The following is a 70669-nucleotide window of genomic DNA, read 5'->3' as shown; positions in this document are numbered from 1 at the left end:
GGGTTTGGTGCGGTGTAGGATTGACTATAAAATCGACCTTGTTTCCTCTCGATACGCGTGTCACCAATGTACCTAGGTGATTTAGGATCGATCAGAAAGTTATCGCGATAAAAATATTTCGTATTACCCCATGCCACACTTGCCAAAAACGAGAGCCCTAATCAAGCACTACAACCTTAATCTACTATCGTGTGCCTCTTATTCCGCGAAGCATGCTCGACATTCTTTTCACTTTTTTTCATTCTTTCCTTCTTTCCTTCTTTCTTATCCATTTATTCCTCTTTCTTTTCTTCCTTTTTTTACATTTAATCTCATTATCTCATTATTGCTCCAAATTCGATAAAAGTGATTTCAGACTACGCAAGTGCTATAAATTACCTGTTTGTTCAATAAAATTGAATAATACACATCTCGACAAACTTTCTGATCGAATTTGAAGCAACGTCGATTCGATCATCTAATTGCATGCACTAGTATGTACAAATTGCCATTTATTTATAAATTAAAATTAAATGGTAAAACCATTTCTTTTTCTTTTTTTTTCTTTTTTCCTCTATTTAAACGTACAACGTAGCGTATAACGTGGCGACAAATGCATAGTATGGCGGTAAATTTGCAAAAGCGCGATCATCAGTGATGCTTTCTGTTGGCTGTTGGATAGCGAGTATCTTTTTTTTCTTTTTTCTTTTTCACAAAAAATGGACGTCAGCTTCGCGTTACACGCACTGTGCACTAGGGGAATGAGAATATCTATAATCAAAAATGCTTTGTCGTTTCTGTTGTGTAAGCGAATAGTGTGGAACTAAAAATTGATAATTTTATGTAGGTGTGTTCAGTGTGCGGCAGACAACCCTCATCCCCCGCCCCCGCCCTCCCCCGGCCCCGGGAATCAAGAGACCGAGAGACCAAAACTATGTACGAAAGGGCACACGATAGTGAGAGACAGGCAGACAGACAGTGAGAGAGAGAGAGAGAGAGAGAGAGAGAGAGAGAGAGAGAGAGGGAGAGAGAAGTAAAGGGGCGTGATGCATTGTCTCGAATACCAGGTAAAAGTGCTGATGTGCGAGTTTGTTTCTTATTTTGTGTGACTATGTTTCAGGGATAACTGTGCGCCCTACCGGAAGCGAGAAGCTCGTAAAAGAAGCAGTGTGAACCGAACTGGCAGTACGTAACTTCCTCCGAGTGACGTTGATGACTTACCCTCCCGCGGTCAGCTCGTTAATCAAGCAGCTGAGCACGAGTTCGGGGGTGAAAGGGCGAACGAGAGAGAGAGAGAGAGAGAAAAGAGACACATACAGAGAAAGACATTACGCACAAGTTCTTACGATAGGCTTATCAATATGTAAGCACTGATTTTATAGGACTCTTGACCGCTTGTCATTCGGTCGTATGAGCCCTTCAGCTTTAGGGTATAAGAATTGTTTCAATCATTAATTAAAACTAATCAGATTCAATTATTTTCTCATGTCAAGTTGTATCTTACGATATTATCCCACTTTTATACATGATCTTTCAAAAACAACAATCGAATACCCAATGCTGATCATAGTCTACATGAAATAATTACTGTCGCTCTAACGAAACGCTTATCTTTTTTGCAAACAGCCTAAGCGCAACGAAAAGTCCTTTCTTTCCGCTAGGACATTATTAACTCGAATCTTTTAATATTTTATCCTAGTCTACGCAGTACATACATACATACATAGATACATACATACATACATACATACATACATACAACGCTATAATGGTACTATAATGTTTTGAGAAAATATACGTGTGAGAAAATTGTTAGATAGTGTTATTAGAAACAAATGCCTACCTATATATGCATGTATAATATATACCGTATATACGTATGGACCAACGAGTAAAGTCAAAAGTTAAAGAGAGAAAAATCGTATAAAATACAATAGAAGGAACGAAAATCTAGAGTCTTTAGAAGCACGCAAATAGCTAAGCCTACCTCAAACTTGGCATGCTCTTTCCTTTAATTAAATTAGTTGGATGCTTTATATGATCGACGTCTTTCGCTTCGAAGATTTTCGAACTCGTTGATGTTGGTCTCGTCAAGTGGTCGTCACCCGTATCAAGGCTCCTGTGACATTCCTGATACATGAAAAAAGAGAATGAAAGTACATTGTGTGCGTGCGTGCGTGTGCTTGTGTGTGTGTGTGTGTGTACGACCCTCGAAAAAAGGGATTTAAGATTACCTGTTCGAATAGCATCTTGTGCTCTTCCTGACCAATCTTTTCAAGGGCTTTCTCCGATTTTGACAATATCTTTGTCTCGACGAAAGCTTTGAGATCGGCCATTTTCATACGTTTTTTCGTCTTTTCGCTAGCACGTCTCGTATGGCTTGACTCTCCGTCGTGACCTTTGCAAGTTAGGCACGGTAATTCTGAAAATGTCCCGAACTCTGTACGATAATGGATAAGCGTAGAGGAACGAACTGCCATGTTAGTCTTTTATATATACCCGCCAGCAAAGAAACATCTCGTACTTCTGGAATCTCTATGAAATCTTTCGAAACGTCTTTCTTTTTGCTCTCGGGACTCTGATAAATAGAGACCTCGATCTTTGGTATTGGCAAGGAGTTACTACGTCGACGAGGCATCTGTTGCACCGAACTCTCCTCATTTATCCTACGCAATCTGCGGTGCAAATAGTTTTTAAGTCATTCATAAATTTTCTCTTTAGCTAGAATATGAAACCGTCAATGATATATTATAACAGACCGATGATATAAAAACTGCAAGGCCCAATATACTCCTTCTTCTTGCCATTGAGATACGAAGAGACATCTAAGAACAGCTACGTCGAGAAACGTTGCTGCCCGAATATCAACCTCGAGAATATGATCAGCCGTCTGACCTGACGTATCGGACGGCGAGCTTTGATGTTGACCCGACGTTTTTGAATTACTTTTCTCTTTTTCCGCCTCTTTCTCCGTCTTAGATGCCTTTTCTTCTTTCTCCTTTTCCGTACTGCAAATGTTATATCGCCCTCTTATTTCATCCAAAGATTAACCGAGAATATTAATTTTAATATTTATCGAATAATTAATACAATATTATTATCGAAAAGTATAAACCTCGCTCTTTGAGAGGGCTTCCTGTAATATTGCCTGCAACTATCCAATCCGGAAATTGCTGTTACTTTCTCTATCGTAAGGGTAGATTTCGATGAACCGATACTTCTACCCATGGCAACGTGAAATATGCTGGTTTCATCCTGCGTCGGTAACAGACATATTTTATCTCGCAAAACTTTAATTGCGATTTAATTAACTCACGGCGAATATAGTTGACACTTCTTTTACCCCGTCGATTCCTCTATCGGACTCGCCCAGTGACGACAATCTGAATATAACCTAGGGATATAGAGAAAGAAAAAAAAAAAAAACAAAAAACAAAAAAAACAAAGAGAAGGAGTGAGAGTTTGATATGCTTTAGAAAAGAAAACAAAAAAAAAAAAGAAAACGTAATAAAAAAGAAACATCTGTGGATGCATCAGAGAGGCAGCAAAGAGTGATATGTTTCATTTACCACGTGTTCATCTTCGGCACCTGAATTCTCTTCGGGTATTGTTTCCGGAAATGCAGTATCCTTTGGCGAAGATACCCAAGGACTCTATCGAAAAGCAAACATTCTTGTTTTCGTTCCTTAATAATTACATAAGTATGATAATCTGTTTATCGGCCAAAACTTACTTCCTCGTCCTGCTTTTTCTCCACACTCTGAGAAACATTCTGAGAAATATTATTCTGATCGGTCAACGTATTAACCACCGATTGACTGAGTGGGCTCTCGCTGTCTGCAATTAGAAGACGTTATTACATATCGGTTAAATAGGGTAAGGAATTTTGTTCGTGTCGTTGATCGTGTCGACTCACTTCCACCGACGAAAACATCGTCCGGCATTTGATGATGTTGAACGAATTTAAAAGAACGATTCCACAATACACGAGGCTTTACCCGGCAATGGGCCGTGAAGCAGGGTGTATCGGGATGCCGACATTCGTACATCGCAGTCCATATCTTTAAACCGTTTTCCAGTCGCAAATTTGTCTTGAAATCGATGTCCTTTAAATAATTGCAGAGCGGAGCGAAGAGATAGACGAACAGCTGGAAGAAAATCGTAAACAAATCGTGTCCGTCGTTCCATTAGTAATGGCATGAAACGAAAGTAACGATTTTGAGTAAGCGCTTGATTGTGCCTCACCGTCATCGTCGGTATCGAGAATAAATAATGGAAAGGATTTCCTGAATCGACGTCGGGTTCGGCACATTCCTCGGCGGCATCAAGTAAGATCCAATGAAGGATATAAAGAAGTGTCGTTTCCATTGCACCGAGACTTTGAAGATCCTTCCTTAAAGAGCAACGATAAGAAAGGAGCGTTTGCGTGAGAAGCGGTGCCAAGTGTAATGCCAGTGTGACCGTTAAAAAAGAGATGCGCAGGGAGGGGAAGGGGGTGGGGAGAGAGAAAAGGAAAAATGTACGAGGACGAAAGTGCTCACCTATTGTGCAAAAGATTGGCTGTCGCGTGGAGAACGTATGGTAGTGCTGCCTGAATCAAACGCCAACGTGGCATCGCGCCCAATATTATGCTCAAAGACGGCGTCAGATCATTGTGGAGATTTTGGACCAACACTTTCTCTAGAGACTACGCGAGTAGGAATAAGCGCCGTACGAGATAAACTTTTATTCTTGTCGGAAGAACTCATTTGAAATTTTCATTTCAACATACTGACCGTGCAGGCTTCCTTCATCTCCTGATTATATATATACATATATATATATATATATACATATATATATATATATACATATATATACACACGTATATATAAAAAAAGAGGCAAGGAAGAGCAATTAATATTGATTGATTGATTGATTGATTGATCGATCGATCGATCGATCGATCGATTGATTCAACATTTATTATATTAATTTGAATGGGTCTCTTAGTGAACTTACGTGATGGCCTGGCACGTGTTGACAGAACTGAAGTTAGAGATGGCCACGAGCAGGGGTGGCCGCGTGAAAAGAATTGAAAAAGAAAGAAGAAAAGAGATCAAACCGGGGAACTTATTGTTACCTTATCTAAGATAATTGTTCCATGACTCGTTCAATATCTAAAATAAGATCTATCTAATTTTTTGATAAGCTTTCGATCGAAAAATATTACCGTGCAGGATGCTTCATGTAATTTTCCAAGTTTCATTCGTATGAAAGGCCTAGAACGTTGCATCTATTTAAGGAATTTCTCCTCGAGCAAGATCCATTTTCTTTTTCATCTCGGGATAAGAAAGTTAAAGCGTTATCGTACCTTAACTGTCGCCAGAGGAACATCTGCACTGGAATAGGTAGAGTATGCTCATTGAGGCTCCCATTGATGGATCTACGTCTTTCCATATTATTCTTGGAGTAACCTGTAAAACGTGTTTACGTTTTGCGTAACGGACTACGTCTACGGCACACGTACTGCTAATAGAAAATCGATCAATCCCGTCGGCATGACTTTCACACCATCGTCACGTGTATATATGTACCATTCGACGATATCTCTTTCAATCATTTTCCAATTTACAACGTAAATATTCGAATGACTTAGCGCCTATTGCCTATTCGATCGCAATCATTTCTATGGGTTTATCCCCTATATTACGGAATATACGCCTAATAGAAAGTTACGTACCTAAATTATTGGGAAATATGAAGGATGTACGTAGATGAACGATCACTTAAATATTCTTTTTATCGTTTGGAAAATCCGCGCCCGATGGATATATTAACGGAGCTTTTACGCATTGACCAAAGGATTAGCACGGATAACGGAGAAGGCACTATCGTAAGGTAAATGTTGATAGGCAGGATGATGACAGGCGCGATAAGCCAGGAGCAAAGTTATCAGAGGTATATCACGTGCCAGTCTTTTAGCCTACTTTGCATGACACACTTGGGTGATTTTCATTTAGACAGATAACACGAAGACCGGAGGGTGATGCACCACGACGCCAGGATCGTGACTAACTGAGAGGCGTGGAGGGACGTTACGTACGCCGTGGAAACGATGGGAATGTGTGCGCGCGCGACTCTCGGAAAATCCAATGCGCCGGTCGTTTCATCGATCAGCCCAGGAATCTGCTCGCTGGACCACCCCTACTCTCTTAAGAGGATGGGTCGGGGTCGGTCGACACCACCACCCACCCGTACCTTACCAACTCTAGACGCAACCCATTTTACCCACCTAGCGTGCGCTTTATTACCATCTTAAATATTCCTTCGTTTTCATTTATACGAGCGACTTTAACATTATCCTTCAACGCAATCCTATCAACAATACGGATCTAAACGGGACTTAACGAATCGAAAGTTATCAACGTCTCGGCACCTCTAAACGATCACATTATATATCCTATAGTTAATAATCGCTTTATTAGATGGCCATTTCTTTTATTACATATTTTATATATTGTTATCAAATCGTACATCTGATTAATCTAACCAAGGTCTCTCATTTCGTATTAACTGATAATAATTTGATTACCTAGATATAGAATTAACGGATTTACGAATATACAAATGGTTCCCATAGCCATATTCGATCGTTACATACGCATTTACTTGTGGATTAATTTTTCGATATTCGACCATTTCGAGCTCTCGACATCTGAATATAGCCGATTGACAGGATATGTGCAAGACGACGATCATCGACGGACGTCTCACGATTTCTCATAACGCATAACTTTCATATTAATTTGCCAATCGAGCTAGAATGCTCCAAGACACCACGTTGGAGACGTTTGCACGAGGCCTGATAGATCGGATAGTATTTGAAGCTTCTGATAAAATTAAAATACGATTCAATAAAGGTCCTAAGGAAATCATTACACGATCGTGTTGGAGACATTGGCATGTACTCATATATCGGTTTATTTTCATACAGAAGCGTCGCACACTCATACGCGACGCAATGAAACGTATATGAGCTACAACGAGGGAGAAGGAAAGGAAGTGACAGAGAGTATGGTCCATGGCCTACGAGGTGTGCAAATTGGTGACTCGTCTTATATATTGTCATGTCCCGTGTCACTTTTGGAACGCCAGGTAATAAGTGAAGAGATTGAAAGGAGAAAAAGAAAGAAGAAACTGAAAAAAGAGAATAATAAAAAGCAATCCATTAACGTTATTTCCATATACCAAAGAAAAATTGACCGATCCATCGAAATATGATAAATAATTTACCAATATATATATATATACATATGTATGTATATATATATATATATATATATATATATATATATATATATATATATATATATATATATATCGAGCACAATATCATATTCATTGACTTTGCTTTCGAATTAGATGAGAAGAAATGCATGCTTCATCGATGGCACAACGAACGATAATACGTTCGTCGAGATGACCGACATCCAAGGTCAGGGTGACGTCGAGCCGATCGTGTACGATGCCGCCGAGTCGTCGAAGAAGAAACGTACAAAGCCAACGACATATGCCAAAGAAATAGAGCAACCTGGTACTAATGATGCCGCCACCAAAGAATCTGTCAATTTACTGCACCGAATGATCGAAGAGTTGAAGACCGTGACCGAGGAGACGATCCTAAATCGCAACGACCCTGATAAAGGGATCAAAGAAGAAATTACGATTTGGGAGGAAAAGGAGGACAAATTGATTAGGATAATCGAAAATAACGAAGGATCGCATGAGAGCATCATCGAGGAAACCCGATCGATCAGGCAATTCGTGGACGAAGACAGGGACGAAGTGAAGTCGTCGATGATGATGTCGGGTGCCTCTTCTTCGAGGAATCTTTCGTTCGATGAGGTTTATCTCGAGGAAAATGCTACGGAGTATCCGCCAAAGCAAACGTCCATTGACGAAATCGAAGAAACTCGTGATATCTTTCCGGAAACGAAAGAAACCGACGAGACAATCAAGTCGAAGAAGAAGAAGAAGAAGAAGAAGAAGAAGAAGAAGAAGAAAAGGGAAAGCTTGGGTCGAAGACTCAAGAGGTTCTTCCTAAAGAGATTCAAGCGTGGAAAGAATTGATAGAATGTTTTCGTTTGAAGACCGAGACGCAACTTTGGAAGCATTTTTTTTTTCTGTTTGTTTATACATATCCGCTCCGATAGAGTACTTTTCTTTTTTTATAGTAACGCGACGCTCCACGGTGAACGTAGCGTCGATCGTTTGTCGACAGTGTGCCGAGCAAGTAAAAATAGTTCGGACAGTGTCTGATCATCGCATGGTCCACCGATGGAATTACGTCTGAGGGGGAGAGGAAAGAAAAAAGGCGTCGCGTTAAGAAAAGAAAAGAAATCGAAAAGTGTCCTGACAATTTCTAGAAATTCTTTATTATACTTTTATAAAGATACGCCTCTCTCGCTTGCGCGTGAACATTGTATCGTCATTGTTTCTATGATAGTTTACCAAGCACGCAACTTCGCCATGATTATGTGCATATACTCGTATAACAATCGTAGAATTGGTCTAGCAGATAATACGTAAAATAAAAGTTGCGTCCAAATATATATATGTACATATATTGGTGTGCGTATATATATATATATATATGCGTATATATATATATATACACATATACACACACACACACACACACACACTCACATATATATATATATGTATAAAATCGCTGAAAAATCGCCGTACAACATCGAGGGTCCGTAGCAGGAATCGAAGGACGAATCTGAATCTATATACATATGTATTTTGTGTCGGTTTTTTAATGCCACTGCAGATCTGGCAACCCTGATATACCGCTGTTGAAAACCATTTATCGTAGTAGGAAGCACACTTTAAGCACAGAGCTCCTTCTTCTCGAACTGTTTTTGGACCGCAACGTTGCCAATGCTCTCTTCTTAGTCGAGATGACTTTGTTTCAGCATGATCTTTCTCGTCTATCTCGATCGTCGCGCCATCTGTAGAAATAAAATGAATAAATTTGGTAACACCCGGTACCACTTCTGTTTCTACCTCCGTGAGATCAGCATCCCATAGAAGCACCAGACAATCAACAATGGTGAGTCCGCACTTTCTCGGATCGTCGAGCTTTCATTTAATTTAATCGTTCCTTATGTTAATTAAACACGAACGTTCGGATCATGATCAAAATCGCAGATTGATTGACTCGATGAAATATTTTTTTCTCAAAATCCCAAACTATACTTGAATGAGGATTAGATTGACACAGTCGGATTTAGGGGAGATCCGTTGAAAAAGTATGTGTTTTCTTTTACAGGCAGACCTCAGCCCCAAGGACGTTGAGAGTGAGTAATAAATAGAGAGAGGATATAAATGATTAGGTGAAGATAAAGTTCCGTAAGCGGAACCCCCTTCTCATGTGACATTAGCGATGCATAAATTAATTCGTTCTTATATCTAATGTTGGTGTCTCGTAAGATAGAGTTAAAAGACATACGAGTTATTAACCCGAGCTCAAATTCGATTCGTGTTCGATCCACTTTTCTTCTCTTTAAGACTTTGGAAAAGACCAATTGCTTTTAGCAAATCATTAATCAATAATATTAATTAAACTGCTGGCTGTCATAATATCACTGTAGATTGCGAAATCATCGGTATAATTTTAGTGATTGATAGAACTTCCGAAATATTGAGCAATATGTCGGTCAACTAAAATGCCGTTACGTAACGAGCGTGTTTCAGGAAAGAAACGAAGAAAGCTCTACGCTAATGTCGGAGCAAGATGTCAAAAATAGTCAGGACGCTGTTCTTATATGGTTCGCCGGGGGTAATCTGACCCACTACTTCTACCAGCGAGTTCTTGAATCGGTTCCCAGGGTGGGGATATATGCTCGGACTTAAAATAGATTCAGACTTTTGAACCTGATACCCGTGCAGTACCTATTACAGGATGATATTAACCCAAATTTCCCGTATATCCCGTTTTAAATTTAAGCTACGCGAATATTCAGCCTCTCGGGGAGAATTTATTGCTTTACATTTGCAATATCATATTATAGCAAATAAATTTACACGTATCTCGTTACGAAATAGAAGCAGAATTTGCTTTCTCTATCTACGATGCCGATGGTACCAACGTCGTCGACTGCGTCGACCTTGGAAACGTTCTGCGAGCCTTGAACCTCAACCCAACAAATGCAACAATTGAAAAATTGGGCGGTACGAAGAAGAAAGGCGAGAAGAAGATGAAGTTGGACGAATTCCTGCCAATCTTCAGCCAGTGCAAAAAGGACAAGGAGCAAGGTTGTTTCGAGGACTTTGTCGAGTGTCTCAAGCTTTACGACAAGCAAGAAAATGGTACCATGTTAGCCGCCGAATTGTCTCATACGTTACTCTCGCTCGGTACGATTCACGAATTGATAATTCGATCTTTGATAATTGAATATTCTTCATTTAAAAGTAAATAAAAGTAATTCATTTTCGTCGGATCGTAAATCGTTCATTGTAATTCTTTTATCTCCGATAGGCGAGCGCCTTGCCGATGCCGAAGTCGAGACGGTGTTAAAGGATTGCATGGATCCCGAAGACGACGACGGATTCATCCCTTATACTCGTAAGCATAAACATCTCCTAATTACTTTTATAATATTTGAATGCACCATCCCGATTAGAGAAACAAAGAGGTAAAGAAAATTAGAAGACCTGCATCGCGTTAGTGTGAAGCACGAACGAAGCACGAACGAAGAATCCAATAGAAAGAGATTGTACAAAAGCCAATAGTTTGTTTTTTAATGTCCAATTTATTATGCCCCGTTGACATGTCGAATCGATATACATTAACAGGCGATTAACTAGCCTATCCGACGCTCCTACATGATTGAATGATGATCACCTTAGTATTTTAGAGATTTAGACGCACGAGTTAGTTTTATATTTAGAGGAGGAAAGAGAAAGTCATTTATAGAGGCAGCCAAAACGTTCGGACAACATGGAAGTAACGTGATAAAAAGACAAAAACGGGCCCATCGTAATTGTCCATTTTATTTGAAACGTCCATCTTTTATTTGTATTTCACAGCATTCTTGAAGAAGATGATGGTGCTTTTGTAAGCTGTCCGGATGCCATTGGTACGCTGTGAGGTCATCGATCGTAAGTGTCCCCGTCTAGTAGACGCGTCCTCGTTTTCACGCTACTTTAGCTTCTTCTTCTTCTTCTTCCTCCTCCACCTCCTCCTCCTCCTCCTCCTCCTCCTCCTCCTCCTCCTCCTCCTCCTGTCTTCTTCCTCATGTGCTTCTTCTGTCTCATTCTGTCGTCTCTTTCTATCTCTTGATTTTTCTACTTTCTCATCAGAAAATGTCATCGCTTTATTTCGCCTTGTCTGGTCACGTACGTACGACAATTTATAGGACGTAGGTTTGCGGCGCCACAGGGATGCTGAAATCGATAACTTTGCTTCTTACACAAAAGCACGTACGAGAACTTGAGGTTTGTAAGTTAAGATCCGTGAATCGGCTGGAGCCAAGCCCCACTTGAAACAATACGATCGTTTCTGGGACAAGGAAAAAAGAAAAAAAAAAAAAAGAAAAAAAAAAAAGAAAAGAAAAAGAAAAAAAAAAAAAAAACAAAAAGTTACTTCCCTTAGTGCACGATTTGCAATTTTTCCAAACATTTTAGGATTCGTTTAATCGACCATTCTTAGATGATTCACGGTTCTTTCAAAATACAATTGTCCCGCTTCAACGCGTTTGTGCCCGTCTTTTAACTCCAAATCAGTCTCTTCCATTTCTTCTTATTCTTCTTAAATAATATGTATGTGTAATATGTCGCTATGTCCTGTTATTGCTTTACGAATAATTTTTCCAAATTCTATCAATGCTTTTCTATGCCAAACACGTATACGTACGTGAAATAGTTGCAATGTAATATTTTCTCAATGCTTAAACACAAACAAGTCGTACCATTAACGACACGTTGTTTCCAATTGACACGACGTGATCGAACGTCGAAATATCGATTGAATTATATTAAAAAACAATAGACATTGTACTTTCCGTACAATCGTACGATCAGTACGACTTTTAAAATCCGTCTTGTCAATTTAAAGAAGCCCTGTCGCATTTACAAACAACGACAAAATATGAAATATTTTAACATTTAACTCTTCTTTTCAGCGTTCCTACGCAGATTGTGCGACAGAGCGCAAGAGGAATCATAGATACAAAGAAATTTCTCCGACTCTTCGGCAATTACCTTTCTAAGCTACGCATCGGCGAAGGATACGTTTGTCATATTCATCATGCTCTCTCTTCATCCCTTGTTAATTCATCGCGCGATCACCTTACTGACCGCATCTCTTCACATTTCCGTATAAAATTCATTTAAAAAAAGAAAAAGTAATAAAAAGAACAAAAAAGAAAAAAACGAAGAAAAAGTAACATCCATAAGAATCCTCAGGATTATTCAAACAAGAAGCAAAAAGGTCATCGAAAATACTGAACGAAGAAAGAAAAATGACACGTAAAAGAGACGCATGATCTCGCGTCTAGGGTCTCATATTTTAAACAAGATTTGTACAAAGTTTAACTAAACGATCGGTTTTCAGTTACACACTTCGTATTGTTACTTTAATAAATGACACGTCCTCGTGACTCGGGGGCTGCCAAAAATAAATGTTCACATGTTATTCCTGTCAAAAAAAAAAAAAATTCGCACGAAAGAAAAAGTATATCGTCAACGATCCGATAGAAGAATATTATAATAATAATTTTATACTTTTAATTATCATTATTACCTGGAACAAAGTTATTAAAATGATTCAACTTTTTTTCCTCTGGTCTCATAGGGGAATGTATTATTATTAATAATAATAACATTTACTCGATCGAGAATTTGAAAGGAGCATGGAAATACATAAGTGCAATCGAGCTATCGGGAGAGTTCAGAGAAGTAATGCCGATGCCCGAGCGATAATAATAAACGTAGCGGAGGAAAATCGACGTAAGATAAGGGAGGGAAAAAGAGAAAAGAAAGAAAAATCACGGTCATATATTACCGAATGAGATACGTTTATCGATAATATGACTGTTATCTCGGGTAAGACACGGATAGAAAAAATATCGAAAAAAATATAATACAATACCTCTCTCACGCACACGCACACGCACACGCACACGCACACGCACACACCTTTCCTTTCTCCCGCCAAAAGATCATTCGCGACACATCGGTAAATCTCGTGCGTCGAACGCTAACTTCGCGTGCGCGTTGCACGAGTTCGGTTGACTTCGGATATTTCCGAGATGGAGTTATGTCTTTGCCCGGCAAGTCGGCGCTTAGGACAGTCAGTTCAAACGCGTCGCAAGTGCCGCGCGTTTCCTCCTCTTTTAATCTCGGATGACAGATCACTGCTTCGTATTTTCGCCTCTTTTAGCGATCCGATCGCTGAATTTTTCATTAACGAGTGCACTAGACGCAAGCCCTGAAGAAGAAAGAAAGTGTAACATCGAACTTTAAGCTAAGATAACGAAAAAAAAAAAAAAAGAAAAAAAATAATAAAGAGCGAAATATGACGGACGTTCAAACGAATCCCATCAAGGAGGACGCAGCATCGAAGAGGCTACAGCAGGACGATTCGGCATTTAGAACAGGTAGAGGGGATCTCTTTTGTTCTAGACACATTTGATTTTCACCGACTTTGACGCATTTCCTCGTTCCTCGCGGCTCTTGCGTACCTCGATAGAAAAGTCTGATTGGTCGGACGCCACGGCCCCGCCATCTTGGCTCTTGAGCCGTGTCCGATATCATGGAAAAATCTTGAAAAGTAGATTTTGCAATGTTGCTACCTCGATCGAGGATTTATCGTGCCGAATGGACTAGCCGATAATCGAGATAACGAGAAAAATATTAGAAAGAGCCGTTAAAAGGCACCGTTCACTTTCGTACCAATTCATACGTATGTGACATAATATATTTATGTATGCACCTGTTCCATTAGTTTCGAAAAGACGCCGTAAAGTACTAAATGGATTTACATAAAACTGCATCTTTCAATTTCCTTTTACATCTATCGAGAGGAATCGATCCGCTACTAGCTACTATATACTTATCGCTCAAACGATATGTACATTATACGTAAACTACTCGGAAAGTATTTACTTGGCTTTATCTTTCGACGTTACAAAACGTTTTCGCTCTTACGTTGAATTAGATTTTAGCATCGTCGCTTATGTCTCCCCGATATCTAAATCTTGAATGTCGGTATCGCAGAATCTGTAAGCGTGCAAACACTAGAGATATTATACGTACATGTAGATAAACGCATACACATGGATATAGATAAACTCTATAGATATATCCAAAGACAAGACGTTGACGTTAAGCGAAAGTGCGCTCAAAGTTTCTATATCAGCTTCATAAAAGCTATAAAAGCTTGGCGATAACACATGTTTTTTTTTTTTTTTTTTTACGGAAATCCTTCGTCTAGTTTTATCTCGTTTCGGAATTTGATAAACAACGGGCATAACTCCGAGAGCACTTTGAATAATAGTTCTCGCGTGTGACAAGGATGGCTCGAGAAGAAGAAAAAGTCAACGAACCGCTTGGCGCCGTAATTTACGACACTCGTCGTACACTCTTCGACGAACTATTCTTTCCCGATATTAGTCGATTTTTATACAAGACTTTACATAGATACCATATATTTGTTACATAATTTTTATCAGGCGCGTACATAATTTTTATCATTCGATTAGATCGTGTCGCGAATAATGCGATGGCAAATGGTTCGAAGTTAAAAGTTAGCATCCGATTAGACGCGATCGATTGATACGATCGATTTATTGACTCTAACGAAGACCAAATGGAAAAGTGTGAAAACTCCTTAGCTGTTAATAATGCATGCCGAACGAACAGTTTTTCTCTGGTTTTTATTTGATTAGGAGCCATTCGATAGGAGCCATTGGATTCTCTCGAGACGCTGAAAAAATCTATCGTGGTTGATATGAAATCGAAACAAGCGACCCGTACAGGCGCGTAGAAAAATTAGGAAGCCATCTTAGAATTAGCCGATTATCTCGTCGTTCCAAGTGAGACTCTTTCTCTCTCCCCCCCCCCCCCCCTCTCTCTCTCTCTCTCTCTAATTCGCGCGCCTAATTTACTTTGCATAATTCTTTCGTCGAAGCTCATTGTGGTCGCGAACGTGAGATGGGAAATGCGTGTCGCATTCTCTTCCTAGATTATAACAATTCATTTCAAGGCGACATTAAACGCTCGACCTGTCCCAACGAAAGCTCGTATCTTTTCCCGTACCAGGTACGAAAAATTGTCCGACTATCGTGCACCACGGCAATTGCGATTATAATAACGTGAAAATAGTATATACGTGTAGGAAAATAACTAGACCGAACGATGTGATCGTTATCTCGGCTATTAATTTCGCGAGTTTACTATTGAGAAAAGGATAAGAGAGAAGAAATATGATCGCATCGTCAAAAATTTAACGAATCGTTGCTTCGATATACTCGATGTTCTCTTTTTAAAAATCAATCATTGGTAAGACAAATAGCCTCTCGCAGCATGCCATAGAACTTATTTCACGCCTTTTCTTTCGTACACCAGCATTTTCGTACATTAAGCCTACGCCATGGTCTTGGCCATGAAATCAGATAAAAGAACGAGTGTCCCTCGAACGAGCTCTCAAGGTCTCACAAGGATAGATTACGATCGCATTCTTTTTCCCGAGGGACGACGCTCGCACGGGCTCGCACGATTTTCACGATGCATCGCGCTTCCTCGGTGCATTGTCGATTCGTACTTTCTGGCTTATATATCAGTCTATATCAGAGAAAAAGTCGTGCAACGAAAAAAAAAAAAAAATGAAGAATTAACGGGAATGCAAAAATGTATATTGTCAAATGGTGTCCATTAAGAAATTAAGGAGCGTCAACGAGCTAACGATGTTTGTGGGCGTGTAATTGCAGAATTGCCGTGACTGAACGTCGATGGTGGGTACCGCGACCTTAATCGGAAGACCCTCTGAAACCATAAATGGAACGGCGCGACTCTGCTCGGTTTGCCATCCGCAATTTGATAGACGCTTCCGCTTGGCTTCTCCGTTTAAGTGAACCTATTGCCGTTTTCAACGATTTCGGCGGTACTTATGCACTCGTCTCGATCGACGTTCAATTTAATCCATCATATCCTGGTTAATCGCGGCTAAAAGAACGCGGCGGCCGAGCGGTCGAGCTTACGGATAAAAAAGAAGAAAAAAAAATCACTCTTCCCTCGCATCTCCAGCTCTACGATCACTTAATGACTCATCATGATGCGTGACGTCCAATAATACGCAGGCGCTCGTCGTTTTATGAAAGCTCGTCGTTCTTCGTGGGTCCGAGGTTCTCTCTCTCTCTCTCTCTCTCTCTCTCTCTCTCTCTCTCTCTCTCTCTCGTTAGAGCCCCACGTTCAATACCTGGTCCTCCCCCAAAACGTTTTTCATCGCTATTAAAAATATCGTTTCTCAACGTGTGCTTGCTAACCGTTGTACTATTTTATGTACGTACCTATATTCAAGCAATTTCATGAACGGAACTGCACTTCTAAACGCTATGCGAGAAGATCTGTGAATTATCAAGATTCGATGTTAGATTAAATTTCACCGACATACCCGTTTAAACGAGCAGAAAAAATTTGGCAAACCTAAGTATAACGTCTTTTCCGTAGTGAAAATCTCACGACTATTAGTTTCAGTGAAAGCAACGATCTCCAGGAGGAGTGGAAGCTTTGTTGAAATTCCACAACGTGCCGGCACGTGATCAATCGCGTTTGGCCTATTAACGAGTACCTCTCCTACGCTACCAGCTCGTCCAACTATAATAGAGTGGACAGCGCGACGATGAGCAAGAACAGACAGAAGAGCAAGTTCAGTGACCGTTAAAGCTTCTCGAATTGAACGACGGAAGGAACGTGCGGAAAAAGAGGAGAAAAAACTACTCGATCCCGTCTACACCCTAAGACGCACCCACACACAATATCCCACAATGTGTATATCCAGTGCTTGTACGGAATCGCTGAGGAAGCTTTTATCTCTTTCTATCTGTTTCTAGAGAAGCGCCGTATGCACGATAGCGTACGAGGTCGGCTCATACGATATAATCGGTTGTTCGTCCATTAAATAGTTACAATATTTTAATTACGAATAAGATCCAACATTGGATAGTTATTTCGATAAGTTTCACGTTTATTCCAATAAACTCTGAAACCATGGAGTCAATTAGTTATCATTTTCGTTGATAAAATTCACAGGTCAGGTATTTTCTACTGTTTGCCATCGTATAGATACAATCGCCAACTAATATAATGACTAGGCGGTGCGGATTAGAGGAAGAGAATAATACTCTCAGCTACAGCTATTTTCGAAAGGAGTAGCAATGCCAGCGCGTGATTATGCAATATCGCGGTGAATAATCCAGTCCGGATTGACGGTGTTTAAACGCGAGACCTTGAGACTGCGTCTCTCTCTCTCTCTCTCTCTCTCTCTCTCTCTCTCTCTGCTGAACAACAAGATTCCGCACACGTACGAGAATCACTCCTCATCTTCCAAAGGCCATCCGCGAGATGAGTAGAGCACCTAGCTACAATTACTTCGACCAAAAGCATTAATCTCGTATTCGAAGGAATATCGATTTATGAGAAATGGTTTAACGGATAATTAAGTTTTAATTTCATTAGGACATAAGAGAAAGGAACGTGACATAACATGACGTCGCTTCTAATTCTAAATCGTACCTTTGGATCTATCTACACATTAATCACATTACCTTTTCCTTAAACGACATCAAAGTGAGTCGTTTGCATCGCATTTGGACCATGGTCCAATAGCTGTCCTCTGTCGCTTTGCTTTCTATAGCAGGTTCACTCGAGTCTCCAACTCAAATGGAAAAAGCTCTCCTTCGGGTTTCTGCTTGGACGATGAAACAACCTGCCGGTCGAGAGCTCGAAAACATGCTGCACTGGAGGATGGATTAAAGATAATCTCTCACTTGGAATGTTCTCTTTAACCGTTTAACAACCGCACGTCGATAAAGATCCGATCGCATGGCGATTACATCAGCGTTAAATCCGTATCGTTGTCTATCCCGCTAGGCGGAAAACGTTCGTGCGGTTTATGTCATTATCATGCCAGTAGACGCAATCTAAGAAGTAATTCCGATTATTTTTTTATTTTTATCCCGCGACAACGATAGATTCGCGATTTATCGAATTTCAACCGGTTTAAATACTCTTTATTGTAAAATACAATATTTTTTTAAGAGAAATGAACAATCTGACCGTTCAGGAGATCTAGCACAGTTATCATATTAATTATAAAATCGAATTCCTACGATACATGCATTTACTTTTGTATCATTGATTATACTTGCATATATATACACACGTATACATATATGTTGTACGCATATATATATATATATATATATATATATGTATGCGAACTTTCGCCTATTCACGACCCAGAACAATGCAAGCTTTGGAGTCTATTCGACGCCGTACAAGAAGAACGCACAGAAGCTGTTGATATTTTAATGAACTTCGTGGAAACGTCTAATGTCGGTGACTTGAAGTTTTCATTAAAAAATAGCTGAGGGTGGCAAACGTTTTAAGTATCTTTGCCTCTTTATTTACGATTTAAAAGCTAAACGGCGTTATACCATGCGACTTCCGGTCGCGCATTAACCAGCGATTCCTTACGATGCAAAAATCTCGTATGTAAGTCGATATACGTGGTAATTAACATTTTATTGTAGGCACACGCTGCTGGTTGAACGTGAAAGAGAAATGTAATAACGGTCGAGTGTCGGTAATGGTAATTACCGTTGAATGAAGGACGACATTTGCATGAAATTTGCACATACACGAGCATAAAAGTTGTAGATCCATATGCCATCCCACTCGAAAATGTATAATATCGGTGAGACATTTATGTATCTTTGTAAATTGTAAAGAAAAATTACAAATATTTACAATTTTTTCGTAGGTTTCCATCTTCTTAATAGGTATTAAGTAATTTCGTTTCTCCCTGTGCCAATATCTTGTGGGCTAAGTGTAAAATTCTTGAATAGAATTGCCCTTGATGACATCACGTATGACAAATTGATGAAGTGTGACCCATTTTCTCTTCCTGCACCCTTTACATTACCAACTATGCCCAATGTCGTCGGTCCCAATGAGATGACGTCGTCTCGATATTAACTTACGCCATGACAATCGATGACATCATTTATTGAGAATTACGAACGTACGTTCGGATTTGAGCAACAACGTGAAGTAGAATCATTCATCCGTCATTTAATTTATGCGCAAAGCGCCGGTATCGCTAGCATTGTTTCGTGAATGAGTCAGCAACCGATTCGTGTTATCTCTCGCTCTCTCCCTTATCTTCCTCGTTCGGTGATCGTAATCGCCGATCGTTTCCATTAGATAATTTTATTGCACGAAGAGCAAAATTGTTCTTTTCTTTTTTTACTTTTTTCTTTCAAAGAGAACATTTTCTTTACTATTTGGACGAATACAATTTGAATTTGATCGGAAAGATTAAAAGAAAATTGAAGCGTTTGGGTTTAAAGCGTTGCCGTGCAGTATCGGATGCAGTAAAGCATACGAATCCAGCGCAAAGTACGAAGTCTATTGCACGTGGGCGTAGAAAGGAGGGTGCGTACAAAGGCTGAGTAAAAGGCGAGGGGTCGAAGTTAGAATGGGAGAGGGAGCGCGGAGAAGGGAGAACTGGCAGGAACGGCAGACATTGGAATCGATAATAAAACGGCGCGTCGTCGCGCAGCATCCCTTGGTGCCTGCTCGCGTTCCGAGGCACTTCTCTTGGATGTTAACGATTTGAAATATTCGCAGCTTTGTTAATATTTTTACGAATAGCTCGAAGAAAGAGGAAAAAAGAAAAATACAACGCGTCCAGACGCATTTCGTTAGTAGATAATATGGTGCTCGAACGCGGTCCTTTCGATGAGAAGCGAAAGGTAGTAACAAAGAGAGATAGGAAGAAGGATAGATTTCTAGAGTAGCGCGCCTAATGAGAAGTGCAAAGCTATTAAAAAGACAGGCTCCGTTTGTTAAAGCGTGATCAAAATGGAGTTAATTTGCGTAGACGTAAGTCGAGGGTGTCTGCCTGCAGAGACCCTTAGAAAAGTGTCAACTCTTGCCAGTACAAGTAGCCACGTACGCGTGTCGTGTAAAAGGGTCTGTTCAATTTGAAGTTCGAGATGGGGACGCTCGCTCGCGACTCACGAAACGACTCACCGAATTCATTGATATAAGAAACAATAGCTATTTTTCAAGTTTATAAATAATTCGAGTGACTTTGAAATGGTCACTTTTATTGGTCACGGATATTTTGTGTGGATATAATTAGATGCTGTGCGTAAGTCCATAAGTCGTCTTTAATTCGTTGAAAATGATCGAGGGCACGCCTAAATCGTACCGTCAACTTGGATATTTATTTCGAGGCGTAACTGATCGGTGGTGTAGAATTATCTGTGCGCTGTATCGACTTACCGATAATACCACGCTACCGGATTAATCGACCGAATCGTCGTCTCAGTTTCGACGCTTGAGTTGCCACAAAAAGAGATGATACTTTGTGCGTCTCGTCAAAGCGTAGAAATTTTAACACGAATTCCTAGTATTTTCCCATTTACTCTCATTATATACATAATTAGTCTCAACGTCACGTTATACGTATCCAATTGTCTATTGAAACGAATGGAATACCAACGAATTGGACAAACGCCTTGAACTTTAGTAATATTTAGATTGGCTACGCAATCAGAAAAGATAAGTTTTAAATATCCTCGCCAACTAAATGAAATTAAAGGGGATAAGTGAAACAATAAAAAATGGCTAAAGAAGAAAATGGAAGAAGACGGAACGGGAGAAGAGAATTAGCATCCTTGACGAGTGAGTTTGCGCGCGATATACGAGTAGCATGCGTGTATAATGAAAACTAGCCACTTCAAACAGGTATCGGCCCGGCACGTTCTGTCTCTCCAAAAATAGCAACGTGTCACCTTTTCCTTTGCCTTCGACCAATTCCCCACGATCCAATATAAAAATACCTTGTCTTATTTTTTTTCCCGCATCTAAAGCAATTTCGCGATAGTACATATGCGCGTGTGCATATGCGCGTGTACACACACACACACACACACACACACATATATATATATATATGTATGTATGTATGTACGAATGGTTGTTCCTAATAATAAAGTGTTGTAACCGAAATATTGGAGAAGCATACATAGTTTTAGTTTTAGTCGCGTAGAAATTGACGAAATTGACGCGAAGAATCGTAAACGATCATTATAATTGATATCATTTAAGAGGATGATGCCTGAACAGTGTTACAGCAACGAGGTCGCAATACCGGTGCAATTAAACGACAACTGGATTAGCACTGTAAGGCTTTCACCTCTGTTTTCTTCTATTGAAGTAAGCGAGCGTGGCTTTCTTGCAGCAAATAAAACCTGATCGGTCCACGAACCGTTTCTCTCAAAGATCTTTCGCATGGGGCTAACACTCGCGCCTTTCCTTTTTCTTTGCATTCTTTACATATGTATTATGGATACATATTAGAGAGAAATACCGTAACGAAATTCTAATAGATAACAGACATTCAGGAATTTTCGTTTCATTAACTTATTCTTGAACATCTTTGATTTGTTACTTTAAGATGATTATTATATCCGGATCATCCGGAAAGGAGTTATTATCGTCGTTGATGAAACGATCGATTTTGTTTTTGGAAGGCGTCTCTCTCTCTCTCTCTCTCTCTCTCTCCCCCTGTCACTCTGCCTCATCCTCGTTGCACTCCGCTATGAATTACGTAAACGGAATGACGTCATCTGTCGCGTGCGTACTCACGATGCTCGAATATATACACGAGTATAATCCCAAGAAGAACGAGCAACGCCCAGACACGAATCCGTCAGAAACAACTTTCAACTGGAATAGAAAATTCCTTCGATAGTAATCAATGAATATTATGATTCCTCGTTTAGTTCATCGACGTCTTCATTGTTTTTTTTTTCTTTTCTTTCATCAGTAAATCTTATATTTTTACAACGTCTCAATGAACAAAAAAAAGATCTGTGTATTTTCGAGAAGCTAATCTAAACTTTCGCTTTATAAAATCGAATGATGTCTTTTGATAATCCTAAAGCTGAAATTTCATAAAATTTAAAGATGTCGGATTTGACGGCTCGTCTTCTGGTTTATCGTTCATCCCTGAATGAAGGTAGTCTAGGTTTGTCATGTTGCACGAGGAAAAACTATCGATTTCCATCGATAGAAGAGACAGTAGTACGCAGTTCGATACCAGAGGGGACTTTGTGAGGCTTCCATCGCAAAGATGGATTAGAAGGAGTCTTCGAACGAAGCGCACGGCTGCCAAAACGAATTCATCTGGCATCCATGGGAGGATAGAACAAGATTCCCTCTCTCTCTCTCTCTCTCTCTCTCTCTCTTCCTATCCGTTATTTTCTTTGGCACTTTCGACAGTCCGTCTCTCTTTTCCTAGCCAAAGCTATTAATCGTTAATTACGAGCTCTGATTATTCGCGACAAGGGGAGAGTTTAATCTTTTATAGAGGAGCTTCCGACGATTAGAACTCATTAGAGTATTTCTGCCGAGTGAAACGAGTTGTAAAAAGAGTGGTCGCAACGAGTTCTTCCGTAAAAAATTATCTTGTGTGCCAAAGAGGTCATGGATAATATTTTTCTTCTTTTCTTCTTCGGTCGGTACCTACTAAACCGAGCAACTTTGGACTCTGTCGGTACGTTAGCAATACTCGTGGCGGTTGTGTAGTGCCAGCAAACAGATCTCTTACTGCTAGAATATACTTGGATTGTTTCTTATTGATTTTAATTCCTGACTAACTGCGGACGATATCCCAACCGTATGGCGAATCGGATATAGATATACGGTAAGGAGGAAAATGTAAATCTCGAAACGTAAGTCTCATTAATGATATTTGAAAAAATTACAGGTTGTTTCATTGATTTGCCTCGGCAACGCTTAATTGTCACTTTGTAATCTAATCGATATAACTAACGCTCGTATCGGTCGCTGCTAAAGTAGTATCCTGCTTTGTGTAATATTGATCGATTGTTCAAACAGCTTAAACATCTGAGCAGACGCTGAAAGAACAATGGAAATCATTATCGCGCAGGAAAACGGAACTGAACGGCGAAAGAGATTATTTAAAATATTATTTACTACATACACGTTTTTAGATAATCAAGATAGTAATGTATAGAGACAATCGGCCGAATAATTCCGAATACCCGAATATATGCGATAGTACAACAGCCTTGTTGTACTACGAATAAGGTACCTATTCTTATATAACAATTCGTTAAAAAGGAAGGTCCTAGGAAGAAAATTGTGCAATGTGTCTCAGTGGTTCGATATAGATGATTATACCGCGACGATTCGTTGAGTAATTTTCTTCGTACTCGTAACATCGAGCAATCATCCTTCTACCATGTTTCTCGCACGTCACTTTTGTAATATCGATTTTCCGCTTGAATGTTGCTACCATTTCTTTTTCTCGCCTGCCAACAACAAGATACGCCGGTAACTAATGCTAACGAACAAATATTATTCTGTTTCAGGTAAGAGAAAGAGGTGAAGTTAGACCATGAAGATATCCGAAGCAAAAGCTCCATCGAATTCGATATAGATAATGGGTTAGACATTGAGCCACTTTAATGGTTCAACTTAATGACATAAGGTGAGCAAAGACGATAGTTTTCAGAGATTTTCAAAAGCTCTAATTGATATTTAAATATTAGTCATTAAACTCGCAAGGAATATCGCAACTCCACAATGGGACAGCACACTCATAAGCCTTTCCGTATCGATAGCATCGCGACGAGAATACGTACTAGCAAAGAAACGTGGTAGTCGAATGAATGGCTCGACTGTTTCCTCACAAACTCTGACGTTTCATGCACAAAATGCCGACATGTTGCGCGATAATGAAACGTGAATTAATAAGTCGACGATGAATGAGAAGAGGGAAACCGGCGTCAAAGCGATTTATTATGAACGCTTAAACATTTGCCCTATCGAATTAAAAACTCAATGTGGACCCTGCAATGATATTTATTTTATTCGTTCGTAATATATGTATATATCATAAGCTTATTAAAGAAGAAAAATCTCTGTTATTGCTTTATTCCTATTTAGACATACAACATGGAACAAATGTTTTAATTCGTTTCTTGAGTCTACGAGAATAGAATATCTTATTGGCAATGTAATTGCTCGTAGCGGCAATTTTGTATGTGTGCGTGCGCGCATGTCTGCTGCGTAAAGGATTGTTGTTAACGAGATGGGAAGAAGAATTAAGGGGAAGGAATTATCGCTTGGCGTATTCGTTCTATGTATGTTGTTCGTAAAAAGCCGTAACCGGGCTTTCCGATCCAGTACGAGAAAAATTTCGAAGATACAACCGACACGACGTCGAATAACGGGGAAATTAAAGCGGTTACTTCGAAAAGAGGTGGATGGAAGCAGGGAGAAGGGTACGTTCGTCGTAGCCTTCTTCATTCGGCACATCGCGTTCAAACGCATGCACGAGAGAACGATTTGCAACGTATGTGTACGTGTTCGTGTTATTTAACGAGGTCATCCACTTTCTTTTTTCCTTTTTTTCTTTTTATCAACGACAGCCAGGGTAAAGTACTAGCGCCTGTTAACGTTCAAATTCTACTATTCACGTGTTGCTCTTTTGAGGCATCTAAAACTCTCAACAAACTCAAGAAACCATTTTCTGCCTTTGATAGCAGGAAAGATTATAACTGATGCAACCAATGTAGGATGTTCCACTTTTCACACTGAGAAAATCAGGTGGTCGGATCGATCGTCGAATTGGTCCTCCCTGCGTGTTAGTTGCGTTCACGCTGTCACCTTCTCGATAGAGCTAGACGCTGAGCAGGAGCTCGAAGGAAAACCGGGTCAGAAGCGGATATAGGTATCGATAGTCCGACACCACCGCCCATTTAGAGGGTAGTATTCTCTCTCTCTCTCTCTCTCTCTCTCTCTCTCTCTCTCTCTCCCCCCCTCCCCCCCCCCCCCCCCCCCCTCTCTCTCTCTCTCTCTCTCTCTCTCTCTCTATTTCCCTCCGTTAAAAAAGAGATGCCTCTTTTCGTCGATGAGAAATTGCATTCGTTCGTGGACCTGTCCTCAAGTCGCTTTAAATCTCTCTAAACTCTCAGTTCGTCGAGCAAGAAGCTTTAAGACGACATTGAAGTCGAACTTGAAAGAACGACAAGTCTCGACGAGTAGCATCCTCATTGGAAGAATCGAAATTCTGAAATAAAAAGCAAATTTTTTTCTTTTTTTCCTTTTATGACATTGCGTGCAACGTAGAAACTCGGTTAGGACGAGACGTAAATAATTTATAATATAGTAGTTTCTCTCGCTAAGCTTCGACGTGGTCTCTCTCTCTCTCTCTCTCTCTCTCTCTCCCTCCCCCTCCCTCCCTCTTTCTCTCTCGTCTAGCTCTCGCGAGCGAGCGCGCGCGCACGTTGGTTGTATATCGAGTGAGCTCTGGGTCTAGTTGTGTCTGACTGGGAGGGTCGAGCGCAGGAGCAGAGGCACGGCAGGACAAACCGACGGGGCGCACGTTCGTAGGGAATGAACGTCGGACGGACCGACGGATAGAACGACGACGTACCTCTTGCCGAAGAAGGACTTCCAGATCTCATACAGTTCTAGTAATCCACGAGACGGCACTCGATTGACAGTATTCTAGAAGCTCTTGCGTTTATTACAAAAGAAAGAGAGATTATAGGAGACCTAGATATCATCCTGAGTTTTCCAGGTAAGCTTGCACAACGCTTTTATCGGTGCCCACGATTCTTTTCGAGTAATCGTCCTTTTTCCGGTTCGCGAAAACGAGATCGATGTGAAAATGGAAGAGGAGCAGAGCATCTACCGGGTGGATTACTCGTGACGTGTCAATGAGTACGATCGTTCTAACACATTACGATATTTTTGAAAATTTCTTTTCCAACAGCAGCGATACCAAGAGAAATTCTCTGTATTTTAATGTCCTGCGTTATTACGCATATATTCTTTCTGCTCGTCTGAACACAGAAAATTTGTTCGTGCCCTTAAAATCATAGTTCGTACGGTAGCGTGCACCGGAGTGAAATGAGGTCGTAGGTCAGAGCCCTACTTAAGCGTACGTCGTAGATAGTCAGAAAGATTGAGTTTTATTTAACGTCGTAAAAGTGAATATCGAATCTTTTGTCGAATCGAGAAACGAACAAATCCCGAAATACATACGTATCGTTGTTCGCGATGTTCCGAGGAAAAATGTCGTCCCGAAGAAAATATCGTGATCGTTAACGAGACGATCGTTCGCGGATCGTTAGATCTTTAGTCATTGTAAAATTGTTGCTCGATTTAATACCTGTCATGGCTGAATAAGACATAACGCCACTTATGCAACTCCTTAATACTTGCTACGTAGGCATCCTCTCCAGGCGTCCCTAAAATAAAATCCCTGGTCGTGTTTTCTAACCAACCAACTAGACCAATAGTCAAATTAATTCTTCTTCTCCTCCTACCTCGTCGGCAATCGTCGGTGCATTACCCGAACGAGCACTCGCACAAATTCGACTTGCACATAGGTATTTAGCGCTTCGGCACTCATCACGCGCACTAGCTAGCCGTTAATTATTGTAGATCGTTAGATCGTTTGATCAGACAGCGATCGATTCGATTCCAATTAAAATGAAAATCATTGTTAATTCGTCATCGACTCCACCTCCGGTCACTCGTTGAAATTCGTGAAGTAAGCAGTAATTCATTAGATAATATCCTAGATAACATGCCCAACCTGACCTATTTCTTTGATCGTATTCATTTTCATTCGTTGGAAAACGTTTACTATTCCAACGATTAATATAACAAGTCGAAGGCGAAAGTTCGCGAAAGGTAAGACCTATTGTACGAGCCAATTCCATCGATGACATGGGGAGATATCGGACGAGTAGATGATAAAAGAATAAGCCAGAGCGAAGAAAGTAGGATAGAGGAGAAAACAGCGGACGTCAGTGAGGACGTCCATGACCGGAGACGGTGTGCCGAGGGTATGACGCTTTGAAGAAAGAAAAAGGAAGAAAAAAGATTTTACCGATAGTTAATAAATAAAGATGGATGGCGCGCGTTGTGTTAATACAGTTTGTTCGTGCGCCCTCGTGATTACTATCTATCTCGATGCTCTCGAGATCGTTAGAGTTATAGAAATTTCCTATATTTTTTCTTCCTATTCGCTCCTAGGAGACAATACATTTCAGTCTCTTTACTAATTTCAAGATTTCACGTTATTTACGTGTCATTACAAGAGGCGCAGGCTCTAAAATCGAGCTAATGGATTAACCTAAGAGGAAATAAACCAACGATGCGGTATCGGATAAACATAGCCACGTGACAATAGGACATCGCCATTGCAGAGCGTCGCCGCAGGTGACTCGAAGATGTTGCTCCTCGATAAAACGACATTGCCTGCCCGCACACGGGTGCTTCGCCCTTATCTGTCGTTACCCTCGATCTGCTCGTACGTTTTGCTCGCTCGATACAAGTTATGAATTCTGAGAGAGAATTCATCAGACCTGGACTCTCTTCGTCAATATGAAAATTATTCTTCTTGGATTTCTTTTGGTTCCTAAATGTAATGACAGAATAATACATACTCGCAATGCATGACCATTGTGACTCTACGTGTCACAACATATAGCCCTTTTATCTTCCTTCATTTTTCTTTCCTTTTACATTTGAAGTATCGATTGTGTCGCGTTATTAGATGCCCGCATTCGACGATATACGAGTCAGCGACGAGCCGACCACTTTCGTTCGATATAATTCCTCCTGTTTCGACGATTTCTTATGGACGTTAACAATGATCCCTCTAGTCGTTTGTCTTTCTAATGATTCTGAAAATAGAAACAATTATCGAGAGAGAGAGAGAGAGAGAGAGAGAGAGGAAGATAAAATAGGTCGGAAGGAGCGAGCGCAAAAAATCGCTAATCCACGCTATCGTAAATTCTCTAACCTATATATCGACGCCTATATATCGTAACTCAATGTGTCGTCACAAACGTTATCGATTCAGTTCGTTCGAAATAAGCCACAAAAGTGCAATAAGCAAGACTCCTCCTCTAGTGAAATTAATCCCGTAGAAAGTCCCCGTAGTCGATTATCTTCGACGGTAATCCAATCGCATTTTTTGCCATTTCTCTTATAAATTCCTTTTCGCTTTATCGTCCGTTGTTATACGAATACGCAGAAATCTAAGAAGCTGAGAAATAATACTACCTCTCGATCCCAACTTAACTAGCCGATAAACCGGCTTGTTTCTATAACGTGCAAACAAAATCGATAAAGACTTTACTCGTCGTTCCTTTCACAATCGTTTCCTTGTTTTTTCTTTTTTTTTTTCTTCCCTTATAAAACAATCTCTTTAATAAAGGATCTTCTGGGTAGTCCTCAATCTATCTAGATTAATTTCGATCGGATCTAATCCGTTATTGGCAAAAGCTTTCGGTTGTCGTTCTTTCTTTGTTGTCCTTTTCTTTCTTTTCCCGGAAGCCTCGCAAAGCGTGAACGCGTTAATTTCCCATATTAGATACGAGAGCATGAGCCGTAGTATGCATCAATGTATGCATATAAACGACAGAATTGAATACACTCTCACCGAGGTCGGATCAATAACTCCAGGAATGGGCAGTTGCCCACTGTACTCGTACAATGCCGACGGAGCGTGCACGGCCCGTTTCTGCTTTTCCGACGGAAATAAGAGCGGAAGTTTAGGACGTGCCGAAGGCTAGCACAACCGATGTCTTATGACACGAAGAGATATGTTCCTTTGAAAGTAAACGCGTCGGATGAGAATATAAGCTCAATTTTTACACTTTAAGATAACATCGGCTGGCAGAAGAGATCCAAGAAAAAATTTCTTTTGTCCAATTTCTTTTGTCAAATATCCCGTGACAAGTTTTATTATAGAGATAATAAATGAGAAATAATATGCGGTTATAATAATATTCCATAATTTATTTACTCGCGCGAGAGATTCTGACGATCGCGATCCAAATTTCTCTCCTGATAAAATTTCTGGTTTCGCGCGAACCGCATTAGACGATGAGTCACCATAATGTTCGAGTCCTGACACGGAGCTCGAACGAAGCTCACACCTCGTAGATTCCATACTTCCAGAAGTCGTCCAAGCGTGCGCAAACGCAATGTCAAAACGATAAGGATCAAGAAGGTGCGTCGACGCGACTTATTCAAACTTTTTTTTCAATTTTTATTCGTTCAAGTGTTCCAATGAAACGAAGGACAAAAAAAAAATCAGAAAAAAGAAGAGAAAAAACAAAGAAAAGGAAAGAAAAGAAGAAAACGAAAATAAGATTGGGGTCCGAGGATCGGCTCGATAAAAATACAAGAACGTCTGAAGGTTAACGCTTTATCGCGATCGAACGAGCTACATTAAAGCAACGCATTTCTTTTTTACATTGCAAAGCGCTACCCTTTATCTAGAATGAAAAAGTTTCGAATTGTGGGACTATTAAGATCCGTGGTAAATAGTCGTTTAAAACGACTAGTACTTTGTGCCTCGTAGTTTCATTTAAGTAATTACTTTCAGTCCGCGAGCTTGTCACACTTTTTATACACTAATTTATTTCACGCAAATCTGTCCCTATGGCCGAATGTTGTTCTATATGCGAATAATGTATACGCATACACACACACACACACACACACACACACATATATATATATATATATATATATATATATATATGTATGCATGTACATACATATAATAACTGTAGAAGCTGTGCCCAGTGTTATATTAATCGAAAACACGAACTTGGATTCCGAGATGTCTATATGTTTGTATTTGCCAAGGTCAATCGCCGGTAGTAAGACTATAACGCAATCTCTCATTGTGCCAAGCTGGTTATGACGGTTTGCGTGTCTTCCTCCGTTTACATTTTACCCCCTTAGCCGTCTGTGCTTTCCGTTTCTTGTAACTCGTTAAGAACGCGCGGCAGTTTAACCGGCCACAAGCGATATTTACCATGCAAGGTGCAAGCGCCCACAAAACGACCCCTCGGAGTTACTTACTTACTTGCCCCTAGTAAATTGTCGTAAAACCTTTCAAAGTGCGTTCCAAAACTCGCATCTAATTATTCATAAAATTTCATGAGAGTTCCGGGAGAATCCCGTCAATGTCCGATCTATTGAAATTTATTTTATCGATCGGGCAATCTTCTTTAAAATCCACAATGGTTTTAAGTACTGGCTGCATTTTCCGACGGTAAATACTTATCATCTAGGTCAATGATTGACGATGAACAAATTGGCATTTGACATCACGCAATTCCTAAATATTCGTTAAAAACGAAATTTTTGAAAGTCTGATCTCTACGTTGGTGGATAAATTACTGTCATTGGTATACATGCGTTATTTTACAGTAGTGACGTCACCTCTAATAACGGAAAAAAGATGATGTCATAGAATAGGTGGAGCATGTAAAAATTGTATTTAATTGATATCACCGTCACAACAAGAGTATTGTCGTAAGAGCACGTAATACCGAGAGGAGACACGTACGTAGAATGCGCGTGATAATTTATAATTGACGGTTAACGTCGTTGCACGCATTGTGTAGGTACATATCAAAGTAGGCGCCTATAGCTGTCAGGTATAACGTGTACCTGACTTATTCCGTGAATTATTCACCGTACTTGCGAGATTTAACTAGCTTTTATGCACGAAACGTACTACGTCTGATACGTCGATACACAAAAGAACAGGAATCTTCCAAGTCGTTAGCTTTGGACAGTTTTTTTTTTCTTTTCTTTTTCTTTTTTTTGCTTTTTTTTTTTTTTTTTTTTTTTTTTTGACAAAATTTATATCACCATATAAATTTTATATCAAGGAAATTATGTCATTTAAGAAAAAATAATTGATAGAACTTTGTCTCTTTATATTCTTGGAAGAATCCTCAGTAGGGAGCTGAGAAGCTCTTATATATGTATAACATTGATACACGCTGGTAAAAGTTAGACTATCGATATCACAGGATAGGAGCAGTTAGTCCTCTGCTCTGCACCACACTTAGAATATGATTCTATCTACGAAAATGATGTAGCAACGTCATTGGTATATCCTGCACATTGACTCTATTCTCAGTCCGATCGAGTGACTGTTGTTGATACGCAACAGGTTCTATGGAGGACCATATTATCAGAAGCTACTCAAGAAGATGCTCAAATCGATCTAAAGTCTATCGCACACAACAGGTGTAGGAACAAATCTCAATGGATTCGCAAGAGACGACTAACAATGCGGCTTTGGTTCGCGATGCGAGCACGGTAAGCAGAAGCAATAAAATAAAAAGGCAAGAAGACAATATTATAATTACGAGAATCATTCAATTACATAGATGAGAGAACTTGATCATATTTTCTCTACTTTATAACCTAACATTAATTGTATTTCCTTTTGTTCTATCATCCACCGGTAACAATGTTAAATGCCTATGTCAACTTTATCGAATAATATTTAAGATTATAGCCAAGGTCTCCTTACATATCGAAATGCACCATTAGGGATTAGGGATCCTACCGCGAGAAAAAGTTTGTTTGAACGTAACAGCGGCTGGCATGGAGACCGTGTTCATTTGTCAGACAATATTTCTCCCAATATTCCTCTTAACAAGATGAAACGAACGAGAGCGAGAGCGAGAGCGAGAGCGAGAGCGAGAGCGAGAGCGAGAACGAGAGAGAAGGAGGGAGGGTAATCGAGGTGTACATCGAAGAAAAGGGCTTTCTTGAGTCACGCCAACCTAAAAGGTCTCGACGAAGCGTGATGGATATCGATAGTGTGTATCTCGACTACGGTCATTCGTGGTTCAATCCCATAACGAAAGCAAAGTTAAGCGGTGGCAGGTACCGTGGAAATATTCCTCGAGACGTCACCGTCGTCTCGTATTATCGAAAGATCGATGAGCTCAGGGCCGATAGAGCGCATCCCAATTTCTCCGCTTTGCACGACCGCCCTTACGATTTTCTCAACTCTCCCGAACAATTACTAATCTTGAACGAGTGATGCCGTGTAAAATATCGTTTCGAAATAATTGACAGATAGCCTACCTATAGTTGCTAATGGTATAGATAAGATCCTTTTACGAGCGACCGAGAAACAACTCGTGTGTTTGTCGGATTTTAAATATATAATTCATTCGATTTACTACTCTTGACTAATTTTACTAAACTTGAAATAATTATGATCACTTACGTGATGTATCAATTAAAAATCCCCATATACTTGTTTAACCGTTTCAAAAACGCCGCGAGTGCGCCGCAAAATAGAAGTATTTCTTCTTATTAGTAGTTTTTATATTAGTAATGAGGAGGGGGGTGGGGTGGCGCGGGGGAGGGGGGGGGGAGAGGGTGAAGAAAAAAGACAAAACAACACAGAGAAACAGTGTTCCTACGTAGGGTACTTATATGTAGGAGAGCGCAACTGCCTCGACAATTGTTATGCTAAAATGACAGGGCCTGGGGGAGCAGATTCGTTAGACTTTTACAATATAGGAACGAAGCGAGGGCAAACTTACGGATTAAGGAGCAGCGTGCACATTCGAGTGAATACATATGGGGTCCGTTTACCCTTTCCCCGTATAAGGATATAATACGCGCATGACGTACGTGATGTGGAATATGCGCACGCAACCCCAATATTCGAAAGCCTTAAGATCCTCAACAATTAGACCTAGTGCTCAATTGTTTTTCGTCTGCAAAATCGTATAATCAGGTATATTACTTTCTTCGTCACTAATCATGGATAAAATAATCCAACTGGCACATCGATTAAAGAGCTTGCAGTTGCGCGAATTACAAGAATACAAGAAAGCAGACGTTTGCGTTTCTAAATTGCTACAGGGATGTTTCAGTTTCGAATAAATCCGAGATGAAACATTATTCCGTAGGTAAAGCAGAGTGCACCTCTATCGCCAGGCTTACAAGCGAGATCCCAAGTTACATCCACTGGATTTTCAAGACAGCCGCCATACAATGGCCCTATAGGAGCTAACCGTCCTGCAGGACAACACCCTATTCACGGTTTAGAAAGTCACTCGTCCATAGGCCTATCTGGAACAAGCCAAGTTGTGCAACTTCGGCCGCACGGGCTTTCGCCGAGGCCTCCACCTGGAAACCGAGTCTATCCTCCTGGAAATCCACTGAATCCGCCAGTCCATTCTCCTAAACAAATTCAAACCAGGCAAAATCCAATAGAAATTTCTCAAAGTCCAAGATTCGGATCAGCTGTCGTCAGAGCGGCAAATCCATCGAGCGGAGGATCGCAACCGATAGGACCCAGACCAAATTATCAGATACAACAAACGAATAAAAGTAACGTCATTGATCGGAGAACGGAGCAAAGAATTTTGGATTTGTCTGCGCCAGCATCTACAAGTCAACTTCAAGGTAAAAGCTCCAATTCACCGGGACCAGTACGAAACTCGTTGCCCCAAAGATCAAGGAATGATACGTCCTTAAATACAGGAAAAACAAGTCAATTGTCCAATAAAGAGAACAAACAATCTCTACGTCCTCGCATAATTATTGACAAAATGCCGGACTTGGACGAGGAAAAGACCGATCTTGTCCGTGAGAACTCGGTTCAGAAGAGGAAGGCTGACATTCGCAGTGGCGGCGAGAACGATGACGACGATGACGACGTTGTGATGGATAATGAAAAGTCTCCGAGGCAAAATGGCAATGCGATTTCTGATAACGAAAAGTCACCAAGGTCGGTCGACCTTGCTTTAGCTTCGAATAAAGAGAAATCGCCACAGAGAAATGGCAACGTTGATCGTAACAAGGAACTCCCATCGGGTTTCTCCATAGCGTCGGGTATGCAAGGGAAAAGTGAGGATACCGGTAAGTCGGTAACTCGGCCAGGAACAGCTACGATCGAGGCCAAGTCGGAAAGAAAATCTTTCGAACAAATGGTCGTCCATAAAAACGACAGCGAACAGCAATCGGAAAAAGAAACTCCATTGGTCAAGTTGGAGGATAAAACGACGATTAAAAGTGATTCTATCGACGATAAATCTATTTCTATCGCGAAAAATGAGAAAATTGTTGACATTAAAGAGAAAGGGAACTATGGGAATGAATCTTCCAATGAATCTTCTGCATCAAGAAAAATAGAATGCGAAATTGAGGAGACGAAAGATAAACATTCGTTGATTGAGGAAGTAAAGGCTAATGAAAATAAGCATGATAAAATGGAAGACGAATCGAAGGGAAAGAAAATTGAGAAGGATGAAGTCAATCAAGTATTTACGAAAGATGATTCCGAAAAGTGTCCCACTAGTCCCTCATTGAACGCCGTACATTCTCCGGTCAGTCAGAATGATAAGAATGATTCTATCCTGAGCAACGACAAAACTGAAAAAGGCAAATGTGAAGAAAAGGCAATATGCCCGTCAAACAATTCAATTTCACAGAATTTAGATGAAATACCTAGAACATCCTCAAAGTCACCGTCGTCGCCGGATATTATAAAAGAGAAGAAGCGGCAGACTCCTCCGATACGAAGTCCATCGAAAATTCTAACCCCAGCTGATCCTGAAGAAGCATCGAAAATATCGTCAAAGTCTCCATCACCGTCGGACGTCATTAGAGACGACAAACTTCGACAGCCTTTAAACGATCCATCCGTTCGATCTGTCGTCGAACAAGGACCAAAAACTCCAGGAGGGAAGTCCCTGCCTATCTCTATTCCTCCCTCTCTCTCTCCCTCGCCCTCTCCCTCGCCCTCGCCCTCTCCCTCTCCCGATGTCGTAATGGAAGATAAAAGAAAATTAACTGCGAGTCCATCGAATAATTTAACGATGCAAAGCCTGGAACAAGACTCGAAGACTCCGTCGAAATCCTCCGATATCTCTAGAGCCTCTACGCCGACGGTCGTAGACGCGCAGACAGAAAATAAGACAGAAAGTGTAAGTCCAGAGAGATCAAGTAGACCTACGTCAGCTCTTTCGAAAGATTCTACTTTAGAGAAACACCCGAGCGCAATGTCGTCGACATCCCATTCCTTTGCCCATGACAAGTTGCCTGTACCAGAATCCTTACCAACGCCACCGAGATCACCCCAGGAAGGTGTAAAAGGTTTCGATAATGGACAGAGAAGATCTTTGTCCTCTCCTGGTTCACCGAAATCACCGAAATCGGCGATCAGTATGAAACCTATCGAGGGCGAAAAGAAAAAGACCACATTTGCTGAGGATTCGATCATAAAGAAGGACGAAAACGTGGTGGAAAAGAGTGAGGCTTCCTCGCGAGAGACCTCGAAACCGACAACGCCTACTGGAAAGCCACGACGTGTAGAAACGCCCGTGAAATTGCAGAACGAGAAAGAAAATAAAGGTTTCGACAAAATAATGTACTTGCACCAATTACCATTAAAGAAGTTCAGAATGTTTTGCAATTTATTCATGAGCCTGCAGTGAAGTTTTTAATAGATACGCTTATTTTTCTCTCTTATTTCGCTTCTACACGAATCTATTAATTTTATCAAATGTTTTGATTTTATTATGACCGGTGTCAACGAGATTTTGCTTCGGTGTTCTCTTTCTAAATTAGATTTCAATCATACAATAGTCTGACATATAACATGTGCGTGCGCGTGCGCGTGTGCGTGTGTATTGTATCATATCATATCATATCTTTTTATTTTTACAGAGACTGAAAGTGACAGTAACGATTTAAGCCAACATAACGTTGTAAGTATACGAGTATTTAACTATCCAGATATGAGAGGCAATATAAATTAAGATCATGTGCCTCCATTATAGCCACCAACTACAAATGGAGTAGCAGATTCACCAACAAAGAAATCACCATCAAAGACCAAAGAGAGCGACAAGAGATCAACAGCTGGATCGCCGACGAAATCACCTAGCAAGTCTGCCAAGTCATTGCCAAGAACTCCAGAGACACCGTCGTCGACAGGAAGTCAAGAGAAAAAGAGTATGTCGAGTCCGTTGTTTCTTTCGTTTATGCTCCTAAACGACAGATCTTCGATGATACAATAATCGCCATTGAATTTTTCTAACGATGCAGAAGTGCCAATGAACAAAATTCAAGTTGGTGCTGCACCGTCACCGAATTTGAAGACGGTACGATCGAAAATTGGCTCACTAGAGAATGCGAGTTACAAACCAGGTGGTGGAAAAGTTAAAATAGAGAACAGGAAGTTAGACTTTAGCAAGGCACAACCTAAGATTGCCGCGAAGAACGATAAGTACACGCCAAGTGGTGGTGACAAGAAGGTAGGCTCCGTTTCAAAATTCATTAATTGATAAAAAGAAACTTTGTAATAGTTTTTACTATTCTGAGATTGCGAGTTAAAACGAATTACACATAACGACATTTATTGACACGTCCATGGTATATCGTCGAGATTTATCTTTATTGAGTTGAATAGATTTATCTCTATTCGTAAATGTAATGTCAATATAAATTTGGCTTGGTAGGTACAATATTGGCTCCGCCAATCCGTACAATAGTATTTTTCATTTCAGATATCTCAAATAAAACTTCAATGGAACGCGAAACCTAAAGTGGGTTCTTTGGAAAATGCAACGTACAAGCCCGGCGGCGGTGATAAAAAGATTGAGACAGTGAAATTGGATTTTAAAGACAAAGCAAAGCCAAAAGTTGGCTCGAAAGAAAACGCCAAGCACGTTCCTGGTGGTGGAAGTGTCAAGGTAAAAGATTCCTTTATAAAATATCTATACAAACATTGCCTTGTATCCTCGACGATCGAGATTTTATCAATTTTTGACATTGATCTCAGCATGTCCGTGTTCTCTCTCTCTCTCTCTCTCTCTCTCTCTCTCTCTCTCTCTCTAATGCATTTACTCATTATTAAAATTATAATCTAGAAACGTGCCGTTAGTGTTTCTAATGTTTGCATTCCTTTCGCAATAACACAGATCCATAGATCAAGGAAGAAGCGAGTAAAGTATAATCAATCGGATCAAGTATATAAATAATGCATACCTAAATATATGTATAACGTAGGAAAGAATTAGGTGACACTTGTGTTGGAAGAGGATAATCCTAGATAATAAGAAAAAAAAAAAACAAGAAACTAAGATAAGGAAAAAGAAAATCAAGCGCCGAGGCTTGATGATCCATTTATTCACATTCATATTTGCTGCTGTGATTAACAGAATGCTCGCTTCGTTCGTTCGTTCGTTCGTTCGTTCGTTCGTTCGACCAGAAAGAAAAGAGCGACTTCAATAAAATATGTACTTACTTATTCGTGAATGAAACGTTGCATGCGGAATGTAATGTATTTATATGCGACAATAAGGACTTAGTTCCGCGATATCATTGCGATTCGCGATATTATGCAATTAGAGGAAAATAAAAAAAATAGAAAAGAGCAAATAGAAGAATTGTGTTTGAAGCGGCTCATGAATCCTCGTCGTTCGTCAACTAGCCACATTTTCTCTTCCGTATGCATGCGCGTTCGTCCATTTGTCATTAATTAACAAGTCATTGTTATTTCTTGGTGTTCAGTCATCGGCGACGCCACCAAAGACACCGCAGGACACGAATAACGACGTAAGTATATAACGGTCAGCTACGTATCTCTATAAAGTCTCTTCCGCATCTATTCCTATATTTGGGTTCTTTCTCGTCATCCGGTACAAGCACCTCGTATGTCGGATTCTCTTATCGTTATTCAACTTCAAATTCAAATTGTGTGGAGGTAATATTTTTCCGGCAACCAATGGGCTTTCATCCTATTTTATCATTGTCACGCTAGATCATCGAATCGACTTTATTAGTAATTCTACCTACGGGAAAACGTATGCTCTCTCACAATTAATAAACTTGGATGTCGTGCCTGTCGTTCGTTTATTTCTGATCATAATAAATATTCTTTCGCTGGATATAGGTATATTAACCAGCAAAGTAAGTAAAATTATTGTTTGATCGGAGGAGCTCTAGCATGACGAAGCATGTCCCAGAGTATTCCAAATTCTTTTTCAGAATTATACAAATTGCTACATGTTACGCCATATTGACGGTAGTTTTTTTTCTTTTTCTTTTTTTCTTTTTTTTCTTTTTTTCTTCAACGGTTATCTTCATTACATAGTATATATAGACTTTTCTTTCTATTCTTTACGCCATAGATAGAGTAGAGCTTATTGTGTCGATTGCGTGAACTATTAAATAACATACCTCAGCTCAAAACGCTTCCATTTCATATGCTTGAACTTTCTTCGTTTGCACTTTCGTTCGATCGAAATCAAAACAATAATGTAAAATGATTAACGACAGAGGAGAATTATAATTCCAGATACAAACGCAAAAGGTCGATATCAAAGCCGAGAGCAAGGTAGGCTCTCTGGATAATGTCAAGCATAAGCCCGGTGGCGGAGACAAGAAGATCTTCAACGACAAAGATTATCTCAGACAGACAGGCTCGAACGTCGAAAGTCTCTGCGGTAGCGGTTCGCAGGTATGTTTTGTCTTTTTCGTATGAATAATCTCAATTGATAATTCGATTGAAGATCAATTTTCGAGATTCGCACCTCGACTCTCGATCGATAATTCTGTGGCATTAGTTCGAGACAACCGGTGCTTTTTCTTTGTTTTATCAGAGTCCGCACTAGTCACGTCAACTGCTGAACTCGCTTCTCACAGTCGCGCTGCATGTATCTTGTAATTATTTTCCAGCACTCTCAATATCGGCGACCTTACTAACGCGACAAAAAAAAAGAAAGAAAAAAAAAAAAAAAAAAAGAAAGACAACAAAAAACACGTCGAAGAAAAACGATATATTATAAAAGCTTTTATAGAATTTTGTTGGTTCGTATATGCCATACGACGTATGTAACTCTCCAATTTCCAAATGTGTCGGGGTCGCGGACGATGGAAAGAATTAGCGCCTTGAGATATGAGGCTTATGGCTTATCAGGGGGGGGGGGGGGGCTCGATTCCTTCTCTAATTCTGATACGTGTCTTGTGCCCGCAGAGCCCCATACCCTCCGGCGCGATCACCGACGGCAAGAACGGCCTGCCAACTTCGGACGAGAACCTCAACCAGGAATGCTAGCTCTCACGAAAACTCGACCGATAACTCTGCTCTTAAACTTCGTCACACTTTACGTATAACTCACGTTTACCTTTTCCTTCATCTACGAGAATCCCAAAAATACATCCCCACTACAAGGGACTCTTTCAAGAGACGATACTAAGCGTTTAGGGCACCATTCTTAATTGTCACAGCGGAATCATCATTCGTACGATGCTCGCGTGAATATCTTTTTCTGTACGGATCCGTCATTGTCGATTTTGCGATAAACGAACAATCGCCTCGTTTTGATTGGAATTTTTCGTTGAAAGTAATATTTTTCTGACTCAAATGTTTCACGGCAACGATTGAGATTAGTCCAGCATTTTCTGTCTGCCTCTTTCGCCCCCCCCCCCCCCCCCGCCTCTCTCTCTCTCTCTCTCTCTCTTTTTCTCTTTCTCTGTAGCGCACGCGCATATACACATCGTATATGATGATAAACACTTGGGTGTATTTAAACGTACATATATAATATTTCTGTATTGTATGAAATATTACATAAGCATGATAAATGACTTATTTCTTAATTCGACGTTTTTATTATTGCGACGTCATTATATATAGTTCACCAGAAATTCTATCGCTTTACATCTTCAAAAAAGAATATCCTGAAACAGTGAAAATATTCGCCAACGAATATTGATTTATCGATCGTTAAACTCAATGATTTGGCACCGCTAAGATGAACTTGTAGATACAGAAAATTCGATCAAACTTGTTTTTAATCATTGAGAATTGTTCTTATCGGACAAATAAGTTTTTAAATGAGCATCTATCGATTACCAGAGAAGACCAATCGAAAGGAATATCAAAAAGGAAGCTTGTCGTGTTTCAAATTAGTACCCTTCCAAGATGAATGTACATCTTTTTTTTTTTTCGCATAAACTCAAGACTGTGCCATTGAATGAAAGAGATCAGCGCATCCTTCGCAACATGTAAATTGGCAATGAAGTCTGCACGGTCAGCGTTCTATGATCGTTCATATACTTAGAATAAAGAGGATAGAGAAAGAGAGAAAGATAGACGGAGATACAAAAACGTCCGCATTCCGTACGTATGCCATGTTTATGACGTAACGTGCTTAATTAACATCTTTCTCGTCATCGGTCACTTGGTTCCCTCCATCGCGTCGTATCGCATTTTCGTATCGAGTATGCGTCATATCTTCTATCATTAACAAGGGAGCCATTATAACAAGAAAAAGAATCATTTGGGCCATTTTTTCCTCGTTTGTTTCCTTCTTTAATCCAACATCTCCAATGGCTGCTCTCTTGTAAAGAAAAAGAAAAAAATACGAATTATGGTCGATGTGCGATGCATAAAAATTGTATACGAAAATGTTAATGTCATAATTAACGTAGACCGTCGTATCGTATTTTTAAACGGAAGGATCCGAATCAAGGATTGCAACTGGGCGATTGATTGACATCGTATAATTCTTTCAAATTTAAAATACCTATAGGCACATATATCTTTCTTCTTTCTTTTTTCTAATTTTCTATGGTACGGCATAGCGGAAAAATTTGTCATTATGATCGTGAGTGTGTAAGGTAAACGTTTCGTTTGATCATTGATATAACGAAGTTTATTTGGTAGCTCGCTAAAAAAGAAAAATAAACGTAGCGGTAGAAGAGAGATCATTAGGGATTAGATTGAGCGATTTATGATATTATTATTCTCCGTAGAATCCCCATGTTCCCCATCGATCGTCGATTTTATTCCGAATTGGTCGAATCATTGAGAAACAAGACTATAATATTCGCACGTATCGGACAGACCGCTTTCATCGGTTTCGATAAAGTGAAAAGTGTCTGATTTGAGTGAGTTCTGAGGCGAAGAAAAACGCGGCTTCATAGCCGTGTAGTACGTGTACGAGGTATAATATTGTAAACGAGGAGGATTAATTCTGGATCGTTTAGTACATCGAACTCGTTTCAGATTGTATCTAAATGATATAGAGAGTACGAGATATTTGTAATCGTTACTGTAGATACGTAAACTATATTGCTATTCGTTGCACTCACCAATATAACAATAAATCTATCGCTAGAAAATAATACAATTATCTCGATAATTAAGATTAATCGTCAGAGTATGGTATTATGGAGAAGGAACGGAAAGGAAAAGAAAAGGAGATAAACGAAAGCATCTTGTTTGTCGTCTTCACTTTTAGGACGTTTCATGCAATTTACACGTCGCTAGAAAATACATGTATGTAATATTACACATTATACTATATTGCCTCCATACTGACTACTGTGTACCTCGATTCGATTAACATCCGAATATTTCGCAATAACAAGGAAGGAAAGAATAAAAAGAGAAAGAAAAAAAAAAAAAAAAAAAAAAAAAAAAAAAAAAAAAAAAAAAACAGACAATGCAAAAAAAAAGAAAAAAGAACAACTAATCTTAGGTTCTCATAATTTTCACAAGTTACCACTTCGTACGAGCGCAATTGTGCAATGACTGTCCGGTATATCTTTTTCAGGAGGTTCATGCTGGAATATCGCAATAATATTTTTGTTTTTAAATTTACATTTATTGTCTTTATCATTTGTCACCTCCACGTTCGATCCCAAGCACATTAGTGCTCGACCCTGTTGCATACGAGACGACAAAAGAACCAAGACGTGTCTCTTAAAGAACATTGCGAAAATAATATTGCACAAGGATATATTGGCGTGCGTGCGTGCGTGCGTGCGTGCGAGCACACACGAAACACACGAGAAACAACAATCCTAACAAATCTAAAGACCACTATGGCCGAGATTAAACGAAAACGTTCTAAGCAATACCTCTTTATCTCTTTTCTCGAACTAATATTCTTAATAGCCCTTAAAACATAGATTCTAAAACATAACGTAGAAAGAATTTAACCAGATCGCAAGAATATAATACGAGTATATACATATCAGCACAGCGTGTATCCTCACTCTCACGTATATAACACACGTCGGGCTGCGAAGTATCGTCAGAGCACTCACCGCCACTGTAAATCAAGGTCAGTTTGCACATTCGCTAATCTCGTATATCTCATAATATGGTAGTAAGTTATTGACTTTAATAAATGTATAAATAGTTCATAGCTACATGAACTACTGCGAGTTACGGTCAGGCGCATAACTAAGTCATTTTAAACAAGCATCTTGTATTTAGGTACAATGCATTGCGGAACAAACGGACGGAGAGAAAACACAAATGGCGACGACGACGAAGAGTAGCGATCTACCACAGCCTCCGCCATCTACGCCGACTCGAGGGCGCACCACAAGGTCACCCTCTCGCGTGATTACTGCTCAAGCTGTACGCAGCAGCCTGGCTAAGTCACCAACGTCAATTAAAAAGGATGTCCTTTTGGAAAACACGAACGGTACTTCGGTACAATATGTAGAAAAAGACGAGGAGAAGGGAAAGAAAAATACCTATGAGAAAAGAAGCCCGATCAAGGAGTCTGATCCTTTGAAATTGTCGAAACCTTCGAGCACTCCTCGTCCACCAAATAATCTAAGATTGAAAAGCGCTGATAAAACATCTCCGAGAAAGACTTCACCGAACGAGCTGCGTCTTCCTAAATTGACAGCTTCGCCCGTTCACCAAGAAGTCAATACGTCTGTCTCGGAGACACACTCTGAACTAACTTTACCGAAATTGATCGAATCCTCGATGCAATCTACTCGCGTGGCTCAATGAGTACCATTATTATAAATTTCTCGTGATATAGTAAAAAGAAAAGAGTTCGGAGTAGTCGCTTTCGAAGCACGTAACCAGTAAAGTCAATTGTGTAGATTTATTGATTCCCTTTTAAATTGATGTCTACTGTTTGCTTTCATCCATTATCTTACACAAAGAACGAATAAAATCATATTAATATACAGCATAGCAGAATATAAATTGTTTATTTAATTTAAACTTTATCAAATATATATTTAAGTGAACACTTTGTAGTATATCAAAATTACACCGTCTCCTTAATAAAACATCTCTATAGTATTGTACCTTAATCATTATTTTAAACGATATTGTACATTCTAAATAGGAAATATGGTATTTTGTGAGTCCAAGTGCCATAAATCTATGTCACTTTTTCTTTGGCAAGGGCGGTGGGACTAATTTTACACCGGAAAAATACGGATGATTCAAACCCTTTCTAGCTGTTATCCTCTCATTGGGATCATATATCAAGAGTTTCTGTGGTCGAAAGAATAAAATATTAGCGGTATAATAGATAGTAGAGAGAGAGAGAGAGAGAGAGAGAGAGAGAGAGAAACTCGTCAAACTATCATCGACATCTCGTATACCTACCATGAGTAAGTCTTTGGCTTCGGCATCTAAAGAGGGTACGACTTCGTCCAAATCACACGGCTCCCATCTAGGGAACATTGATTTATAATCACGAAGCTGTGATACACCCGGCCAGATAGTTTCATCTGGCGTTCCAAGTGTACGAAATATTCTAAACAATTGATCTATCTCAGAATCACCTGGGAAGAGTGCTCTTCTGGTAGCCTGTAAGAAAAAAAAGAAAAAGAAATAAAACGAAACAAAACAAAACAAAACAAAACAAAACAAAACAAAACAAAAACAAAATAAGATGATAATTAGAGCAAATTAAAATCTAGATTGCGTAATTATTGTTATTTCCATATCTTACAAACCATTTCTGCAAAAATGCAACCAAGGCTCCATATGTCCACTGCACTTGAATATAGCTTAGTTCCTAACAGAATCTCTGGTGCACGATACCAGAGCGTCACTACTTCGTGTGTATACGTTCTTACGGGAATCAAAAAGGTTCTAGCTAGACCGAAGTCAGCTAATTTTATGTAGCCTTCGCGATCAATTAACAGATTTTGTGGTTTCAAGTCTCTATGTAAAATACGATGTAGATGACAAAAAGAAATCGCCTTTAGTAACTGATAGAGATAGCTCTGAAAATAAATATCTCTTTTATGTTCCTGTGATTTCTATACACTTTGCGCTGCTTTTAATATTAATTTTGCTCCAAAGAGCATATAGAAAGAGATATACGCATATTAAATTGATTTATTCTTTTCCTTTCCTTTTCTTTTTTCTTCTTCTTTTTTCTTTTTCGAAAGAAAAACAATAGATAAATGTGCCTCCTACCTTCACAAGAGCTTGATCCAGGCCACTTTTTACAGAGTCCAATAGTTTTTTAAGATCCTGTTGGAGAAACTCAAATACAAGATATAAATGCTTATCACCATCCACAACATCAAATAACTGGACAATATTTGGATGGGCAAGTTCCCTCAAGAGCGATATCTCCCGTATAGCGGTCGATGGTACGCCTTCACTTTCCCTGATTCAAATTCATATACCATAATTAAATGAAAAATATTGAAAACTTAATATTATTATGTAGAATTTTCTCTATAAAAAAGTACACGTTCACAGATGGATATCGAATATCAATCTATAGTATAGTAACCCATTTTCTAGCAGTTGCAGTTATAACGGCAGTTATAGCAATTATAGGCGAGCATAACACAATGGAACAAGCTGAATAATGTGGTGCTACGACAATATAGTGTAACGTGGCCCCTCCAGATTCAGCTGACCCCAATGTGCATGTTAGCATGTATGTTAGCAATGCGGATAAGCAAAAGACTGGTCAATATGAAGTTGGCCGAGAGTCTGAAAGATAACTTTGTAAGATGCGTGATAATGATGGGTCTTGCGAGGCAAACATAAGAAACTTATTGAAGACTGGATAGCTCGTATACCATTGAAGCGAACTGCTTAAGAAATCATATAAGTGCTTTAGCTTGCATTAGCTTCTTTACATAATACCATATATATATATATATATATATATACACGCACACACACACACACACACACACATATATATATAATATGCATATACATGTGCATATACATGGCATATACATAGCATATACATGGCATATACATGGCATATACATGGCATATACATGTGCATATACATGTGCATATACATGGCATATACATGTGCATATACATGGCATATACATGGCATATACATGTAGATAAACATATGTATACGACTTCACGTAACATGGTGTTTCTTGTTCGAACATAAAAATAACATTCATAGGTATTAATAAAAAAAAATTACACTGCAAGAAAGTTTAATTTAAATGGGAGTAGGAATGAATCATGTAATATTTCTATTAACGGCAACATTTTATTCATATTTAAATTAATACCAGTCGATTCAAAGGTTTATATATTCCTCATAGAAAGAATCAATTAGAATCCTAAAAGCATCCTTTTTTGTGTTAGCACGAAAAAAATTTTCATAGATAAACATTAAATGGAACACAGTGTACTATTAGCTGCTAATGGATTAATTAATAAATCTCGTTGTTCGTGTTATCATTGAGACACCTATCATAAAATTACAATGTTTATATTTAATATTTTGTTGAATGACCTGAAATGAAGCTTTCAATCGACGAAACTAAGGTTCTCGACGGATAAAGAAAGAAGAATTATTAAGGGTTACGAGCATTCCATTATTTGTACAAATTCCTAATATGAAATTAAATCAAAACGGAGTGCTTAGGTGATTTATAAAATAAAGATAATAATCAACATACGTCTCTAAACGAATCTTCTTGAGCGCCACCAATTTGCCGGTCAGCTTATCCTTCGCTTTATATACCACCCCATACGTCCCTTCCCCTATTTTTTCGATCTTGACGAAATTATCCATAACCTCAACGTCACGCTCGACGTCGTCGTTTCCTTGACACGCCGTCGTTGTGTCTTACTTTCGTTGACGGTATTATTTTGAATAATCTCGTTCTTAGATTTGCTCGACGATTAACAACGCCGAATTAAGATCGCGAAATACTCGGCTGTCGGCCGAGCCGTCCTTTATTGTTGTTGGTGTTTATCAACAACGAAAGAGTGCCGCCACAAACGGCAGAGCGCCTTCCAGCGCGTAATTTTAGGCGTGTGCGCAATAGCGACTTAATATATCTACGTTAGGCAAAGGTAAATTGATCTAACGAAATAAGAAAGGAGAGAAAAAAAAGGAACGAGCGTTATTTCGTTAACATCTAATTGAATGCATAATCCTGATGATTTTCTTTTATCATATTACGAGGTGTTAGCGATCGGATCGCTATTAATTAAATGAAGTCTTCGAATGTACCGCCAAATTAGATCCAGAGTTACCAACTACTAGTTTTACTGCTCCCACCTAGTTACTATCCCGGGCCTCTTAGTTACTATTTACTAGTCACATCACTTTCTATAAGTTGGAGCCTTATCAGCTGTTACTAGTGAATTTCGACGACGCACTAAGCGTATCCAAAGTGGTTACGAGCGGGTTTTTTCGTTGATTTTATAATAATCTGACTTAAGATCAAAATGGGATCGAACAAACGGCATAAAGCCGAGAAAAGTCGCGATATTAAGAAAAAACGTCATCGTAGCCGTTCGCGAAGTCATACCCCAGAACGTGAGAAAATAGATAAGCATAGACATCACAAGAAACACAAAAGGAAAGAACGTAAGGACTACGATAGCGATGGTTAGTATAGCTCTCCTATCATTATTCGTTCTTTTTCGATTTAGCATAATAGCTTTAACATAATTCTATGAGAAATATAACGCGTCGAGTTAAGTAACGCTTCTTTTTTAAAACAAAACTATTGTATAAAATACTTTTGGAGATAAAAAGGATTGCCAATAATCATTGATATGCATGATGATATGCACATTGATTTATAATCAACGGTACATCGGTTAAAGGTGTTTTTGACATTTTTGCAGTTGAAATTGTTAATGCACCGCCGCCTCCAAAAATCTCAAGATCGTCGCATCCTTCGACGCCTCCTCCACCTGAAATTTCCAAACAACATAGCCCTTCCCCTGTAAAAGATGGCATTTCGCAAACCTCATTATCGATTGAGGAAACAAATAAGCTTAGAGCAAAGTTAGGTTTGAAGCCTTTAGAGATTGATAGTACGTCAAAGGATGATCCCAACAAAATCAAGGATGATTTGGGTGAATTCTATCATAAACCAGCGCCGAATGCCAACGATCAGTTGAAAACTCAAAAATTGAAGGAAAGAATTGGCATTCAAAAGCAAAAAAGACAGATAGAGGCTAATTTGGCAAAGATAAAGTCATTGGGGGATGATGATTCTGACGACGATACAAAAGCTTGGATCGATAAGAGCAGACGTTTACAGGAGGAGAAGAAAAAGGCAGAAGAGAGGGTAATCATTGGTCTTTGTAATAGGATAGAACCGAGTCGACCTGACCCGACCTGACCCGACCCGACTCGACTCGATCCGTATTAATAAAGTCTCATCTTGTTTATATTTCAGGCCAAAATGTTGGATCAACTGGATGAAGAATTTGGAATTGGTAATCTTCTTAAGGAGGAAATACACCTTTCTCGTAATCTGGCTTATACGGAAAAAGATTTGAAGGGTTTGACGGTGGAACACGATATAGTGAGTGATGTAGTAAATGCTTTAATGGATGTACTTTCGTCAGAGATTAAAAATGAACATTGATACGCTTTAGGGAGAAAATTATGTCCATTGATTTCATTGATTTATCTTATCTAATATAAATTATAGGAGTGTATTGCGGAAGGCAAAGGAATGGTTCTAACCCTTAAAGATCAAGATATATTAAACGAGAAAAGCGATGTACTCGTTAATGTCAATATGGTGGACGATGAACGGTATAAGCGAAACGTTCATAACAAAACTAAAAGGTCTGTTTATAATGCGTACGAGGATGATAATTTGGATGAGTTTGGTCTATCGAAGAAGAACATTTTAGATAAATATGATGAAGAAATTGAAGGAGAGAAAAAGGATAATTTCGTATTGGGTAGTTATAATCCGATAGAGATAAAGCAGCGCCGTTCAGAAATTGTTAAGCACCGTTTAGCAAATAAGAAATTGGAATCATTGCAAACGAGAGAACCACAATTGGCTAGCGAATATTACAACGAGCAGGAGTTGGAGAAGTTTAAGAAGCCAAAGAAAAAGGTTAAATATTAAAAGGGAATTTGTTTGATAATTTTTCTATTGCCAAGTTTAAAGTATCATGCGCTTTATATCTCTGTCGACTGATTCCTTTTTTTTTTTTTTTTTTTTTTTTTTCTCTCTCTCTCTCTCTCTCCCTCTAGATACGAAAAATAAGAACGAAAAGAAAATTAAAGGCGGACGACCTGATGCCTCAAGAGAATGATTATCTCAGAGACTTGGGAAGTAGAAGGAGCAAAAAAACTGAGGACGCAAAAGAAAATGATGGTACTTTAGACGTAGACGATTTGGAAGGTACATTTCATTTTATATATTCGGTTTCTTCAGGTGAAATCTTTAAAATCTAAAGGTTTCATGATCTCTAAATGCACTTTTCTAAATGCAATTTCAACTATTCCAACGTATTTTCTATTGACAGGGCCCAAAGAAGATTTAACGGGAATAAAATTTGAAGACGACGACAAGGAGTTAGAGCTGCAAATGGCTTTAAAGAAGGCGCATCGATTAAAGGAATTACAAATGTCGGACGCGAAAAATGTTACAGAAAGTGTTAAGCAAGAATCAACAGCTTTAGACGAAAATCAATCGACGAACATAGTTCTTAATGCTACCGCAGAATTTTGTAGAACCTTAGGAGACATTCCAACGTATGGGCTTGCCGGTAATAGAGAGGAAAATGGACAGGAACTTATGGTATTTATTCATCTACCTATTTCTTTATATTTATATTACAAAATTTTATATCCCCACCTATTATTTCCGTAGGACTTTGAGGTTGATGGTATCAAGGATGAGATCGTTTCTGACGAAGAAGAAGATGATGGTCGTGGTGCATGGAATACAGTACATTTAGGTATTCTATTACTTAATTATATACAACTTATGTGATATTATGTAATTTATACAAATCGCCTATTTTACTTTTCTCAATATTGCGTTTAGATGAAAGTAAATCGGAGCCTGTAGCACTAGAAGCTGCTATTTTAGATGCAGAACCATCGCTTGGCCAAGGTGTAGGTGGTGCATTAAAATTAGCAATGAGTAAGGGATATTTACAAAAGGAAGACAGTAACAGACCATCTGCCTCTCGCTTTGCACATTTGCAAGCACAAAATTATTCTATAGAAGACAAAACATATGGGTATATTTCTTTTCCTTCTTCTTTTCTTCATCCATTGTATTTTCTCCATCTCACTGCTATTTTATGTCGTTGGGAGAAAGTTATGAAAAGAAACAATATTTAGAAGGAGTAGCTTTTCACGTGAATCCTAATATAATTTCCAAATTTCTATCTATCGAATGGAGGAGACACGCGCATAATTATGTAATATTATATATCCAAGTATAATATTACATATATTTACGTGCTTTTCTTTCTTTCTTTTTTCTTTCTTTCTTTCTTTCTTTCTTTCTTTCTTTCTTTCTTTCTTTCTTTCTTTCTTTCTTTCTTTCTTTCTTTCTTTCTTTCTTTCTTTTTCTTTTTCCTTTTCTTTTTGTAGAGATGACGATAAATTTGGAAGAAGAGATCGTTTCAATGGTCCTACATCAGATTTTAAAGAGAAAGAAGGCTTTAAGCCAAATGTTAAATTGGAGTACATAGATGACGATGGACATGTTTTAAGTGCAAAGGAAGCTTTTCGCTATCTTTCACACAAATTTCATGGGAAAGGACCGGGAAAGAATAAGGTCCCCCTTATTATATTTAATAGTTCTTCATTATTTGTATGTATAAAGGAGAAATTTTTATGATATAAATATTAAAACAGGTGGAAAAGCGTATGAAAAAAGCTGAGCAAGAGGTATTAATGAAAAGAATGTCTTCGACGGATACGCCATTGGGAACACTTAATTTATTACAAGCAAAACAAAAAGAAACACAATCACCGTATATAGTTCTCAGCGGTAGTAAACAAATGCAAACGTAAATACTCTCTCTCTCTCTCTCTCTCTCTCTATCTCTTTCTCTCTCTTACTTTATACATATTGTATTGATTAATATAAAAATTTGCTAAATTCTTTGCTTTTTTTTGCTCTTTTCCAGGACTAGTATATCAAAAATAAAACATTGAAAAGAGAGAAATTGCCGGTCTATCAGAAAATGCAAATATACATCATTATGTAAAATATACAACTGTGCCGTAAGGATTTTCTTTGAGTAAACTGCTGGTGTAAAAAGAATAAATACTTAATAATATATGTATTTTATTTCAATATCGTATCAATCGAAAGCTTGTACGAAATAATCGACGACCTCATTACTTGTGCACAATTTACTTTGCATGAATAAATGCATACGTGTAGTATGTATTTTTACAAGTTGATAATCCTTCATAATATAACCACAATTTGTTTATCTATTATGTGATAAATGAATAAAAATGATGCTTTAAGTAATAATACTTTGTAAATAAATATTTGAATATTTAATTACAAAAAATCGCTATGAAACTTTTGTAAAATATATTACATATTGAAACTAAATCCAAATTTTTTGCCATTACCTAAAATGAATGTTTATTTTTTATCAGCGATATCAGCGACATCGGTTCGGTTCCTTCATCGAATTAGCCTTAATGTAATATAATAAAAATTTAACCAATATTACATTCTCTAAAGCTTCGTATAGAAGAGCTCTTAAGACTCCCGTTGGATTTTGAATAATTTTCTTTCAGAGTGCATGGATCGCATGTCGAATGTCAACGAGAAGGCGCTTTGGAAGGACAACGCGAGTTGTCCAAAGTCAGTTTCTTTTCCTACACCTAGGAATAAACGTCGAAATGCGCTCTTTCCGTACCGCTAGCTCAAAGGACCCAACGATAATTGAATCGATATTAAATAAAGTAATATTTAAACAATAATACATTAGTCTAAATATTAAAAAGACTGAAAAGAGTGGGCAACGTAAAAAACTTTCAATATAAAATTTCTCTAATTTAATAAATAATAACATTAATCACGTATTACTAGCCTTTGCGTAATATAAACATAGATGTCTTTCTTCTTAACTTTGACAGTTCGCGACTTAGTTTTCTCTTGCACTCCGACCTGTGCACATCGCGAATCACTTTTCTAAACGCTAAAGCTTATAAATTAATGTTATTGATCACTTTATAATTATTTAGATGATTTTTATTGCACGCGGGAGAGAATAGAGTAACATTTAAACAATAGTATATTTATTTAAACATTAAAAAATCTGAATCGCACGCGGCACTTAGAATAATTTTTAAATAAACCTCTGGTACTTTAGAATTTTAATTTCGGAGTAGTTACATCCTGTAATGTAAACATAAACGCACTTTTTCACGACTTTGACAGCTCGAGACTTAGTTTTCTCTTGTCCTCCGACCTGTGCACAACCCGATTCACTTTTCTAAACGATAAAGCTTATAAATTAATATTTTCGGTAATTTTATAATTATTTAAACGCTATTTATTGCTCGCGGGGTAGAATAGAGTAATAATTAAACAATAGTTCATTTATTTAAACATTGAAAAGTCTGAAACGCGCACAGGACTTAAAATAATTTTTAAATAAACCTCAGGTACTTTAGAATTTTAATTTCGGAGTAGTCGCCTCGAGTAATATAAACATAAATGCACTTTTTCACGACTTTGACAGTTCGAGACTTAGTTTTCTCTTGTCCTCCGACCTGTGCACAACCCGATTCACTTTTCTAAACGATAAAGCTTATAAATTAATATTTTCGGTAATTTTATAATTATTTAAACGCTATTTATTGCTCGCGGGGTAGAATAGAGTAATAATTAAACAATAGTTCATTTATTTAAACATTGAAAAGTCTGAAACGCGCACAGGACTTAAAATAATTTTTAAATAAACCTCAGGTACTTTAGAATTTTAATTTCGGAGTAGTCGCCTCCAGTAATATAAACATAAATGCACTTTTTCACGACTTTGACAGTTCGAGACTTAGTTTTCTCTTGTCCTCCGACCTGTGCACAACCCGATTCACTTTTCTAAACGATAAAGCTTATAAATTAATATTTTCGGTAATTTTATAATTATTTAAACGATATTTATTGCTCGCGGGGTAGAATAGAATAATATTTAAACAATAGTTCATTTATTTAAACATTAAAAAGTCTGAATCGCGCTCGGAACTTAGAATAATTTTTAAATAAACCTCAGGTACTTTAGAATTTTAATTTCGGAGTAGTTACATCCTGTAATATAAACATAAACGCACTTTTTCACGTCTTTGACAGTTCGAGACTTAGTTTTCTCTTGTCCTCCGACCTGTGCACATCGCGAATCACTTTTTTAAACGCTAAAGTTCATAATTTAATATTTTCGTTAATTTTATAATTATTTAAATGATTTTTATAGCACGCGGTATCGAATAGAGTAATAATTAAACAATAGTTCATTTATTTAAACATTAAAAAGTCTGAATCGCGCGCGGGACTTAGAATAATTTTTATATAAACATCAGGTACTTTAGAATTTTAATTTCGGAGTAGTCGCCTCGAGTAATATAAACATAAATGCACTTTTTCACGACTTTGACAGTTCGAGACTTAGTTTTCTCTTGTCCTCCGACCTGTGCACATCGCGAATCACTTTTTTAAACGATAAAGCTTATAAATTAATATTTTCGGTAATTTTATAATTATTTAAACGATATTTATTGCTCGCGGGGTAGAATAGAATAATATTTAAACAATAGTTCATTTATTTAAACATTAAAAAGTCTGAATCGCGCGCGTGACTTAGAATAATTTTTAAATAAACCTCAGGTACTTTAGAATTTTAATTTCGGAGTAGTCGCCTCGAGTAATATAAACATAAATGCACTTTTTCACGACTTTGACAGTTCGAGACTTAGTTTTCTCTTGTTCTCCGACCTGTGCACATCGCGAATCACTTTTTTAAACGCTAAAGCTCATAATTTAATATTTTCGTTAATTTTATAATTATTTAAATGATTTTTATAGGACGCGGTATCGAATAGAGTAATAATTAAACAATAGTTCATTTATTTAAACATTGAAAAGTCTGAAACGCGCACAGGACTTAAAATAATTTTTAAATAAACCTCAGGTACTTTAGAATTTTAATTTCGGAGTAGTCGCCTCGAGTAATATAAACATAAATGCACTTTTTCACGACTTTGACAGTTCGAGACTTAGTTTTCTCTTGCACTTCGACCTGTGCACATCGCGATTCACTTTTCTAAACGCTAAAGCCAAAAAATTAATATTTTCGGTAATTTTATAATTATTTAAACGATTTATATTGCTCGCGGGGTAGAATAGAATAATATTTAAACAATAGTTCATTTATTTAAACATTAAAAAGTCTGAATCGCGCGCGGGACTTAGAATAATTTTTATATAAACCTCAGGTACTTTAGAATTTTAATTTCGGAGTAGTCGCCTCGAGTAATATAAACATAAATGCACTTTTTCACGACTTTGACAGTTCGAGACTTAGTTTTCTCTTGTCCTCCGACCTGTGCACAACCCGATTCACTTTTCTAAACGATAAAGCTTATAAATTAATATTTTCGTTAATTTTATAATTATTTAAATGATTTTTATAGCACGCGGTATCGAATAGAGTAATAATTAAACAATAGTTCATTTATTTAAACATTAAAAAGTCTGAATCGCGCGCGGGACTAAGAATAATTTTTAAATAAACCTCAGGTACTTTAGAATTTTAATTTCGGAGTAGTTACATCCTGTAATATAAACATAAACATAAACGCACTTTTTCACGTCTTTGACAGTTCGAGACTTAGTTTTCTCTTGTCCTCCGACCTGTGCACATCGCGAATCACTTTTTTAAACGATAAAGCTTATAAATTAATATTTTCGGTAATTTTATAATTATTTAAACGATATTTATTGCTCGCGGGGTAGAATAGAATAATATTTAAACAATAGTTCATTTATTTAAACATTAAAAAGTCTGAATCGCGCGCGTGACTTAGAATAATTTTTAAATAAACCTCAGGTACTTTAGAATTTTAATTTCGGAGTAGTCGCCTCGAGTAATATAAACATAAATGCACTTTTTCACGACTTTGACAGTTCGAGACTTAGTTTTCTCTTGTCCTCCGACCTGTGCACAACCCGATTCACTTTTCTAAACGATAAAGCTTATAAATTAATATTTTCGGTAATTTTATAATTATTTAAACGATATTTATTGCTCGCGGGGTAGAATAGAATAATATTTAAACAATAGTTCATTTATTTAAACATTAAAAAGTCTGAATCGCGCGCGTGACTTAGAATAATTTTTATATAAACCTCAGGTACTTTAGAATTTTAATTTCGGAGTAGTCGCCTCGAGTAATATAAACATAAATGCACTTTTTCACGACTTTGACAGTTCGAGACTTAGTTTTCTCTTGTCCTCCGACCTGTGCACAACCCGATTCACTTTTCTAAACGATAAAGCTTATAAATTAATATTTTCGTTAATTTTATAATTATTTAAATGATTTTTATAGCACGCGGTATCGAATAGAGTAATAATTAAACAATAGTTCATTTATTTAAACATTAAAAAGTCTGAATCGCGCGCGGGACTAAGAATAATTTTTAAATAAACCTCAGGTACTTTAGAATTTTAATTTCGGAGTAGTTACATCCTGTAATATAAACATAAACGCACTTTTTCACGTCTTTGACAGTTCGAGACTTAGTTTTCTCTTGTCCTCCGACCTGTGCACATCGCGATTCACTTTATAAACGCGAAAGCTTATAAATTAACATTATCGATAATTTTAACATCTAAAGTGTCTCAGGATGTCTTCGCTGCATGTATCAAGGAATATTATGGTAAATATGTTTTTATGTTACACATTTTTTCAATAATTTATACAGTTTCTTATTTTAACGGTGATATTAATAATTTTGCTTTTTTTTTTGTTTCAGAACGTCATTGCTATCGCTCGGGAAGCGATGATGTAATCGAATATTTGTGTTGCTTAAATATGAATATCGCGAAATAGAAGCAGTGTTCGTTCGTTCGCGTTTCGCGATTTAAAAAGATAAAGTTTTTGCAACGTCTGCGTGCAATGCAGTCGTTAGAGTCAGTGTTTGTTCGCAAACTTTATTAATTTTTTAACAGTTGCATAGGCTTTATTTATAAAAGACAGTAGAGTTTCGCGAAGTAAATTCAGTGACCGTTCGTTAAAAAATAACTATCGCGCAATAGAGTCAGTGCATCATTGAAGATATTTTTGATCAACTTCGATGTCGGCCTACCTAATTTTCAACCACATACGAATCGTCAACTCTCAATTTCGATCTGAACGAGTGTTTTGGAGCCATCGCAGAACTTCTTAAGTAGTGAGTGAATTTTTAAATCCCTCCAATCACTCAATCATGTCGAGGACGAAAGGTCCGAATCGGCATGGGTGATTGGTTGTAATTAATTTGTAGGAGAGCATTGAGTGACCACGAGTAAATTTCTTCGGAGATTTACTCATGAATAGTTTTTTATTTTTTCATTTATTTATTAGATCAGGATAGGATCTTCTTGCTCAAACGCGTTTATAATTATTTGAGATTTTGAATATTTTAATAGATTTTTAAATATTTTACTCGCGCGGAAATAAGTAAAGAATCGATATTCATAAGTTCTAATAAAGAATGAGCAAGAAGACAATCGCGATGGATAGTCTCTGGATTACAAACGAAACTATGGATGATTTTATTACAATAATTAAAATATTCGTTTGTAAGAATGAACGTCCAAGGGTTTACTTTATATTTTTAAATAATTATTAATTAAATATTTAATCAATTTAAATTGATACAAGAAAAGTCTCGATAGAGTCATTGGTTTTGAAAGAGAAAAATCGAATAGAATGATTGCTAAAAAACAAAGAGACGTAGTCCGTAAGCCTAGATGATAAATTAATTAATTTTTAGCTCAGGATTTTCAGCAATTAATATACTATTATCTAATTTCTAATTTTTTTTATAATTAATATCTAATTTATCCCACGCTGCGAAGAAGTATCTTTCGAAAGGATAATAAGTTTTCAGATGCGTTAGGGTTGTATTAGGGTTTTCTTTCATATCTTAGAATTTGGAATGAAATTTTTTTGTTACAGTTTTAGAGTGATAATCGATTAGGTTGAGGTACGAAGGAAAGAAGAGGCTATATGCCGAAGACAACATCTGGCTCAAGAGGACAAATATTAGGCTATTGAGTTATTTTCGAAGGTTCACTAAGAACTTCCGAGAATGGCTCTTAGCTTTATCGTGTTAGTATTTTAATTTTACCATGTTGTCACTCAAAATGCTCTTATGGTGATGGGTGTAGGGGTGTAAATTTAAAAATCTGAGACGAAGTAACTTTCCGTAAATAATATTCCCACATTGCCACGCGTACGCGAATAGGATTATTTCATATTTTATGCCTTTTTAATATTAAACTGTTTTTTAAAACTTAATTGAATTTATGATTCTAGTTCAATAAAATTAAATTTTACGTTAAAGTCGATTGATAAATTTTGCACATTTTTTCTTTTCTAAAGTTCAATTCAATTCATAATTTTATTTTACCAAAATCGAGTTCTACATTAAAATCATATATCTATGAAATGTACAAGTAATACAATATTTCTTTAAGAGAAAATAATAGATTTAATTAAATTTAGATCAGTATTCAGCATATTTCATTTTTTTTGTTAATTAATCTTTTATTTTTGTTAAGTTTAATTAAATTAAATCAAGAATTTTATCGTTCGTATCATTAATTTATATATATACATATTCTTTTCTTTTTCCTTATTTCTTTTCAGCTAGTTCCAGGTCGTGGGATCGCGAACACGGGAAAGAGTAATTAATAAAGAAGATTCTTTTAACATTTAAACAATATACGATACACGTAAATTATAATTAATTAATATTTAAATAGGATTTTCTTAGCAACGTTATAAAAATAATATACATGTAATATCATATATTATCGAGTAATAAATATAATAATATTTCTTTCAGAGAGAATAATCTTTCTTTAGATCAGTGTTCTGCATATTCTATTTTTTTTTTTTTTTTTATTAATTAATCTTTTCTTTTTGTTATGTTTAATTAAATTAAATTCATAATTTTATCATTCGTATAATTAATATACATACATAGATATACTTTTTTCTTTCCTTATTTCTTTTCAGCTATTTCCAGGTCGTGGGATCGCCAACACGGGAAGGAATAATTAATAAAGAAGATTATCTTAACATTTAAATAATGTACGATGTACGTAAATTATAATTAATTAATATTTAAACAACAGGATATTCTTAACAACGTTATAAAGATCATATACATGTACTACTATATATTATTGATTAATAGATATACTATCGATTTAAAATTGAAACGCAAAGAAAATCCTCTTTACTGTCATTACTATTTATTCTAATTTATTCTCATTAATTATCCTTTATATATCTCGGTTGGGACCCATGGGATGGGCCGATGGGTGAGGACCTCTGTGCGGGTTGCTGTCTCATCATCATGTAAAGCTGCTTCTATTCTTTTATCTATCTGCGGCTCTCTTTTTTAAGTCATATTTTTCTTGTTTTTATTTTCTATGTCATTAATACACTCTTATTAATTATGATTTATAGTCTCGGGTGGGACCCATGGGTGAGGGCCTCTGTGCGGGTTGCTGTCTCAGCATCATGTAGAGCTGCTTACTATTTATTCTAATTTACTCTCATTAATTATCCTTTATATATCTCGGTTGGGACCCATGGGATGGGCCGATGGATGAGGACCTCTGTGCGGATTGCTGTCTCATCATCATGTAGAGCTGCTTCTATTCTCTTATCTATCTGCGGCTCTCTTTTTAAAGTCATATTTTTCTTGTTTTTATTTTCTATGTCATTAATACACTCTTATTAATTATGATTTATAGTCTCGGGTGGGACCCATGGGAGGGGCCCATGGATGAGGGCCTCTGTGCGGGTTGCTGTCTCAGCATCATCTAGAGCTGCTCCTATTCTCATATCTTTCTGCGGCTCTCTTCTTTAAGTTATATTTTTCTTGTTTTTATTTTCTATGTTATTAATATACTCTTATGAATTATGATTTATAGTCTCGGGTGGGACCCATGGGATGGGCCATGGGGGTGTGCCTCTGTGCGGGTTGCTGTCTCAGCATCGTATAGAACTGCATCCCTTTTTTTCTCTGTTCTATTTCATATTTTCCTTTTTTAATTATGTTTTCAGCTACGTTATTAATATGTTATTTCTTTTTAATTATGTTTTCTTAATATTTATTTATGTTGTTTCTTTTTAATTATGTGTTTAATTATGCGTTTAATTATGTGTTTAATTATGCCTTTATTTGTGTTTATTTGTGTTTATTTATGTGTTTAATTATGTGTATAATCATGTTTTTAATTATGTTATTAATATATTCTTATTAATTATGATTTATAAATTTTAGGTATGACACGAAGAGAAGAAGCTGCGGGCTGCTGTCTCAGCATCGTATAGAACTGCATTTCTTTTTTTCTCTTTTATATCTCATATTTTTCTTTTTTAATTATGTTTTCAGTTACATTATTAATAAGTTATTTCTTTTCAGTTATGTTTTCTTAATATTTATTTAGGTTGTTTCTTTTCAATTATGTTTTCTTAATATTTATTTATGTTTTTTCTTTTAAATTATGTTTTTAATTATGTTTTCAATTATGTTATTAATATATTCTTATTAATTATGATTTATAGGTTTTAGGTAGGACCCATGAGATGATGCGAGCAGCTGTTTCAGCATCGTGCAGAGCATCTTTCATTCTCCAGCACTCTTATCTATTTATTGGTATTTATTTTCTATTTTATATATTTTTTCTCTATCTCTAATTCATCTTCTTTTTTTCTTTTTCAGGGATGATCGAGTAATCATGCAGCGATATTCAATATATCTTTTCTTCTCTTTTCTTTTTCTTATTTTTTTCTTATCTTCTTTTTTTTTCAGGATAGATCATCAAGGGATAAGTTCACCTCTGATCGAATGCATCATCGCCTGGCTCGATTCATCATCGATTTTTACGCGCGAATACGGGAAGGATAGGAAGAGTACTGGCGTGCGTGTCGGCGTGCACAAACGTGGGTGTTCTCGGGCGCGATTAAACTTCGTTTGATTGTTCGAATCGAAAACGCGAATTTAGAGTAGAGTCACCGTTTTTTTAACACTCACGTGAATGAACGCGGTCGCGACTTAAAAGTCCTACCGGGGACTTCGTTTCATTTGCTCGAATATTCGATTAGATTACCTCGCGAACGCGTTTTTTTTTTTAGAGTAGAGTCACCGTTTTCCGAGCACTTGCGTGGGTGTCCGGGCGCGATTAAAAGTCCTACCATGGACTTCCGTTTAGTGTTGAAATTCGGGGTGCGCGAACGGCTTGCCTTGTAGTGCTGTACATGTAGTTAGCCGATGTAATGACGATCCTCTTATTTGTAAGCGGGGGAAAATCCCTCGACCAAATAACATCGAAAGTCAAAATACCGGTTAACTTATGTCACTTTGGATTTCAACTTAGAGTCAACGTTATTCTAACACTCACGTGAGTGTTCGCGTGCGCGATTAAAAGTCCTACCGGGGACTTCGTTTTGTTTGCTCGAATATTCGATTAGTTTATTTAGAGTAGAGTCACCGTTTTCCGAACAATTGCGTGGGTGTCCGGGCGCGATTAAAAGTCCTATCATGGACTTCCGTTTAGTGTTGAAATTCGGGGTGCGCGAACGGTGTCACCTAGTAGTGCAGTACATGTAGCTGATTGACATTATGACGATCATGTTATTTGTAAGCGGGGGAAAATCCCTCGATCAAATATCATCGAGAGTCATAATACCGGTTAACTCATGTCACTTCGGATTTCAACTTAGAGTCACCGTTATTCTAACACACACGTAAATGTTCGCGTGCGCGATTAAAAGTCCTACCGGGGACTTTGTTTTATTTCTTCAACAGTTCTATTAGATTACTTCGCGAATTTGGATTTAATAGTAGAATCTACGTATTCATAACACACGTGAGTGTCGTGAACGCGATTAATTCGCTTTGATTGTTCGAAATTCGGAAGCACGAATACAGATGTGCATAATAATCCGTTATGCCTGAGGCGAGTGTGTCGAACGGTAAAGCTCTCTGTAAGTGGGGTCCCTGTAGCTAAGGCTATATACCTCCTGTTAGCTAAGTCGCCCTAGATGTCCGAAGCGGAAGGCATAAGGGATCGGTATCGCGGAACGCGGATTTTAGAGTAAATTAGAATCACCGTTAGCCCGTGGGTCTCCACATGCAGCAACTTCCACGTAGTGAGACCTGGGTCGATAATACTTGCAAAGACTAATAGTAAATTTTTTAATACAAGTATTACCGAGCGAATGGCTGCATATTGTATTACTTCTTCAATTTCAAACTAATTCTAACTAACTAATTAAACATTAACATATATCCATTTTATATTGTTAATAATTCTTCAAAAGAAGAAATATAACAGAAATATATTGTACAATAATTTTTTAGACAAACAACAAGGAAATTTATCTATCACAATATTACGTCCGTTGTCATTTCTATTTATTCTTATATTTACTCTCACTAATTACCCTTTTTCCTCATCTCGGGTGGGACCCATGGGAGGGGCCCATGGGTGAGGGCCTCTGTGCGGGTTGCTGTCTCAGCATCTTGTCAAGGTGCTTCTCTTTTCTTATCTTTCTGCGGCCTTCTTTTCTGTCATATTTTTCTTTTTTAATTATGTCATTAATATACTCTTATTAATTATGATTTATAGTCTCGGGTGGGACCCATTGGAGGGGCCAATGTGTGTGGGCTTCTGTGCGGGTCTCAGGATCATGTTGAGCTGCTTCTTTTTTTCTCTCTTTCTGGGGCTCTCTTTTCTTTTTCCGACTCTCTTTTCTATCTCATATTTCTCTTTTTTAATTATGTTTTCATTATGTTTTATTTGTTTTTAATTATGTTTTATTCATGTTTTATTTATGTTTTATTTATATTTCATTTATGTTTTTAATTATGTTTCTAATTATGTTTTTAATTATGTTTTTAATATATTCTTATTAATTATGATTTACAGCTTTAGGTAGGATCCATGCGATGATGCGAACTAGTGATTCAGTATGGTGTCGAGCTTCTTCTCTTTTCGTTTCTTCCTCTAACTCTCTTATCTATTTATATATTGTTATTTTCTATTTTATTTATTTTCTATTTATAATCTATGTATATATTATGTTTTATTTTATATATTTTTTTGCTTTCTCTTAATTTCTCTTTAGCTCCTTTTTTTTCAGGATAGATCATCGAGGGATAGGTTCACCTGCGACCGGATGATACATCGCATGGCAGGATTCATCATCGATTTCTACGCGCGAATACGGGAAGGATAGAAAGAACACTGGCGCGCGTGTCGGCGGGCACAGGCGTCGGTGTTCTCGGGCGCGATTATAATTCGTTTGATTGTTCGTATCGAAAACGCGAATTTAGAGTAGAGTCACCGTTTTCCTAACATTCGCGTGGGTGTTCGGGCGCGATTAAAGGTCCTACCGTGGACTTCGTTTGATTTTTTGCAAATTTCGATGGTGGTACTTCGCGAATTTCGGCTTAGCAGTAGAATCTACGTAATTATAACACACACGTGAGTGTCGCGACGCGATTAGTATTTCTAAGGAGTGCGCTTTGTTTGTTCGAAATTCGGAAAGCACGAATTCGGATGTGCTTAATAATCCGTTATGTCTGAAGCGGACGGTGCAAAAGGTGGAGCTATCTGTAAGAGGTGTGCTGTAGCTAAGCTACGCATACCCTGTTAGTTAAGAAGCCAGTGCATTGAAGCGGAAAGGTATCCCGGATCGGTATCGCGGAACGCGGATTTTAGAGTAGAGTCACCGTTAGCCCGTGGGTCTCCACATGCAGCAACTTCCACGTAGTGAGACCTGGGTCGTTAATACTTGCTAAGTCTAATTGTAATTCTTATAACGCAAGTATTATCGAGCGAATGGCTGCATACTGTATTACTTTTCCAATATTTTTTCAATCTAATTCCAACTAAACATTAACATATATCCATCTTATACAGCTAATAATACATCGAAAGAAGAAATATAACAGAATTTATTGTACAATAATTTCTTAGACAAACGATAAGGAAATTTATCTATTACAATTTTATGTCCTTTGTCATTTCTATTTATTCTTATTTATTCTCTCTAATTATCATTTATCCTTATCTCGGGTGGGACCCATGGGAGGGGCCCATGGGTGAGGGCCTCTGTGCGGGTTGCTGTCTCAGCATCATATAGAACTGTTTCTCTTGTCTTATCTTTTTGGGGCTCTCTATTCTTCTCTTTCTGGGGCTTTCGTTTCTATCTCCGGCTCTCGTTTCTATCTCATATTTTTCATATTTAATTATATTTTCAATTATGTTATTAATATGTTATTTCCTTTTAATTATGTATTTTTAATATTTATTTATGTTGTCTCTTTCTAATTATATATTTAATTATGTGTTTAATTATGTTTTTGATTATGATTTATAATGCTGCATCTCTTCTTGTTTCTTTTTCTAGGTCTCATCTATTTATATATATTTATTTTCTATTTGTATTTTATATATGTACATATATATTATTCTGTTTTATATATTTTTTTGTTCTTTTATTTCCTCTTTATCTTTTTCTTTTACAGTATAGGTCATCGAGGGATAGGTTCAACAGCGGCCGGATGATACATCACATGGCAGGATTCATCATCGATTTTTACGCGCGAATACGGGAAGGATAGGAAGAACACTTGCGCGCGTGTCGGCGGGCACAGGCGTGGGTGTTCTCGGGCGCGATTATATTACGTTTGATTGTTCGAATCGAAAACGCGAATTGTAGAGTAGAATCATCGTTTTTCTAACACTTCCGTGGGTGTTCGGGCGCGATTAAAGGTCCTGCCGTGGACTTCGTTTGATTTTTTTGATATTTCGAGGGGGGTACTTCGCGAATTTCGGCTTAACAGTAGAATCTACGTAATTATAACACACACGTGAGTGTCGCGACGCGATTAGTATTTCTAAGGAGTGCGCTTTGTTTGTTCGAAATTCGGAAAGCACGAATTCGGATGTGCTTAATAATCCGTTATGTCTGAAGCGGACGGTGCAAACGGTGGAGCTATCTGTAAGAGGTGTGCTGTAGCTAAGCTACGCATACCCTGTTAGTTAAGAAGCCAGTGCATTGAAGCGGAAAGGTATCGCGGATCGGTATCGCGGTACGCGGATTTTAGAATAGAGTAACCGTCAGTCCGTGGGTCTCCACATGCAGCAACTTCCACGTAGTGAGACCTGGGTCGTTAATACTTGCAAAGTTTAATTGTAAATCTTATAACGCAAGTATTATCGAGCGAATGGCTGCATACTGTATTACTTTTCCAATATTTTTTCAATCTAATTCCAACTAAACATTAACATATATCCATCTTATACAGCTAATAATACATCGAAAGAAGAAATATAACAGAATTTATTGTACAATAATTTCTTAGACAACCGATAAGGAAATTTATCTATCACAATTTTATGTCCTTTGTCATTTCTATTTATTCTTATTTATTCTCTCTAATTATCATTTATCCTTATCTCGGGTGGGACCCATGGGAGGGGCCCATGGGTGAGGGCCTCTGTGCGGGTTGCTGTCTTAGCATCGTGTAAAACTTCGCTTTCTTTTCTTTCTGGAGCACTCTTTTCTTTTTTTTCCGGCTCTCTTTTCTATCTTATATTTTTCCTTTTTAATTATGTTTTTAATTTTGTCTTTAATATACTCTTATTAATTATGATTTATAGTCTCGGGTGGGACCCATGTGATGGGGCCATGGGTGTGGGCCTCTGTGCGGGTTGATGTTTCAGCATCGTCTAGAGCTGCTTGCATTTTCTTATCTTTCTGTAGCTTTCTTTTCTATCTCATATTTTATTTCTTTAATTATGTTTTTAATTATGTTATTAATATGTTATTCATTTTCATTATGTTTTTCAGAATTTGATTGTTATTTCTTTTTAATTATGTATTTATGTTTCTAATTATGTTTTTAATTATTTTATTAACATGTTATTTTTTTTTATTATGTCTTTTCAGAATTTAATTATGTTATTTCTTTTTATTATGTCTTTTCAGATTTTAATTATGTTATTTCTTTTTATTATGTCTTTTCAGATTTTAATTATGTTATTTCTTTTTAATTATGTATTTATATTTTTAATTATGTCATTAATATATTCTTATTAATCATAATTTATATACCTTAGGTAGGGCCCATGGGATGATGCGGGCTGCTTCTTCAGCATCGTGCAGAGCTGCTTCTTTCTTCGTTTCTTTATCTAGCTTTCTTATTTATTTATACATATTTATTTTCTATTATATTCTATTTATAATTTATATATATATATATATTATGTTCTATTTTATATATTTTCTTTCTTTATCTTATTTTCTCCTTAGCTTCTTCTTTTTCAGTATAGGTCATCGAGGAATGGATTCATCTGCGGTCGGAAACATCGTTGCATGACTCGATTCATCATCGATTTTTACACGCGAATACGAGGAGAATAGGAAGAACATCGGCGGGCACAGACGTGGATGTTCACAATGCAGATAAAAATCTTATGGGAGACTTCCTTTTATATGTAAGTAAATTCGTTTTATCGCGCGAATGCGATTTTTGTAGTACAGTTTACCGTTATTCTAACACTCGCGATTAAAAATCAATGGGTATGGGTTTCTATGCTGGCTGCCATAGCTTTTATTGATTGCTTTTCTTTCTCTAGATCTCTTTTATATCTCATATTTTCTCTCTTTCTGTTCTTATTTTTCAGGGATCATCGAGGGATCATCGAGCAATATTGTGATGTGCGCGAGGGTTTCGTCTATCTTTTTTTTTCTTTTCTTTCTCATATTTTCTCCGTTTCTTCGTTTTCTCCGGTCTGGATCACCGATTCATTATCGATTTTTACGCGCGAATACGGGAAGGATAGGAAGAACACTGGCGTGCGTGTCGGCGTGCACAAGCGTGGGTGTTCTCGGGCGCGATTAAACTTCGTTTGATTGTTCGAATCGAAAACGCGAATTTAGAGTAGAGTCACCGTTTTTCTAACACTCACGTGAATGAACGCGGGCGCGACTTAAAAGTCCTACCGGGGACTTCGTTTCATTTGCTCGAATATTCGATTAGATTACCTCGCGAACGCGTTTTTTTTTTTAGAGTAGAGTCACCGTTTTCCGAGCACTTGCGTGGGTGTCCGGGCGCGATTAAAAGTCCTACCATGGACTTCCGTTTAGTGTTGAAATTCGGGGTGCGCGAACGGCTTGCCTTGTAGTGCTGTACATGTAGTTAGCCGATGTAATGACGATCCTCTTATTTGTAAGCGGGGGAAAATCCCTCGACCAAATAACATCGAAAGTCAAAATACCGGTTAACTTATGTCACTTTGGATTTCAACTTAGAGTCAACGTTATTCTAACACTCACGTGAGTGTTCGCGTGCGCGATTAAAAGTCCTACCGGGGACTTCGTTTTGTTTGCTCGAATATTCGATTAGTTTATTTAGAGTAGAGTCACCGTTTTCCGAACAATTGCGTGGGTGTCCGGGCGCGATTAAAAGTCCTATCATGGACTTCCGTTTAGTGTTGAAATTCGGGGTGCGCGAACGGTGTCACCTAGTAGTGCAGTACATGTAGCTGATTGACATTATGACGATCATGTTATTTGTAAGCGGGGGAAAATCCCTCGATCAAATATCATCGAGAGTCATAATACCGGTTAACTCATGTCACTTCGGATTTCAACTTAGAGTCACCGTTATTCTAACACACACGTAAATGTTCGCGTGCGCGATTAAAAGTCCTACCGGGGACTTTGTTTTATTTCTTCAACAGTTCTATTAGATTACTTCGCGAATTTGGATTTAATAGTAGAATCTACGTATTCATAACACACGTGAGTGTCGTGAACGCGATTAATTCGCTTTGATTGTTCGAAATTCGGAAGCACGAATACAGATGTGCATAATAATCCGTTATGCCTGAGGCGAGTGTGTCGAACGGTAAAGCTCTCTGTAAGTGGGGTCCCTGTAGCTACGGCTATATACCTCCTGTTAGCTAAGTCGCCCTAGATGTCCGAAGCGGAAGGCATAAGGGATCGGTATCGCGGAACGCGGATTTTAGAGTAAATTAGAATCACCGTTAGCCCGTGGGTCTCCACATGCAGCAACTTCCACGTAGTGAGACCTGGGTCGATAATACTTGCAAAGACTAATAGTAAATTTTTTAATACAAGTATTACCGAGCGAATGGCTGCATATTGTATTACTTCTTCAATTTCAAACTAATTCTAACTAACTAATTAAACATTAACATATATCCATTTTATATTGTTAATAATTCTTCAAAAGAAGAAATATAACAGAAATATATTGTACAATAATTTTTTAGACAAACAACAAGGAAATTTATCTATCACAATATTACGTCCGTTGTCATTTCTATTTATTCTTATATTTACTCTCACTAATTACCCTTTTTCCTCATCTCGGGTGGGACCCATGGGAGGGGCCCATGGGTGAGGGCCTCTGTGCGGGTTGCTGTCTCAGCATCTTGTCAAGGTGCTTCTCTTTTCTTATCTTTCTGCGGCCTTCTTTTCTGTCATATTTTTCTTTTTTAATTATGTCATTAATATACTCTTATTAATTATGATTTATAGTCTCGGGTGGGACCCATTGGAGGGGCCAATGTGTGTGGGCTTCTGTGCGGGTCTCAGGATCATGTTGAGCTGCTTCTTTTTTTCTCTCTTTCTGGGGCTCTCTTTTCTTTTTCCGACTCTCTTTTCTATCTCATATTTCTCTTTTTTAATTATGTTATCATTATGTTTTATTTGTTTTTAATTATGTTTTATTCATGTTTTATTTATGTTTTATTTATATTTCATTTATGTTTTTAATTATGTTTCTAATTATGTTTTTAATTATGTTTTTAATATATTCTTATTAATTATGATTTACAGCTTTAGGTAGGATCCATGCGATGATGCGAACTAGTGATTCAGTATGGTGTTGAGCTTCTTCTCTTTTCGTTTCTTCCTCTAACTCTCTTATCTATTTATATATTTTTATTTTCTATTTTATTTATTTTCTATTTATAATCTGTCTATATATTGTGTTTTATTTTATATATTCTTTTGCTTTCTCTTAATTTCTCTTTAGCTTCATTTTTTTCAGATCATCGAGGGATAGGTTCACCTGCGACCGGATGATACATCGCATGGCAGGGTTCATCATCGATTTCTACGCGAGAAAACGGGAAGGATAGGAAGAACACTGGCGCGCGTGTCGGCAGGCACAGGCGTGGGTGTTCTCGGGCGCGATTATAATTCGTTTGATTGTTCGTATCGAAAACGCGAATTTAGAGTAGAGTCACCGTTTTCCTAACATTCGCGTGGGTGTTCGGGCGCGATTAAAGGTCCTACCGTGGACTTCGTTTAATTTTTTGCAAATTTCGATAGGGGTACTTCGCGAATTTCGGCTTAGCAGTAGAATCTACGTAATTATAACACACACGTGAGTGTCGCGACGCGATTAGTATTTCTAAGGAGTGCGCTTTGTTTGTTCGAAATTCGGAAAGCACGAATTCGGATGTGCTTAATAATCCGTTATGTCTGAAGCGGACGGTGCAAAAGGTGGAGCTATCTGTAAGAGGTGTGCTGTAGCTAAGCTACGCATACCCTGTTAGTTAAGAAGCCAGTGCATTGAAGCGGAAAGGTATCCCGGATCGGTATCGCGGAACGCGGATTTTAGAGTAGAGTCACCGTTAGCCCGTGGGTCTCCACATGCAGCAACTTCCACGTAGTGAGACCTGGGTCGTTAATACTTGCTAAGTCTAATTGTAATTCTTATAACGCAAGTATTATCGAGCGAATGGCTGCATACTGTATTACTTTTCCAATATTTTTTCAATCTAATTCCAACTAAACATTAACATATATCCATCTTATACAGCTAATAATACATCGAAAGAAGAAATATAACAGAATTTATTGTACAATAATTTCTTAGACAAACGATAAGGAAATTTATCTATCACAATTTTATGTCCTTTGTCATTTCTATTTATTCTTATTTATTCTCTCTAATTATTATTTATCCTTATCACGGGTGGGACCCATGGGAGGGGCCCATGGATGAGGGCCTCTGTGCGGGTTGCTGTCTCAGCATCGTGTGGAGTTGTTTCTCTTTTCTTCTCTTTTTGGGGCTCTTTTTTCGTTCTCCGGCTCTTTATATTCTCCGGCACTCTTTTTGTTCTCCGGCTCTCTTTTCTATCTCATATTTTTATTTTTCAATTATGTTTTCAATTATGTTATCAATATGTCATTTCCTTTTAATTGTATTTTCTTAATATTTATTTATGTTGTTTCTTTTTATTTATATTTTTAATTATGTGTTCAATTATGTTTTTAATTATGTTTTTAATTATTTTTCTAATTATGTTTCTAATTATGTTTCTAATTATGTTTCTAATAATGCTTTAATTATGCTTTTAATATATTCTTATTAATCATGATTTACAGCTTTAGGTAGGATCTATGGGATGATGCGGACTGATGATTCAATATGGTGTCGAGCTTCTTCTCTTTTCGTTTCTTCCTCTAACTCTCTTATCTATTTATATATATTTATTTTCTATTTTATTTATTTTCTATTTATAATCTGTCTATATATTGTGTTTTATTTTCTATATTTTTTTGCTTTCTTTTATTTTCTCGTTAGCTTTTTCTTTTTCAGGATAGATCATCGAGGGATAGGTTCACCTGCGGCCGCATGATTCGTCGCATGGCTGGATTCATCATCGATTTCTACGCGCGAATACGGGAAGGATAGGAAGAACACTGGCGCGCGTGTCGGCGGGCACAGGCGTGGGTGTTCTCGGTCGCGATTATATATCGTTTGATTGTTCGTATCGAAAACGCGAATTTAGAGTAGAGTCACTGTTTTCCTAACATTCGCGTGGGTGTTCGGGCGCGATTAAAGGTCCTACCGTGGACTTCGTTTGATTTTTTGCAAATTTCGATGGGGGTACTTCGCGAATTTCGGCTTAACAGTAGAATCTACGTAATTATAACACACACGTGAGTGTCGCGACGCGATTAGTATTTCTAAGGAGTGCGCTTTGTTTGTTCGAAATTCGGAAAGCACGAATTCGGATGTGCTTAATAATCCGTTATGTCTGAAGCGGACGGTGCAAAAGGTGGAGCTATCTGTAAGAGGTGTGCTGTAGCTAAGCTACGCATACCCTGTTAGTTAAGAAGCCAGTGCATTGAAGCGGAAAGGTATCCCGGATCGGTATCGCGGAACGCGGATTTTAGAGTAGAGTCACCGTTAGCCCGTGGGTCTCCACATGCAGCAACTTCCACGTAGTGAGACCTGGGTCGGTATTACTTGCAAAGTCTAATTGTAATTCTTATAACGCAAGTATTATCGGGCGAATGGCTGCATGTCTTTATCCAATTTATAAAATCTTTTCTTTTCATATCTTGCTAGACGTTAATGTACTTTCATTTTACTTAGCTAATTATGTTAGAATACATAAAGATAAGATTAGACGTAAAAGAATTCTTAAATAATTTCTTAGAAAAATATATTGAAACGTTTTAATTGTCTTAATAATTAAATTAAACAATATTACATTTCCTAAAGCGTTTCTTACCTCTTAAAACGCGTTAGATAAAGTGGCTTTCTGTCGCTCTTTTTTGTTCGATACTTCTAAGAAGAAGGAACACTGGGAGTACGGTACGAGATACTACGTCAGCCTCTTTTCGTATTCCTCCATTCATATGTGTAAACGTCGAAATGAAATTTTTACGTACTACTACATTCTCCCGTCTTATAGATACGACTGTTTTATAATTATTTAAACAAAATATATTGCTCTCGGAGTACGATGAGACGATGAGTAATTAAATAATTATAAAATGACTGTGTCTGTACGACGAGTGAATGTAGCTGTACGGAAAGATTTCATTTCGACGTTTACACCTCGGAGTAAGAAAGAAGACTGACGTGGTATCTGGAATCGTCCTTCCAATGAACCTTTCTTGTTGGCATGATCGATCGACGAAGGTCGAACGAAAACTATTTATCTAACACATCTTACGAGTTATCCAACGCTAACGCAAGCCTATATTGATTTATTACTATTTCATCGTACACCGAGAGCATTGTACATTGTTTAAATAATTGTAAAATAATTGTATCTATAAGAGGATAGAATTTATCGGTACGGAAAAGTTTCATTTCGACATTTATACTTCGGGATACGAAAGGAGACTGACTTAGTATTTCGTATTGCCCTTCCAGTGTTCTTCCTACTTGA

The 70669-nt window shown here is 37.8% G+C and overlaps 6 protein-coding genes across 14 annotated transcripts in view; 4 read left to right on the top strand and 2 right to left on the bottom strand.

Moving 5' to 3' along the window:
* The window catches only part of LOC124953562 (protein unc-80 homolog), a 21307-nt gene extending 15266 nt beyond the window's left edge, over positions 1–6041 (bottom strand). Inside the window, exons 1-18 of one of the 3 annotated variants that reach the window (XM_047505092.1) lie at positions 5702–6041; positions 5333–5435; positions 5192–5240; positions 4981–5007; positions 4755–4775; positions 4521–4666; positions 4225–4372; positions 3896–4127; positions 3713–3816; positions 3549–3632; positions 3296–3373; positions 3095–3234; positions 2739–2987; positions 2479–2654; positions 2214–2401; positions 1967–2109; positions 1201–1230; positions 1–72 (exon numbers count right to left, since the gene is read on the bottom strand). The exon at positions 1–72 is cut by the window's left edge and continues 58 nt beyond it. In XM_047505092.1, coding sequence (XP_047361048.1) covers positions 1–72; positions 1201–1230; positions 1967–2109; positions 2214–2401; positions 2479–2654; positions 2739–2987; positions 3095–3234; positions 3296–3373; positions 3549–3632; positions 3713–3816; positions 3896–4127; positions 4225–4372; positions 4521–4666; positions 4755–4775; positions 4981–5007; positions 5192–5240; positions 5333–5418 — 1973 coding nt within the window. In that variant the 5' untranslated portion in view covers positions 5419–5435; positions 5702–6041. The remainder of the gene's footprint in view (positions 73–1200; positions 1231–1966; positions 2110–2213; positions 2402–2478; positions 2655–2738; positions 2988–3094; positions 3235–3295; positions 3374–3548; positions 3633–3712; positions 3817–3895; positions 4128–4224; positions 4373–4520; positions 4667–4754; positions 4776–4980; positions 5008–5191; positions 5241–5332; positions 5436–5701) is intronic. The other 2 variants (XM_047505091.1, XM_047505093.1) reach the window with 2 other exon arrangements.
* Positions 6042–7035: 994 nt separating this feature from the next.
* Positions 7036–9065, top strand: LOC124953517. The gene is made up of 2 exons (XM_047505042.1): positions 7036–7116; positions 7384–9065. Exons 1-2 carry the CDS (start codon positions 7036–7038, stop codon positions 8089–8091), a joined length of 789 nt encoding a protein of 262 aa, XP_047360998.1. The 3' UTR covers positions 8092–9065.
* LOC124953445 (myosin light chain alkali) lies at positions 8949–12474 on the top strand. 2 transcript variants are annotated; one of them, XM_047504820.1, is made up of 6 exons: positions 8949–9082; positions 9302–9329; positions 10078–10386; positions 10511–10597; positions 11062–11133; positions 12156–12474. In XM_047504820.1, exons 1-5 carry the CDS (start codon positions 9080–9082, stop codon positions 11091–11093), a joined length of 459 nt encoding a protein of 152 aa, XP_047360776.1. In that variant the 5' UTR covers positions 8949–9079; the 3' UTR covers positions 11094–11133; positions 12156–12474. The 2 variants fall into 2 exon arrangements, with proteins under 2 accessions (XP_047360776.1, XP_047360775.1); XM_047504819.1 differs by lacking the exon at positions 11062–11133.
* An 18906-nt stretch (positions 12475–31380) lies between these two features.
* On the top strand, positions 31381–43239 carry LOC124953441 (microtubule-associated protein tau). Of its 5 annotated transcripts, none has more exons than XM_047504811.1 (9): positions 31381–31449; positions 33069–35517; positions 35833–35873; positions 35946–36120; positions 36214–36422; positions 36675–36860; positions 37681–37725; positions 38468–38629; positions 42401–43239. In XM_047504811.1, exons 1-9 carry the CDS (start codon positions 31396–31398, stop codon positions 42932–42934), a joined length of 3855 nt encoding a protein of 1284 aa, XP_047360767.1. In that variant the 5' UTR covers positions 31381–31395; the 3' UTR covers positions 42935–43239. The 5 variants fall into 5 exon arrangements, with proteins under 5 accessions (XP_047360767.1, XP_047360770.1, XP_047360768.1 ...); XM_047504814.1 differs by lacking the exon at positions 42401–43239 and adding an exon at positions 39146–41779; XM_047504812.1 differs by lacking the exon at positions 37681–37725.
* Positions 43124–46199, bottom strand: LOC124953444 (cyclin-dependent kinase 2-like). The gene is made up of 5 exons (XM_047504818.1): positions 45847–46199; positions 44369–44564; positions 43900–44172; positions 43547–43750; positions 43124–43432 (listed from the first exon to the last, which is right to left on the bottom strand). Exons 1-5 carry the CDS (start codon positions 45960–45962, stop codon positions 43322–43324), a joined length of 900 nt encoding a protein of 299 aa, XP_047360774.1. The 5' UTR covers positions 45963–46199; the 3' UTR covers positions 43124–43321.
* A 328-nt stretch (positions 46200–46527) lies between these two features.
* Positions 46528–50460, top strand: LOC124953442 (U4/U6.U5 tri-snRNP-associated protein 1). Of its 2 annotated transcripts, none has more exons than XM_047504817.1 (11): positions 46528–46787; positions 47030–47478; positions 47590–47718; positions 47848–48267; positions 48408–48558; positions 48683–48957; positions 49030–49117; positions 49207–49405; positions 49764–49950; positions 50031–50166; positions 50306–50460. In XM_047504817.1, exons 1-11 carry the CDS (start codon positions 46625–46627, stop codon positions 50323–50325), a joined length of 2217 nt encoding a protein of 738 aa, XP_047360773.1. In that variant the 5' UTR covers positions 46528–46624; the 3' UTR covers positions 50326–50460. The 2 variants fall into 2 exon arrangements, with proteins under 2 accessions (XP_047360773.1, XP_047360772.1); XM_047504816.1 differs by having other exon boundaries at positions 50031–50185.
* Positions 50461–70669: the final 20209 nt, after the last annotated feature.

Source organism: Vespa velutina, chromosome 12, assembly GCF_912470025.1.
Source record: "Vespa velutina chromosome 12, iVesVel2.1, whole genome shotgun sequence".
Lineage (NCBI taxonomy): Eukaryota > Metazoa > Arthropoda > Insecta > Hymenoptera > Vespidae > Vespa > Vespa velutina.
The sequence above is the reverse complement of the archived record's forward strand: the minus strand, read 5'-3'. Positions and strand labels throughout refer to the sequence as shown.

Excerpts from the sequence above, each read along its gene's own strand:
- LOC124953442 (XM_047504816.1), top strand. The coding sequence starts at position 46,625 with ATGGGATCGAACAAACGGCATAAAGCCGAGAAAAGTCGCGATATTAAG. Across the intron at positions 48,268-48,407 it reads TTAAGAAGCCAAAGAAAAAG|ATACGAAAAATAAGAACGAA; the intron begins GTTAAATATTAA and ends CTCTCCCTCTAG. Across the intron at positions 49,951-50,030 it reads AAGGACCGGGAAAGAATAAG|GTGGAAAAGCGTATGAAAAA; the intron begins GTCCCCCTTATT and ends ATATTAAAACAG.
- LOC124953517 (XM_047505042.1), top strand. The coding sequence starts at position 7,036 with ATGGTCCATGGCCTACGAGGTGTGCAAATTGGTGACTCGTCTTATATA. Across the intron at positions 7,117-7,383 it reads TGTCACTTTTGGAACGCCAG|ATGAGAAGAAATGCATGCTT; the intron begins GTAATAAGTGAA and ends CTTTCGAATTAG.
- LOC124953445 (XM_047504819.1), top strand. Across the intron at positions 9,330-10,077 it reads CAGCCCCAAGGACGTTGAGA|AAGCAGAATTTGCTTTCTCT; the intron begins GTGAGTAATAAA and ends GTTACGAAATAG. Across the intron at positions 10,387-10,510 it reads TCATACGTTACTCTCGCTCG|GCGAGCGCCTTGCCGATGCC; the intron begins GTACGATTCACG and ends TATCTCCGATAG.
- LOC124953444 (XM_047504818.1), bottom strand. The coding sequence starts at position 45,962 with ATGGATAATTTCGTCAAGATCGAAAAAATAGGGGAAGGGACGTATGGG. Across the intron at positions 44,173-44,368 it reads TGGATCAAGCTCTTGTGAAG|AGCTATCTCTATCAGTTACT; the intron begins GTAGGAGGCACA and ends ATTTATTTTCAG. Across the intron at positions 43,433-43,546 it reads AAGCCAAAGACTTACTCATG|AAACTCTTGATATATGATCC; the intron begins GTAGGTATACGA and ends TTTCGACCACAG.
- LOC124953441 (XM_047504811.1), top strand. The coding sequence starts at position 31,396 with ATGGATTCGCAAGAGACGACTAACAATGCGGCTTTGGTTCGCGATGCG. Across the intron at positions 36,121-36,213 it reads AGGAAGTCAAGAGAAAAAGA|AAGTGCCAATGAACAAAATT; the intron begins GTATGTCGAGTC and ends CTAACGATGCAG. Across the intron at positions 37,726-38,467 it reads CGCAGGACACGAATAACGAC|ATACAAACGCAAAAGGTCGA; the intron begins GTAAGTATATAA and ends TTATAATTCCAG.